Genomic DNA, 72,089 nt, shown 5'->3' with positions numbered 1-72,089 from the left:
ACATAAACAGAAGCTCTTTAAGATCGTCAATCATTTTAGGAATGGAAAAGGGTTCTGAGACCACAAAGTGTGAGAACCACGGGTATAAAGAGACTAGAACAGATCCAAGTCATGAGTTATATTTAGGTTAGATTCTAAGATCATGATTTCAACTCTGTGTATGTGCTGAAATATTTAAAGCTTGAAATATATTCATTTAATTGTTCACGTATACAATGGCTATCTGTTGAATGCTTTCTGTGTGCCAGGTGCTGGGTGAAGCATTGAGGGTATAGTGGGGAGCAAGATAGCCTACCCTCCCAAAGCTTAACTTTGGCATTCATTCATGCAGCTTTCCCTTTGTCAGTGATACCCAGGGTCTACTCTAGTCTTAGAAGAGCTCCCAGAGGATTTATAATCTAGGGAGGCAAGACACCTGTGTGGAATCTTTAAGCAAATCAGGATGAATAGAGTTACGACGTCATCATTAGCAGTTCTCATGATGTAGGAGCTCAGAGAAGGGAGAAATCAGTGTGATTCTGGGACTGGACTTAAACCCAGAAGGATAGGCAGGCTTAAGAGAGTTCAGTTGAGAGGAAGGGGCCAGGCTGGGTTGTGGAGGTGAATCATTGCTCACTGTTGGCCTGTAGGGAAGGAAAGGGGCTTGTGTAATGGAAGAGTCTTATGGAGGGGAACTCCTGGTCTAGGACTGGGTTTGCTTCTGTAATTGATGGAAACCGCCTTATGTCTTCTAAGCTGCTGGTCATCCGATGTCTCTCTTGGGTGTAATTACAAATCTGTGCCATCATTCAGTGTTCCCAAACTTGCCAGATCTGAAACCTTCCCAGATGACATAGTTATCTGGAAGTACTTGTTAAGGACATGGATTCCAGAGCTTCATCCAAGATGTGCTGATCTGGACAGGGGCCTAGCGTTCTGAATTTTTATTAGGTATACAAGGTGATTTTCTTTTTTTTAATTATATGCAAGTTTGGGAAATGTAACTCATCTCATTACCAATGGTTCCAACCCTGATGGTGCACACTGGGAAACTTAAAAAAAATACTACTGCTGAGGCCCTACCCACAGTGACCTAGTTAATAACAACAAAATGATAAAAATAGACTAATAATAATTGGAATTAAATTAGGAGAGTTTGGGGGTCCATAATTATTCCTTCAGTGGCACCATATTTCCCATAATCCCAGAATCAGCTAGGAAAATCCCATCTGGCTCCATTAACAGTGTTTTTCTAGTTTCAACAGGCCAAGAACACAGCACTGCGAACTAGGGGTGTGTTTATTGGTGGGGTGGAGGCAGGGGAGTTACATCGCTTGCTTTGAAGAAAAATAAAAGAACATTTATGGTTGCTTTGGGCTGCCAGTGTCTGTTCAGGTCACAGCAAAAGTTAAAAGCATCCCACTGAGGCCACGTGGGAAATTATCCTCCTGGTTCCACTTAACTGGAACCTTTGGGAGGAAGCAGAGAAACAAATCACACCAGGGCTCTCATTGGTCCTGAGAACTTTCTGAGTAAATGCAAAGTATATGCCATTTGATCCCACAGGAAATCAATTTAGTTTTACTGAGAAAGTGTGTGTATATTTCCATTTATGAAATCTTGGACTCCAAGTTCTGGGAGGTCACAGAGCCACAAAATATGCGAGAGGCCACTTGGCTCTACTGCTTTCTCTCTCTCTGCTCTTCCTCATGCAGCTGGATTGGGTACCAGGAGACAGTGAACTTTGAGCTGCCTCTGGCACTGGCTTGCTCTGTGACCTTGAGCAAACCTCTTGCACCCTCTGGGCCTCAGCTTCCGTATCTGTTTGAAGAAAGGTGTGCTTTAATCTGTTGAGCCCTTCTAGCTGCATCTTTGGAAAAATATAAGCCTCAATTATGACATTTTTCTGGCTCCTTCCTATAAAAAGGACACCCAGTTTATAGAGCCAAAGGGTTGAACTGCATCTAGAAAGAACTGTGCTTGTAATGTGTCCCAGTGGAACAGGATCTGTGCAGGGACTTAGAAAAGAGTCTGAGTATTCCGGAAAGCATATCTGAAATTCTGAAGAAAGTAAGGTTCTGAAACTTGACCTTCTTGATTCATCTCCCTGGTGGGTTTTATGGTCTTGAGCTTGTGAATTATTCTCTATGGGATCCGTTTTCTTCATTTATAAAATAGGAATGATAACAATAATAACTTGTGTCATGAAGTTGTTCTGACAAGTAGATAAGATGTATCTACTTAGTATCTCAATAAAAACTAGCTGTCATTATTTTCCCTTTATAATTTGGTTGCAGTGGATGTTTTCTCCTTTCCTTGGTGTATCCCTTGGTACTGTTCTAGATTAGTTTTGTTAATGCATTTTTATTCTCTTTCTACTCTATAATTATTTTGGCCTGGTTCACCTAAGGAAAGAAGAAAGGAAATGTTTTTTATGAAGTCAAGTTTTAAAGAACAAAGAGTATACCTGGATGGTAAGATCAAAGAAGGTGAAAAATTACCTGTATTTAATGCTATGAAATGGAGACAGAAGTAGAGTCCAGAATTTTGGCAGGGGAACAGGTCTCTGGGTGAAGGATTGCCTCCTAGCACTGTGCTTTTATGACCTTCGTTTCCTGAGCAGGAACTTTCTGTGGAAACCACTGGCATGAATCAAAGAACATCTGGGTTCTTGCTAAGGGCAGCTTCCAGAGCAGGGCAGCAGTCAGGACCTTCCTGCCATCTTTCTCCACCTCTCACCTTCCCAGCCCCAGTCCCTTGGAATGGAGCAATGATAGCAGGGAGTCCACAGCTGCCACACAGCTGCCACGTGCTGGGCCTCGATGTCCACATTTGGGATTTAGTGCTGATTCTTCAGCTTCGTCTTTTCTGTGGGTTCCTGAGTGAGTTGCTTGCCCCATCAGCCTCACTCAGAATCTGCACCTGTGAATGGGCAGCTTGGAATGGATGTGAGGTTCCATACATCAGGACTACCGAAGAATATTTTATTAAAAGTACACAGTTTCAGACCTCACTCTCAGTTATCCTGGTTCAGAAAAGTCAAAGATGAGTTGAGAGCCACTGCTCCTGACCCCGTAAAATCCTAGATGTCCTCCATTCATGGTATGTGGCATGACTCGCCCTCCTGATGGAAGTGAGAGAACTCAAGCAAGTTTCCTCTTGCACAGTGTCGCCATCCAGGCCGTGGTGCTGGAAGTGTGGTCTCCAGGTCTCCAGTGAGCCATGAGGGTTTATCTGAAGGTCTTAGAATCACATGTGAGTCTTATTTTACTTTTAGGAGGTTAGTGACATAAATTTCCATAGGTTGGGATCTTTTATGTAATTAAAGACTACCTGTTAATCTAATATCTGAGTTTGGGTTCCCCTGAAAGCAAACCTAAGGCAAAGTTTTTAGGTGAGAAGTTTATTTGGAAGGTGACCCCAGGAAGTATTATAGAAAGGAGGGATGGGAGAAAAGCCAATAAAGACTATGTCACTGAATTACTCACTGTTGTAGGCAGCTGGGCTTAATGCCTTGGGGACCCTCTGTCAATCCGCGTAGTTCGTGGTTCTCAACTGCGTGGTTTTTCTCGCAGTGGAATTTGGCGGTGTATGGAGATAACCCGGGAAGGGCTACTGGCGTCCAGGATGCTGCTAAACATGCTGCAATACCCAGGACAGACCCTGCAACAGAAAGAATTATTCAGCCCAAAATGTCAGTAGGGCTAATGTTGAGAAACCTGTCTCAGAATTCTCCCTCTTATGGACATGTGCCTGGCATCTGTCCATCAACTCTCACAGCGCCCCCCCCCCCCCCCCCCCCCATAAAGGTTGCCTCTGGGAGTGTGAATGTCCTCAGACCAGTAGGCTGCACTTGAATTAAGGCTGAGCAGCCTTCTGTGGTTTTGGAGAAATCCCTGAGGCAAAAAAGCAGAGAGATTACATGACACGTAGGTGGGACCCTGCCCGTGTGCATGCCATAGCCTGTTGTGTACTGAAATCAGGCCAAGGTCAAAGGGATGTGACTAAATGTGATTCTCCTAGCTGAGTAATGATTCAGGGTTGTGGAGAGTATGGTACAACTGAAAAAAAATTATAGACCTTGAAACTGCCTTAATTTAATTTGACCGTGAAAATGGCTGAAGTCTGGAAATCCAATATAGTACAGAGCTCCTGTATGATGAAATGGTTAAAAACGTGGTGTCTGGGCCGAGACTAGCTGCCTTCAAATTCTGCCTCTAATAGTTTTTAGCTTTGTGACCATGGGTGAATTAATTAACTTCTCTGTCCCTTAGTTTTCTCACCTAGAAAATGGGGTTAATAATGTTTCCCATCTCATAAAGTTATTGTGAGGATTAAACTTTATTTGTGTATGTGCATTTGTGTTTGTATGTATGTATATATATTGATGTAACATATATATTTAATGTAACGTGTATTTAATATTTAATGTGACATTTTAACAGTACCTGGCATTTGGTGGGCTGGACTGACTGACTGGCTCTTATCATCATCCCAGGGCTTGGGTTCTGGGCTTGGGAAGTTGCAGCATTAATCTAGCTTGGCCTTTTTCCATTGGTAGTAGGCACAAGACCTTCAGTTCAATTGAAAAACATTTATTGAGCTCTTATTATAGCCAGATACTATGGTGTCTGTGGCTCTTGGCCAGGCTCTTGGTAATAAGAATAGGAATCTCTCTCTTTCTTCCTCAGCTCTTTGTTTATGTACCACCATTCCTTTCTTTGGTGTGGTGGAGAGTAAAGAGTATAGGACTTGGAGAAATGAACTTCTGTTACAGGCTCAACTTCATCATTCACTGGCTGTGGATTTGGGAAATGACTTTGCTTTACAATTTTATAAGTGAATATAACCCACTTCTGCCTCTCTGTGAGACTTAAATGACTTGCTATAAGGAAAAATACTGTAAGAATTTCTAAGTGAACCAACTGGTAGTTTATTGTTTCACTTGAATGTCCAGAGTTCTCAATTCTGTCTGGGACTGTGGAGCTTTAAAACAGATTTCTGGGTTCTAGCCCTATGGTTGTTGAGAGTGTCTTGAGGGGCACCAAGGGAACCCATAATCAAAAATATTTTTTCTAGTCAATTCTGACAATCAGCCAAATTTGAGAACCACTAAACTACTGTGAGTGCCATGGAGCAGGGACGATGTCTTATTCAACTTTTGTGTTCCCACTGCCTAACAAAGTTCTTAATATACAGCGTGGGCAATAAATGTTTTCTGAATGAATAAAAGGCTAAACCTCTCGATACTTAAGAAAATAGAGGAAAGGTACAACACTCTAGGAGTCACCCTATTCCCCGATCTGCATGTTTGTCTGACCCACCTTCCTTCCACTGAAGTAGTTTGTTGCTGAAGCACCTGAGCTAATTTACACCTGGGACTATAACACTTGAGCAGCTTGCACTGTTATGTTCAGATTCACCATGAGTGACAATATCTGTTCTTTCTACTTTAAAGGTGGTTGGGAAGATTAAGGGGATAATAGGTAAGAAAGTGATTTTTCAGGCCGCAGTGTGCTATAAATATATAGGGCATTAATGTTATTAAGAAGACAAGGCTCAGGAGATACAGTGACTGTAGAAGAGAGAAGATTCTTTAATCAGAGTCTGTAGGCCCACAGATTCATTACTGAGCTTACTAAAGTGATAACAGAGAACAGATTTAAAATGAAGTGACATGGAGAGGTGAAAGTATAAGACTGGGCAGAGGTATACAGGCCAAGGAAACCCCAAAGAATCCAGAGGGATCTCAGTATTAATGTCAGGAAATTGGAATACAAGGTGTTAAACAGGTCAAAAAGGAACCTTTTATAGCGATGGAGTGTGTGATCCATAATGGAATATATTGGCATGAATAGTTATGCACCAATGAACATGGCGCTAAAATATAGAAAACAAAATCATCAGAAAATACAAACAACAACAACAAGAGCAAAACCCCTGACAGAATCAAATTTGTAGTGGGAACATTTGTTATACCCCTTTGGAACTTTGGCAGATCCAGTAGATACAGAAGTAAAGATAAAGAGGCATAGGGAGTTGAGGAAGATGGTGGAAGGGTAAGACGCGGAGATCACCTTCCTCCCCACAGATACATCAGAAATACATCTACACGTGGAACTGCTCCTACAGAACACCCACTGAATGCTGGCAGAAGACCTCAGACCTCCCAAAAGGCAAGAAACCCCCCACGTACCTGGGTGGGGCAAAAAGAAAAAAGAATAAACAGAGACAAAAGAATAGGGACGGGACCTGCACCAGTGGGAGGGAGCTGTGAAGGAGGAAAGATTTCCACACACTAGGAAGCCCCTTCATGGACGGAGACTGCGGGTGGCGGAGGCGGGGAGCTTCGGAGCCGCGGAGGAGTGCACAGCAACAGGGGTGGCAGAGGGCAAAGCGGAGAGATTCCCGCACAGAGGATCGGTGCCGAACAGCACTCACCAGCCCGAGAGGCTTGTCTGCTCACCCGCCCGGGATCCCAGGGAGAGGACTGGGGTTGGCTGTGTGAACACAGCCTAAAGGGGTTAGGGCACCACGGCTAGCTGGGAGGGAGTCCGGGAAAATGTCTGGACCTGCCGAAGAGACAAAGACTTTTTCTTGCCTCTTTGTCTCCTGGTGTGTGAGGAGAGGGATTAAGAGCGCTGCTTAAAGGAGCTCCAGAGACAGGCATGAGCCGTGGCTAAAAGCGTGGACCCCAGAGACGGGCATGAGACGCTAAGGCTGCTGCTGCCGCCACGAAGTGACCTGCAAGCACAGGTCACTATCCACACTGCCCCTCCCAGGAGCCTGTGAAGCGCGCCACTGCCAGGGTCCCGTGATCCAGGGACAACTTCCCTGGGAGAACGCACAGCGCGCCTCAGGCTGGTGCAACGTCCTGCTGGCCTCTGCCGCCGCTGGCTCGCCCCGCATCTGTACCCCTCCCTCCATCCGGCCTGAGTGAGCCAGAGCCCCCGAATCAGCAGCTCCTGTAACCACGTCCTTTCTGAGCCGAGAACAGGCGCCCTCCGGTGACCTACACGCAGAGGCAGGGCCAAATCCAAAGCTGAGCCCTGGGAGCTATATGAACAAAGAAGAGAAAGGGAAATCTCTCCCAGCAGCTTCAGGAGCAGTGGATTAAATCTCCACAGTCAACTTGATGTACCCTGCATCTGTGGAATACCTGAATAGACAACGAATCATCCCAAATTGAGGAGGTGGACTTTGGGAGCAAGATATATTATTTTTTCCCCTTTTCCTCTTTTTGTGAGTGTGTATGTGTATGCATCTGTGTGAGATTTTGTCTGTATAGCTTTGCTTTCATCATTTGTCCTAGGGTTCTGTCCATCCATTTTTTTGTTTTTCTTTTTACACTTAAAATTTTTTTTTTCTTAATATTTTTTATTTTAATAACTTTATTTTGTGTTATCTTTATTTTATCCTCTTTCTTTCTTTCTTTCTTTCTTTCCTTCTGTCTGTCTTTCTTTCTGTTTTTTCTCCCTTTTATTCTGAGGCGTGTGGATGAAAGGCGCTTGGTGCTCCAACCAGGAGTCAGTGCTGTGCCTCTGAGGTGGGAGAGTCAACTTCAGGACACTGGTCCACAAGAGACCTCCCAGCTCCACGTAATATCAAATGGCGAAAATCTCCCAGAGATCTGCATCTCAACACCAAGATCCAGCTTCACTCAATGACCAGCAAACTACAGTGCTGGACACCCTATGTCAAACAACTAGTAAGACAGGACCACAACTCCACCCATTAGCAGAGAGGCTGCCTAAAATCATAATAAGTCCACAGACACCCCAAAACACACCACCAGACGTGGACCTGCCCACCAGAAAGACAAGATCCAGCCTCATCCACCAGAACACAGGCACTAGTCCCCTCTACCAGGAAGCCTACACAACGCACTGAACCAACTTTAGCCACTGGGGACAGACACCAAAAACAATGAGAACTACGAACCTGCAGCCTGCAAAAAGGAGACCCCAAATACAGTAAGATAAGCAAAATGAGAAGACAGAAAAACACACAGCAGATGAAGGAGCAAGATAAAAACCCACCAGACCTAACAAATGAAGAGGAAATAGGCAGTCTACCTGAAAAAGAATTCAGAGTAATGATAGTAAAGATGATCCAAAATCTTGGAAACAGAATAGACAAAATGCAAGAAACATTTAAAAAGGACCTAGAAGAACTAAAGATGAAATAACCAATGATGAACAACACAGTTAATGAAATTAAAAATACTCTAGATGGGATCAGTAGCAGAATAACTGAGGCAGAAGAATGGATAAGTGACCTGGAAGATAAAATAGTGGAAATAACGACTGCAGAGCAGAATAAAGAAAAAGCAATGAAAAGAACTGAGGACGGTCTCAGAGACCTCTGAGACAACATTAAATGCACCAACATTCTAATTATATGGGTCTCAGAAGAAGAAGAGAAAAAGAAAGGGACTGAGAATATATTTGAAGAGATTATAGTTGAAAACTTCCCTAATATGGGAAAGTTAATCAAGTCCAGGAAGCACAGAGAGTCCCATACAGGATAAATCCAAGGAGAAACACGCCAAGACACATACTAATCAAACTGTCAAAAATTCAATACAAAGAAAACATATTAAAAGCAGCAAGGGAAAAACAACAAATAACACACAAGGGAATCCCCATAAGGTTAACAGCTGATCTTTCAGCAGAAACTCTGCAAGCCAGAAGGGACTGGCAAGACATAGTTAAAGTGATGAAGGAAAAAAACGTACAACCAAGATTACTCTACCCAGCAAGGATCTCATTCAGATTTGATAGAGAAATTAAAACCTTTACAGACAAGCAAAAGCTGAGAGAGTTCAGCACCACCAAACCAGCTTTACAACAAATCTTAAAGGAACTTCTCTAGGCAAGAAACACAGGAGAAGGAAAAGACCTACAGTAACAAACCCAAAACAATTACGAAAATGGGAATCGGAACATATATATCGATAATTACCTTAAATGTAAATGGAATAAATGCTCCCACCGAAAGACACAGACTGGCTGAATGGATACAAAAAGAAGACCCATATATATGCTGTCTACAAGAGACCCCCTTCAGACCTAGGGACACATACAGACTGAAAGTAAGGGGATGGAAAAAGATATTCCATGCAAATAGAAACCACAAGAAAGCTGGAGTAGCAATTCGCATATCAGACAAAATAGACTTTAAAATAAAATTTATTATAAGAGACAAAGAAGGACACTACATAATGACCAAGGGATCAATCCAAGAAGAAGATATAACAATTGTAAATATTTATGCATCCAACATAGGAGCACCTCAATACATAAGGCAAATACTAACAGCCATATAAGGGGAAATCGACAGTTACACAATCATAGTAGGGGACTCTAACACCCCACTTTCACCAATGGACAGATCATCCAAAATGAAAATAAATAAGGAAACACAAGCTTCAAATGATACATTAAACAAGATGGACTCAATTGATATTTATAGGACATTTCATCCAAAAACACCAGAATACACATTTTTCTCAGGTGCTCATGGAACATTCTCCAGGATAGATCATTTCTTGGGTCAAATATCAAGCCTTGGTAAATTTTAGAAAATTGGAATAGTATCAAGTATCTTTTCTGACCACAATGCTATGAGACTAGATATCAATTACAGGAAAAGATCTGTAAAAAATACAAACACATGGAGGCTAAACAATACAGTACTTAATAACGAAGTGATCACTGAAGAAATCAAAGAGGAAATCAAAAAATACCTAGAAACAAATGACAATGGAGACACGATGACACAAAACCTATGGGATACAGCAAAAGCAGTGCTAAGAGGGAAGTTTATAGCAATACAATCCTACCTCAAGAAACAAGAAACATCTCAAATAAACAACCTAACCTACACCTAAAGCAATTAGAGAAAGAAGAACAGAAAAAGCCCTGAAGTTAGCAGAAGGAAAGAAATCATAAAGATCAGGTCAGAAATAAATGAAGGAAACAATAGTAAAGATCAATAAAACTACAAGCTGGTTCTTTGAGAAGATAAACAAAATTGATAAACTATTAGCCAGACTCATCAAGGAAAAAAAGGGAGAAGACTCAAATCAATAGAATCCGAAATGAAAAAGGAGAAGTAACAACTGACACTGCAGAAATACAAAGGATCATGAGAGATTACTACAAGCAACTCTATGCTAAAATGGACAACCTGGAAGAAATGGACAAATTCTTAGAAATGCACAACCTGCTGAGACTAAACCAGGAAGAAATAGAAAATATGAACAGACCAATCACAAGCACTGAAATTGAGACTGTGATTAAAAATCTTCCAACAAACAAAATTCCAGGACCCGATGGCTTCACAAGCGAATTCTATCAAACACTTAGAGAAGAGCTAACACCTATCCTTCTCAAACTTTTCCAAAATATAGCAGAGGGAGGAACACTCCTAAACTCATTCTACGAGGCCACCATCACCCTGATACCAAAACCAGACAAAGATGTCACAAAGAAAGAAAACTACAGGCCAATATCACTGATGAACATAGATGCAAAAATCCTCAACAAAATACTAGCAAACAGAATCCAACAGCACATTAAAAGGATCATACCCCATGATCACGTGGGGTTTATTCCAGGAATGCAAGGATTCTTCAATATATGCAAATGAATCAACGTGATACACCATATTAACAAATGGAAGGAGAATAACCATATTATCATCTCAATAGATGCAGAGAAAGCTTTCGACAAAATTCAACACCGAGTTATGATAAAAACCCTGCAGAAAGTAGGCATAGAGGGAACTTTCCTCAACATAATAAAGGCCATATATGACAAACCCACAGCCAACATTGTCCCCAATGATGAGAAACTGAAACCATTTCCACTAAAATCAGGAATAAGACAAGGTTGCTCATTCTCACCACTGTTATTCAGCATAATTTTGGAAGTTTTAGCCACAGCAGAGAAGAAAAAGAAATAAAAGGAATCCAAATCGGAAAAGAAGAAGTAAAGCTGTCACTATTTGCAGATGACATGATACTCTACATAGAGAATCCTAAAGATGCTACCAGAAAACTACTAGACCTAATCAATGAATTTGGTAAAGTAGCAGGATACAAAATTAATGCACAGAAATCTCTGGCATTCCTACACACTAATGATGAAAAATCTGAAAGTGAAATTAAGAAAACTCTCCCATTTACCATTGCAACAAAAAGAATAAAATATCTAGGAATAAATCTACCTAAGGAAACAAAAGACTTGTATGCAGAAAATTATAAGACGCTGATGAAAGAAATTAAAATGATTCAAATAGATGGAGAGATATACCATGTTCTTGGATTGGAAGAATCAACATTGTGAAAATGACTCTACTACCCAAAGCAATCTACAGATTCAATGCAATCCCTATCAAACTACCACTGACATTTTTCACAGAACTAGAACAAAAAATTTCACAATTTGTATAGAAGCCCAAAAGACCCCGAATAGCCAAAGCAATCTTGAGAACAAAAAATGGAGCTGGAGGAACCAGGCTCCCTGACTTCAGACTATGCTACCAAGTTACAGTAATGAAGACAGCATGGTACTGGCACCAAAACAGAAATATAGATCTATGGAACAGCATAGAAAGCCCAGAGATAAACCCACGCACGTATGGTCACCTTATATTTGATAAAGGAGGCAAGAATATACAGTGGGAAAAAGACAGCCTCTTCAGTAAGTGGTGCTGGGAAAACTGGACAGGTACATGTAAAAGTATGAGATTAGATCACTCCCTAACACCATACACAAAAATAAGCTCAAAATGGATTAAAGACCTAAATGTAAGGCCAGAAACTATCAAACTCTTAGAGGAAAACATAGGAAGAACACTCTATGACATAAATCACAGCAAGATCCTTTCTGACCCACCTCCTAGAGTAATGGAAATAAAAACAAAAATAAACAAATGGGACCTAATGAAACTTCAAAGCTTTTGCACAGCAAAGGAAACCATAATCAAGACCAAAAGACAACCCTCAGAATGGGAGAAAACATTTGCAAATGAAGCAACTGACAAAGGATTAATCTCCAAAATTTACAAGCAGCTCATGCAGCTCAATATCAAAAAACAAACAACCCAATCCAAAAATGGGCAGAGACCTAAATAGACATTTCTCCAGAGAAGATATACAGATTGCCAACAAACATATGAAAGGATGCTCAGCATCACTCATCATTAGAGAAATGCAAATCAAAGCTACAGTGAGGTATCACCTCACACCAGTCAGAATGGCCATCATCAAAAAATCTACAAACAATAAATGCTGGAGAGGGTGTGGAGAAAAGGGAACCCTCTTACACTGTTGGTGGGAATGTAAATTGATACAGCCACTATGGAGAGCAGTGTGGAGGTTCCTCAAAAAACTAAAAGTAGAACTACCATATGACCCAGCAATCCCACTACTGGGCATATACCCTGAGAAAACCATAATTCAAAAAGAGTCATGTACCACAATGTTCATTGCAGCTCTATTTACAATAGCCAGGACATGGAAGCAACCTAAGTGACCATCGACAGTTGAATGGATAAAGAAAGTGTGGCACATATATACAATGGATTATTACTCAGCCATAAAAAGAAACGAAATTGAGATATTTGTAGTGAGGTGGATGGACCTAGAATCTGTCATACAGAGTGAAGTAAGTCAGAAAGAGAAAAACAAATAGCATATGCTAACACATATATATGGAATCTAAGAAAAAAAGAAAAAAAGGTCATAAAGAACCCAGGGGTAAGACGGGAGTAAAGAGACAGACCTACTAGAGAATGGACTTGAGGATATGGGGAGGGGGAAGGGTAAGCTGGGACAAAGTGAGAGAGTGGCATGGACATATATACACTACCAAACGTAAAATAGATAGCTAGTGGTAAGCAGCCGCATAGCACAGGGAGATCAGCTAGGTGGTTTGTGACCACCTCGAGGGGTGGGATAGGGATGGTGGGAGGGAGGGAGACGCAAGAGGGAAGTGTTATAGGAGCATATGTATATGTATAACTGATTCACTTTGTTATAAAGCAGAAACTAACACACCATTGTAAAGCAATTATACTCTAATAAAGATGTTAAATAAAAGAGGCATGAACATAATTTATAAGCTATTTCTAATAGAAATACATTGATCCCTACAAAGAATAAACCTTTTTTAAAGCACCTATGGGACAGAATTTTACCATACTTTTAGCCTAAAACTACTCTAATAATTTCTTTAAAGAACAAAGAGTATTGACCTGAGCCATCTAATATGATAACCACAGTTCACATCTGGCCATTGAACACTTGAAATGTGGCTAGTTTTAGTTGAGGCGGGATGTAAGTATGAAACACACACTAGAATTCATTCCAAAAGAAAGGAATGTTAAATAGGTCATTAGAATTTTTATTGTGACTAATGTTCAAATGATAATATTTTTTATATATTGGGTTAAATAAAATATTAAAATTAATTTCACTTGTTTCTTTTTACCTTTTTTAATGTCACTACTAGAATATTTAAAATTACATATGTGACTCCTATTTTTGGCTTGCATTATATTTCTATGGGATAACACTTGTATAGGCCATACTTATTTTCCACAGTGTGATAGAGGACAAAATCTAAAGCATAATAATAATTTTTTAAACCCAAACCACTTAGAAACTGAAAAAATAAAAGTACAAATTATAAACTCCCATTTAAAAATCTTTTTGCCTTCAATAAAAAATTTTTAAGAAAATAAAATCTTTTTGTGTCAAAGAGGAAATCAAACTGACAATGTCAGAACATTTAAGAAAGTAAATTTGGAGGATAAAAATAATTTCTATCAAAAGGTATGTGGTTTACTCAAAAGAAAAGGAAGAGCCCTAAATATTTTCAATACTAAATAAGAAAAGGTGGAAATAAATGAAAAACAGTCAACAGTCAACTCAAGAAATTAGGAAAATGAAACTACATTTTTCCAGGGGTCTTATGGTCCAGAGAAAGAAGTCTGCCAGTGTACAGTGGATGTCCGGTTGTTCTCACTATTGAGTATCTCCTGTGAGTCAAGCAGCAGGGGCTCACCTACATTATCTCTAATCCTTTCAAACACACTACAAGATTGGCATAATTATACCCATTTTGCAGGTGATTAAACAGACTCAGCTAGGTTAAGTGACTTTTTCAAGAACTCAAGACAAAATAGTAGATGTGTGTGATTGGAATTCTGTCTCTAATGCCCACGCCGTTTCCAGTTCATCACACTGATTTCATAAAATGTTCAGCTGCTTGTTTTAGAGTCCATGGGTTACTGGATAGGAATTCAGAAGTGAGAGAATTAAAAAGTCCAAAGCATTGATTCACCTTGATTTCGTTGGTATCCCTTAGTTCAGGTGTAGGAACTTCAGTCTCCTCCTTTATCAGACAAGGGAACAAAAATAGGTCATTGTTTAAGGCCCCTTTTGGAAGGTAGCAATGAAAGGTGCTTTGGGCGGGTCAGTTTTCATGTGTGTGATGGGTATAACTGGTATCTGCCAGAAAAGGCCCCTACCCGCCATCATGGTATAGCATGCAGTCACACATATGGGACACTCCTGACATGTGTCCTATTAAGAGTTCGCTGGAGTTTGGGTTGTCTGTCCAAGTACTGCTCTAATACAGACTTCACATTTGGACACATTGCACTTGAAGTTTCATTACCTGAAAAGTAGACTTTTGCCAGAATTTATTCTGTATTTTGTTTTAAAAGAAAGGGGGGAATCACAAAAAAGCTAGAACTAATCCATTTCTTGGAACATTCTGAGCAGTTAAATTCATCTCAGCATAGACTTTCCAGGCTCCTACTATGTACCAGAACTGGGGACAGAGTTGCAAACGAGACAGAACACTAACCCTAGGACGAGACATATAGACTCTATTAGTGTGTTATTTTTCCAGTTGTAAGAACAGAGACCCTCCTGGGTCAGCTCAGAAGATATTTGATATCAGAGAACTACTTGAATAAACAAACCAAATTCCGGGGAACCTAGGAGAGCCCTCAGCCTACTGTAAGGATACATGTAGGAGTAAGAAGAATAGAATCCCAGTCACACAGCTAGCTAGATCCCTAAAAGACTGGCTCATCAAGTGGTCACTGGAAGGCTCATGGCTTCCCCAGAACACTACTTGACTACTACTACAGTTTCAGCTACCACCAACAAATTTCTCTTTAATAATGATCATGGGCTTCCCTGGTGGTGCAGTCGTTGAGAGTCCGTCTGCCGATGCAGGGGACATGGGTTCGTGCACCGGTCTGAGAAGATCCCACGCCACGGAGCGGCTGGGCCCGTGAGCCATGGCCGCTGAACCTGCGCATCCGGAGCCTGTGCTCTGCGATGGGAGAGGCCACAACAGTGAGAGGCCCGCGTACGGCAAAAAAAAAAAAAAAAAAAAAAAAAAAGAACAGTGTTTCTCGATTGAGCCTTTTGTCACAATTCAAATGACCATGTGTGTGTGGATCTATTGTTAGACTCTACTGCTTTGATTATCTTAACCTTGTAGTAAATTGAAATCTGATAGTTTGTCTTGCAAAATTCTCATTTTCTTTAAGGCTATCTTGTCCATTTTAGGTTCTTTTGCTTTTCCAAATAAATTTCACAGTCAGTTTGCCAATTTCCACACATAAAATACCTACAGAGATTTTAATGAGGATAAAATTTATTCTTATAGGTCAATTTGGGGAGAATTTACATCATAATATATTGAGTCTTCCAACTCATAGACTTGAAATATCTCTCCATTTAAGTCTTTAATTTCTCTTAGCAGTATTTTATAATTTTCTGTGTGGAGGTCTTGTACATCTTTCATTAGATTTAGTCCTAGATATTTGATATTTTGGGGTACTACTGTACATGGTATATTTTTCTGAATTTTGTTTTCCAATTGTTTGTTGATAGTATGTAGAAATATAATTGATTTTTATATGTTGATTTTGTAACCAGCAACTTTGCTAAGTTTATTTGTTTATAAACTATTTTTGATTTTATAATTATAGTATTTGTATCATCTATTAATAGACCGTTTCACTTCTTTTCTGATCTTTGCACAGTGTATTTCTTTTCCTTCCCTTATTGCTCTGGCTAGGACTGCTGGTTCAGCATTGCACAAAAGTGGTGCTAATGGACATCTTGTCTTGTTACCAACCAGTGGACAAATGTTCAGTATTTCACCACTGAGTATGATTTTAATTGTAGGCTTTTGTAAATATAATTCTTTTGTTTCTTAGTATGAAATATTTAAAATAATGATGAGTGTTAGTGAGGAACACTTCTCTTTTCCAGATGTTTCTTTCACATGAAGGAAGCTCAGTTAGTATAACATTATGTCTCTTTTTGTTCTTTGGTTCATTCTGCCGCAGGAATGGTGGAGTGGCCTTATCTGCTTGCTAAATCTGAGAAGAATGCAGTGGGCATGTTCCTTCAACTGCTCTCTTGATCTTCCTCTTGGTGGTCCCATGTTCTTGTCCAGGATTCAGGAATGCTACAACAGGCAGTTCTCTCTAGATCAGGAATTTAGCTAGAAGGGCTGGCCTATTTAGCTCTCAAGCCAAGCTACATCATCTGACTTGGCCTTTCACAATGACAAAGTTGATACTTTAATTTCCCATCTGTCTTAATGTTTGTTTTAATTTTCGGTTTCTTCCAGAGCCTAGGTACAAAAAGGAAGGGCTCTGGAACAAACTGAAAATTAAACAGGGGAAGCAAGGGATGCTGTTACTTGTTGCATTATTTTTAAATAAAACAAGTTTGCCACAAAGAATTAAAAAATCTGTAAGGACAGGATGTTTTCAAGGTATGACTTCATGAGCCATTTGAGCATCCTTCCTTATTCTGCTTATCCTGGCCCTCTTGCTGATACCCTTTCCTTCTCCACAATCTTACTTCTGTGCCTTAGCCAAGTTTTACCCCCAGACAGGAAACTGCCCAACACCCTTCCCTCCTTGAAGCCCTCGGCCTCTCCCTCAGCGACACCGCATCTGCACAGCTGATTTGTCCTGTGGATCCCCTTCTTCCCCAATGGGCCTGCAAAGTCTGCAAAGTCAAATCCCACAAGTATCACAGAAGTTCCACCCCTTAGTTAGACATTCCCACCACAGGCCCTGAAGTAAATTGATATCTCTCAGGGCCTCATTTCCATACCTTTAAATTGGAGATCATAATAGAACCAGCCTCATAGGATACCTGTGAAGATTAAAGAGTTATTTGGATGTAAAGCACTTAGATTAATGTCTGGCTCAGTATGCTCTCATTATATGTTAGATATTATTATTAGCTGATACTATCACATTCACTGGGCTTTTTAATATATCATTTTATACTCTTCCATACTTTTATCTGGATGTTTTGTGTACATATAACTTATTTTCCAAATTAGTTTTTAAGCTCTATAAAAGCACATCTGAGTCTTGTACTTTTCCTGCATTTCCTTTGTGCTAGTCAAATTTACTACCTGTAATAGAACAGCAAAATGATAATATTGGGATTTCAGTATTTTTTGTAACTGTATTTCTGAAATACCATTAGCCTGATCCTTTTTGAAGTGGTGATATTTCTGGGATATGTATGTGTCTCTATTATGTGGAGATTTTACTTCTTTAAGTATTCAGAGAAAGAGAGGTAGAAAGCTTCTCTCAAGAAATAGAATAAAAACTAATTTGGTTCCTGAAAATCTGGGTTAGAGTCCTGGTTTTTCCATTTAGTATTTATTAGCTAGGTGATTTTCATCTCTGATTCTCTGTAAAATAGGGACAATAGGCCTCCTTTTCAATGCAGCATTTAGCTTTCTTCTGTATTTTAATATTCAGATTAAAAATAGCAAAAAATCTTATTTGTTGAACAAAAGTACTACTTAAAAATAGCTGGACTACCAGAATGCTGTAAATCTGTACCACAGTCACTAGTACATGTACATCTGTGAGTATGAGATATACATGTATACGTATATTCATACATGTATTGGGTTGGCCAAAAAGTTCGTTTGGTTTTTCAGTAAGATGGCTCTAGTAGCGCTTAGTTGTCTTTTACTTCATCTGAAACAATTTTGTTAGATTGTATTGTGACAGCTGTCATATCAGCATGCATGTAAAAAAAAATCAAAATTAGTGAATTTTTGTGTAGCCATTTTAATATTGAAGATGGAAGAAAAAAAGCAACATTTTTGGCATATTATGCTTTATTATTTCTAGAAAGGTAAAAATGCAACTGAAACACAAAAAAAGATTTGTGCAGCATACAGAGAAGGTGCTGTGACAGATCAAATGTGTCAAAAGTGGTTTGCGAAGTTTTGCTCTGGAGATTTCTTGCTGGACGATGCTCCATGGTCAGGTAGACCAGCTTAGGTTGATAGTGATCAAATCAAGACATTAATTGAAAACAATCAACGTTATACCATGCAGGAGATAGCGGACATATTCAAAATACCCAAGTCAATCATTGAAGTCATTTGCACCAGCTTGGTTATGTTAATCACTTTGATGTTTGGGTTCCACATAAGTTAAGCGAAAAAGACCTTCCTGAACGTATTTCTGCATGCGATTCTCTACTTAAATGTAATGAAAATGTTCTGTTTTTAAAGCAAATTGTGACAGATGATGAAAAGTGGATACTGTACAACAATGTGGAACGGAAGAGATTGTGGGGCAAGCGAAATGAACCATCACCAACCACACCAAAGGCCGGTCTTCATCCAAAAAAGGTGATGTTGTGTATATGGTGGGATTGGAAGGGAGTCCTCTATTATGAGCTCCTTCCAGAAAACCAAACGATTAATTCCAACAAGTGCTGCTCCCAGTTAGACCAACTGAAAGCAACACTAGTTGAAAAAAGGCCAGAGCTAGTCAACAGAAAATGCACAATCTTACATCAGGATAACACAAGACCACATGCTTCTTTGATGACCAGGCAAAAACTGTTAACAGCTTGGCTGGGAAGTTCTGCTTCGTCCACCGTGTTCACCAGACATTGAACCTTCAAATTTCCATTTATTTTGGTCTTTACAAATTCTCTTAATGGAAAAAATTTCAATTCCTGGAAGACTGTAAAAGGCACCTGGAACAGTTCTTTGCTCAAAAAGTAAAAGTTTTGGGAAGTGGAATTATGAAGTTGCCTGAACAATGGCAGAAGGTAGTGGAACAAAACGGTGAATAGTTTGTTCAATAAAGATCTTGGTGAAAATGAAAAACGTGTCTTTTATTTTCACTTAAAAGCCAAAGGAACTTTTTGGCCAATTGTTATTGAGTTAACAATTCCAGAAAAGGGTATAGACCAGTGTTTACCAAAGAGAATTCTCTTGAGGTGCTAATAGACCTGACTCTCCCTGGGTCAGGGAGAGGGTTACAGTAGATGAAAAACTTGCAGAACTGTTCAATAGCCACAGAAAGATAATCAGTCGCGTTGCATGGGGGCATAATTTGCACTTTTATGGACAAGAATTATTTGTATTACTATCATTTTTCTGCAGCTTTAAGGGTTGTAAAAATGTCAGAGATAACAAAAGCTTGAAATAATTAGAATTTATGAGCTAGTCAGTAATTCCACTAAATTTCAGTCTTTCACAATTTTTCCCTATACCACATGTTTTCTGAAATGGAATGCTACTCTTGGAAGTCCTTTATTTAAAAGGAGCCTTGAGTTACTTATTTTAAAAATATAACAATATAGAGCTCATTTAATGAGTATTTACGTAGAATATCTTCAGTTTAAGAGAGACTGAACTAAAAGGAAAAAATTCAATATAGGAAGTTGTTTTTAAAGGTGATTTCAGCTTCTATTCAAATCAATAAATATTTCCTAAGTACCTACTATGTGATTCAAAGAGGAGTAATAATGATACCTTGTCTTTATTGGGCACCAATAATGTTCCACTACTCACAGTGTTAGCTTTGGCCCCATGTTTGAATAGGACCTTGTGTCTGATAGTATGTTTCTGGGAGTCTGGATAATTGAGTCCAGAAAATAGCCATATATTGGTTTCCAGAATTCACATAGAATTCACTTAAGTCCCCTTTACTAGTGTAAATGGAAGTTATGTTTTCCTACCCCTCCAGCCACCATCTTGTCTCTGTATCCAAACTCCCCTGGGTAGCTGATTGAAGAAAAACATCTAAGAGCAAACAATAATTTTCTTGGAGCAGTGCATTCTGAATCCCTATTTTAGAAAGAGACATCCATTTAAAACCTTTTCATCATTGTAAAGAACTTCAGATCCTCACATCTCAAGCCTCTTTTTTAGAACAAGATCTTTGCTTTGTTTTTGTGTAACTAAACAAATGTTTAGTTACACAAATGTTTTTTCCCCAAAGAAAAACTCATTGTCCTCAAAGGTTAATTCAGGCCCTTGACTTAGAAAGTTCCTGGCAGTTTTTTCTCTAACTCAAGTCATCACGATTTAATAATAATAAAAAATGAAAATAATACAAGAAATGTGTTTCAGTGTCAGCCATCATATTACTACAGGACCGAACTGGGTCAATTATAAGGGTGTGTAGGGCTTTCACAAAACTGTGAGCTAAGGGGTCCAAGTTGTGATTTAAAATTATTCCGTTTTTTCATGGTTCTGTCTCCTCTTACTGGAAGTTATTCCTTCTCGTTGTTTTTTGTGGACTTGCCCCTGAAGTCTTTTCTTTTAGTTCGTTACTCATATTTTTAGAATAGATACTGCCATGATAAGCCCATGCATGGGCCCATAGAACCTGTCACTCAGTGTTCACAGACATATTCTATACACGATTCCAACATACTTGATACTCCCTTCTCACAGCTAATAATGTTGAGAAGTTCAGATAGAGGCAGTGGCCAAATGGTTCTATTTGTGAGGGAATTTAGGATGTGTGTGTGTGGTGTGTAAGTATGTACATCTGAACATATATGGAGTCACCAGTAGTATATAGCAGAGTTGGCAAACACTTTCTACAAGGGACCAAGTAGTCGATACTTCAGGCTTAGCAGGCCATAGAGCTTCTCTTGCATCCTGACTTAACTACTCAGTTTGTAGTCATTGTATCAATAGCAGAAAAGCAGTCATAGGGTGTATATAAATGTGTGGACACAGCTGTGTTCCAATAAAACTTTATTTACAAAACATGCAGCTGCCCCAAAGCTATTGTTTGCTGACCCCAGAATATAGTATAGGTTGGGCAAGAAATCAGAATACTAGGGGCTTCCAGCTCTGCCCCTACCAGCTCAGTGCATCATCTGTCACTTGAAAGAGTGGTTTTGTAAACTCTAAAGTACTGTACAGACATCTGAGATGGTTTTCAGCAAACCCTTCATTTATTCACCAAATATCTATCAAATTCCCATTGTGCATCAAGAATGATCCTACACTATAACATGCATACAGTATGTGCATAAATCATCAGTGTACAGCTCAACAGAATTTTAAAGTGAATACACCCATGTATCCCATCCCCTTCAGACTAAAATATATACGAAATATATACATGTATATCACCTTCCCTGGTGCCTCATCTCCAAAAGGTTTAATAGCCTTTCAGATGCTCAAATTGTTCTAGCTTCAGTTCTTTCCGGTTGGCTCCCATGTCCAAGAAAAACTACCCCCAAAATGAAAAAAAAAAAAAAAAAATATCCTAGAACAACAAGGTGGTAGCAGATAAAGATAAACTTTGGGAGGGGTACCAATATTGGACTGTTAGGTGATTGTCAGGTTGGGGTCGTAGGGTAAGATGATAACCTGGTAGGTGGGGAGGGGTTTTTCCCTGAAGGGAATGGATGTTCACATAGTCATTCATTTTGGAAAGTGTTTAATTCTTGGCAGGAAATGAGTTGGCACTTTGGGTTGGGGGTGGTCACTCTTCCTTCTTTCTCTGGGGCCAGGAAGAGATGGGTTAGGACTCTCAGTCATGAAAAGGCCTGGGTAATTATGACAGTGGGAAGTGAGATGTTGCCTGGCTGTGTGGAGTTAGGCCTAGAGTGATTGGTATCTTCAAGTTCATGGTTTTCCACTTAGCAATGACAGTGACCATGGGGAGGAACAGCCAGAATAAAGTGTAAAGGCTAAGTGATGTACAGTGACCGGCCTCAAGGTAGCAGTGTCCCTTCCAGAGTCCAGAGTAGGGTGTGAATGGTGGGGTATCATGCCAAAATAACTTAGAAGCAAGAATCACTTTATTTTGTAGACACTGGCAGGAGAAGTGTCCTCTGTTTAAGCACTGTCTTATTAAGAAGTCTGCAGTCTAACAAGGGAAGCAAACACATAATCGTACAACTGTAGTACAAGGTGATAAGTGTTTTAATGGAGGTGAGGATATCAAGGCCCAGGTGGAATGCCTCACTTAGCCTGGGAATGGTTCTTGAGAAATAATGTTTGAGTTGAGATTTTATGGATGAGGTCGTTAACCAAGCTGACAAGGGAGGGCAAGGACCTTGTAGACAAAGGAATCACATGTGCAAAGTCAGGTGGCTTCACAGCAGAGCAGTGCAGTGTCCTTAGGGATGTGGCTCTCGAGTCAGACTTCGGGCATTTACATCCTGGCTCTTGAGCTGCTTAAACTTGGACTTGCTGATGCGCTTCTTCAAGCCTCAGTTTCCTCATCTGTAACATGGGAATGGCAATCTCTCATAAGGTGGTAGGTGGTATGAGGACACAATAGCCTACAGTATTTGAAGGCTTCAGTATGATGCCTGGGAACCTGGTAAGGAAGCATTCAGTAAGTATTATCAATTATGTATATTCATATAATATAAAGCTGTTTAAATAAACACACCATAGTTATTGAAGGAGGAGCATGGGAAGATCAGATCCAATTAAGACTAGATATTCGAGTGTAAGAATGTAACTTTGGCAGTAGGAATCAAGCCTCCTTAAGCATTTTCTTGGTTTTCCTCATCCTGATGTGTCAGTTCCGTGACGGATGGCCTTTCTTCCCTTGTCTTCTTCTGTGCCTGATGCTGTGTGCATGAGGCCAGCTGGTAAAATGAAACAAACTGTGAGAGCAGAAGGCAAAGTCAGAAGGTCATGGCACTTACATCATCTGTGCCCCTAGCAGAGGGGATGAAATGATGATGTACTTCAGCTGGTTTTCCCTTGGAGCCTTCCAGTAGTGGGAGGGATAAAACTTCTTTTCAGTATGTTCCTAACTAGCTGCACTGACATCCTCACCCATTAATTCTCTGTCTCGCTGTGAGTGAAATCTCCTTTTTCCGAGTGCTGACTTTGTGCCGGACACTGATCTAGGTGCTGGGGATTCAGAGGAAGAGTCTTGCCTTCTAGATGTTCTAAGTAGGAAAAAAGACATGCAAATACCAATAGTCCACTGCTGCCATGAGGGAGACACAGGGAGGGGACTGTCAACACTCTATCTCCCAAGTATTCCACTGGCTTATCCAGGACAGTTTTAGCTAAAGTATCAAAGCACCTCCGGGTGTTTGTCTCACGGACACCTTCGTTTGTCAAATGGCTAGTTTTTCTGGCCACAGAAGGGAGACATGGCTTCGGTGAATTTGAGGAACTTCATTCCTCTCACACATTTTCCCCTGCTCCTTTTCCCACAGTCAAACTCCTTTGTGAATATGGAATATAATAAAATTACCTCACATTTGTGTACTTTTCAAGCTTATTGCGTGTTTCTTCTCCCACAGCTTTGGGAAGGATTATGCGCCTCATTTCACAGCTGAGGAAATTTAAGTTTAAAGAGTGTCTGTGACGCATCAGAATCCTAATGTTGACAATTACCTGAGCTAGGATTCAAAGTCAGGTTTCCAAAGTGTTCTTTCCCACCTGCTGCCCCCAAACTTGTTTTCTCTGTTCCTTGGCCACAGGGAAAGTACATCCCCCTCTCTGTACTGTATCCAGGCTTTCAACATATTGGCCAGAATTTTGTCCCAGCTCTTGCCTAAGATTCCCAGGGGAGAGAGCTGGACCAAAAGCAAATTTTGAAAACTCCGTGATGATAATTACAAATGAATACCATCATAGTGACTTAACTATGCCTTTGGCAGCGTCCAAACCCTCACATCTGCATATGCAGTAGAAGGGAATGGAAAATCCATTTTCCAAAATCAGCTTGAGGGAAACAGGGAAGCATAATGGATTCAGGATAATCTCCACTTACCAGGGAAAGTCATGGAAACCAGCGTTGCTGAGACCATTCAGTGCCCATGCATCCCTTCTGGATCTTATTAAAACGCACATTCTTTTTTAGTAGGTCTGGGTGAGTGTGAGAGTCTGTGTTTTGAATAAGCTATCTAGGGATGCTAAGGCTGCTGGTCCAGAGCACAATATGGATAGCATGGATTTAAACGGTTGACTTTTAAACTTAGCTTAAATTTTGGAAGCTCAATCCTAATGCCTGGGTCCTAACTCTAGAGATTCTAATTTGATTGGTCTGAGATGTGGCCTGGGCATGAGGGTTTTAAGAAGTCCTTCAGTTGGTTCTAAGGTGTTAAATTTGATTTAAACTCTCTAGGGTGAGTATCCCCTCCTGTGAAATGATTCCAATAGCATATAGCTGTCTTATAAGGATAGTTAGAGACAGATTATATAGCAAATATTATACCTGGCTTATAGAAAAGGTTCAATAAAGTAAGTGAGCATTTGTCTTTTCCCCTTCCAAATTTCTGATGGCACAGGTGGATTTTGTTTTCTGAAAATTTCACCTCTCTTTAATCAACATTCTTATTCTTCTGAGTGCTGAGAAACATTCATAAGAGAAAAGGTGAGTTTCAATTTACATTTCCATATTTAGTAAGGGTTTTAAATTTTTTAATTATTTTGGTGGCTTATTTGATATCTTTTCCCTGGCATGGGGCCCATGTTTAAAGAGTTTTTTTTTTCGATTTTTTATTTAAGAAATATAGCTATCGAGCTATCTATAGTTAAGAAATATAGCTATCTGTTATATCAGGAGCTGTGCTGGGCTATAGAGGACCCAGTGCTGAATAAGGTTCCTACTGTCGAGGACTTTGGATGTTGGAGAAGAGCTATAGAGAGAACCAGGGGTGGACAATAAAGTGTCATGCACTTAAGGATGGGGCAAGCGTGAGAGAAGACAGCAGGAAGTTAGGTGAGACCAGAAGAGTCAGAAAGACTTTGTTGAGCTGAGAACAATGTTAGGAGTTAACCAGGTAAAAGAGAGTGAAACGAGCATTCCAGGCAGAAGGAAGAACATGTGCAAACACCTGGCGGCAAGGCTGAACACGGAAGGTTTGAGGAATTGGGAGAAGTTCAATGTCATCTGAGCATAGAGCATGGGAGGTGGGAGGTGGGTATGAACACATGAAGCTGAAGAGAAAGGCAGGATCTAGATGGATACAGAGCTGGTTTGGAGAGCTTGGAATTTAGGAAGGCTGGATTCGAAGTGATTGGAACATGAATGTTGAAATGGGATGTTCACAAACCAGGGCTTGAATCCCAGCTCTGCTACCCCTGGCTGTGTGATGTTGACCGTGCCACTGTGTCTCAGAGTCTCAATGTCATTGTTGCCTGCAGTGTGGCGGTAATAATGCCTCCCTCATAGGGCTGATTTGAGGATTGACATGACAAATGCATAAGATGTAAAAGTTTGATAAATGATAATTATTACGATCAATTCCAAGAACAAGGGAAAGTTGTTATTCTGTCTGGAGATGTGATTTGTAAGGAGTAAGTCAGGAGACAGGGATGTGAATTAGGAGGTGATGGGAATAGTGCACGTGAGATGATGGTGGCTAGGACCAGAGAACTGGATAAACTGGACAGATGTTGATTGGATGGGAGACATGAAAGAAGGGTCATGAGAGTCTCAGGTAGTCTTTGAGATTCGGAACATGGGGATAGTGACAAGTCTGGGGTGTGTATCACGAGGTCAGTTGATTGTATCCATCAGGGATCAGTTGCAGGGAGCAGACTTCTCTCCAGCTTTTTAGCAGGAAGGCATGTATCCCAGGGTATTAAATGGCTTACAGAATTGTCAGAGGGCTGAGCAAACAGAATCCAGGTTGAGCTTTCAGGAGCAACCTCTAACGCTGCTCCTAGGAACTGAACCACTATGGTCGCTGCTGTCTCTTCAACAGTCTTGCAGTCAGGAAGCTGTTCTACAGCCACAACACTGCTGTTTCAAACAGGAAACCACCCCAGTAAGGAAGCCACTGCTGCTGCCAGGTGTAGAACCAATGTGAATCCGCAGCAGACCACGTCAGCAGAATGGATGCTTCTCTCCCTACACCCAGGCTCGCCATGCCTACTAAGCTAGTATCTGAACACTGGAAGCTATGCAGACGCAGCTACAGAAAAACCACAGGCCTCCACAGCTGTGCTTGCTGGGTGAATGGACGAACATTCCTAAATCTTGTCCATCTCAGACAGAACTATTCCAAAGCCCCAAAGCTGCAAGAGAGTAAGGAAAGTGTATCTTTAGCTTCCCCACCTCTGGAGCAGGGAAAGGCAAGCTTGAACAGTGGTGGGTTGTGACTCATTAGAGCATCATAAAATCAACTCAGGTGGTCATAACAAGATTTTTTTCCTTAGTCATAAATAGTAAGGGTAAGCATTACTTAATGAAATGCTTGTCTTAGGTGTGTGTGTTGTTGTTGTTTATGTGTGCACATGTACATGCAATCATTTGCGAACTAAAGTGTTATTTCCTCTGGGTCATGGTAAAAAAAAAAAAAAAATTGAAAGCCACTGCACTAGACATTGACTCCAATCTTCCACTGCAAGGTCTCGGAGAGAACTAATGGGTAGAGTGTGATAGCTACTCAATGTATGGGGCTGGATTCTAGGAAAAGAACCAAACTGAAGGTAGAGGTGATGCAGTCATTGGCAAGAAGATATCATTTGAAAGCAAGGGGGTTGATTAAGTCACCCAGGGAGACAGTGTGGAGTCTGAAGAGCAAAGGAAACAGAGCCCAAGGAACATGGACGTTTGGTCTTGGGGGAGAAGTTTCCTTCTGGGGTTGTGCTCATTCGTCTTTCAGTCTGGGATTTTTCATTTATCCTCCAGAAAGAGACATGGACCCAGGGGAGCCCCAGAGTGCTTTGGAAAGGCGTGTTTTAAGCACACGCTAACTAGAGCTGATTTTTCAGCAGCCTGGAAGAGCCGCGGCACACACCGTGCTGAAGCCCGGGGCCTGGCACCACACTGGCACTTGGGACTTCACGTGGAACGGTTGTACAGAGCAGAGAGGTTCTTAGGAAAGATGGAAAGAGCTCTTTAGATTCCAAGGCTCCAGCTTATGTGCTGTGACCACAGAGGGGTCTAAACCCTCACTGGTCAAGGCTAACTCGGTAGCTTTAGGGTACTATTTCTAATTGTCAAAGAGGATTTTTGCTGTATTGAAAAATGGCAAAAAGGAGGGGGAGCTGTACAGGAAGATCCTTATTGCAGCAAAAGCGGGAGACAACCCACGTGCTTATCCATAGGAGAATGAGCACACTGTGGTCTATCCAAACAATGAAATAGTACAATAGCAGTTAAATGAATGACCTAGATCTACGTGGGTCAGCCTGGAAAAACCTCAGAAACTTAACGTTACATGAAGAATTTCAAGTCACAAATGTTATGTAAAGTATGATATTTATTGGAAATTTAAAAAACACACAAAATTGTACTGTAGATTCTTATGGGACTAGAAATATGAAATTATGTAAATGAAGGGGACATGAAAACTCCCAGGTAGTTGTTACCTCTGGGGAGGGCATAGGGAAATGGTGGGAGGGGTGAGACTTCAGCTCTCTCTGTATTATTTTATTTTTTAAAAGAAGCAGAACCAAATATAGCAAAATATTGATAGTTATTAAATACACTGGTGAGGCATGGGAGAAATATCACTTTCTGCTCTTTTCATAATTAAAAATAAATACAAGAGTATATAAATTTTGCAATGCCCAGAGCAAGAATCAGGTTTCTTCCCGGGACCCCAGGTTAAGCAGATGACCTATACAACAATTATTAGGGGAAAGCATATACACACATGTACACATATGTGTATATATAATATACATATATGTACATGCATATACACATACCTACTTATACACACATATATACATACACACATATATGCGTAACCTCAAATTAAGACAAGCTTTTAATATTTTTATTGCAAAATATTGTCCTTATCATATATTTCTTCAGTTTCTGAGAGAGAGAACTTCGACATCGTGGGACCCTAACATTTTTCTGTGATTTGACCATGTACAAAATCTACAGCCCACCTGTGTCTCACATTAGAATGATGATCCCAGATTGTTTTGAGAGGTGCAGGGAGAAACAGAAGAATCCCTGAAGGTTGGGGCCTACTGCAGTGCAGGGCTGGAAAGATGTGATCTGAGGAGTTACAGAAAGGCTACAGTGGGGACCAGCATGGCCTGGTGGGGAATAATAGCATGAGGAGTCTGGGCTCAGATCCCCACTCAGGTGCCAGCCACACATGAGGATTTTAGTCTCTGTCCCATATTGGGCTTCCGTTCAAACACTGGCTCAGCTGATCTCTCAGGATCTTTCCAGAGATGACACTGACTGACTTCTGTATCCTCTTAACTTAAGGGCTTTGTCCCCCAGTGCCAGGACAATCAGTGGTATTCCAGGGATTCTGGAAGCCTCCCTAGTTTGGTGAATGCTGCCCAGTTTCCCTCAGCACTTCCTTGCTTTAGTGCCTGTTCATATCAACCCTCCTGGAGGTGCTGGGCCCTCCTCTGAGCCAACCTTTGTGTGATAGCGGGATTCTGAGAAGGAACTGGACAGGGAAGTCCCAGGAGACATCGGTGTGTGATGGAGAAACGGGGTGAAGAAAGTCACCGAGTATAGAGAAAGCCCTATGAATTTTCCCAAAGGCAGAAATACATTTACACTCATTATTTTTCATCAACTCACCCATCACCCTCTTGTCCAAGTTCTACAAGTAAACTGTGTGTGTGTGTGTGTGTGTGTGTGTGTGTATTGGGGGTGGGAGAGGGCAGAATCAGTGAGCTCCAGATGAGTTTTTACCAAAGAGGCATATGTTTCAGGTAACCTGGGTTCCCAGTTAGAAAAATGATTTGTTTTACTTGTGTGGATGGTGTCATTTGCTCACAGCATTTCCAGGGGGTGCGTAACCCTTGGGGAGTGACAGAATTTCATTTTAAACTTCCTAGGTTGTGCTCTCCCTATGGGTTTTCCCTACCTTGGGTGATTAATGATTATTCTCTTATACTTTTTTGTCGTGCTGCTGGATTCCTTTAAATTCTGTGCCCCCTTGTGTCTTCAGATGTTGACTTTCAGGGCATTGCTTGACAGAGACTGAGATTAGGAACCCCTCACGAGGTGACAGTCAGGTACCTCTGCTCAGAGGAGGGTTGCTGAAAAACGAAAATGGAAACTTTCTCAAGTTAGAATCTGAGACGGTAGAAAACTTGCTTAGGTTACACACGCTTAGGTTGCAGATATCTTTTCAAGAGCGCGTGAGTTGGTTTAAGCAGGATTCATTTGTCCTACAGAGTTAGGGTATAAATGCCAGGTGCCCCCTTATTCTGTGGCTTCGGGTCCTCAAAACCTGTCTGCTTTTGCCACATACCACCTGGCTTGATGAATTCAACACTTCTTCCAGTGCCCGCTCCTGCCAAAGAATCTACTCACAGAAAGTGTTAAAGAGAAACGTAGACTTTACTGAATATTTCATAGTGGAGACCTAGGAAGGGGTCGACGTAACACCCTGCTCAGCAAATTGCTTAAATCTTTCCCTTAGCCGTTTTTGTTCTCCCAAGCCCCTCTCATCCGTACCACCACTGCTGGTTTTTTTTTTTTTTTTCTTTAAATCATTTCTAGTCTTTCCCTGACAAGCTTTCCTGAGTTCCCACTCCTTTTTCTCTCCTGCTAATTGAGAAAAATGTAAATTTTGCTCCATTCTTTTGCATAGCAGTTAAGGGTCCCTTTTCCTTCGGAAGCGTAACCTCACGGGCTTATGTTTCAAGTCAGTGGTCCTTCTCTCAAACAAACAAGGTGCTCCTTCGAAGACGGACAAATGTAAATGTGGGTGGAAATGTCGTGTCTAACGTCAGGAGAGGAGGTGGCCGCTGCTCAGAAGTCCTTCTCACCATTTTCAGAGTCATCACTGTCTATCATCAATGCTGTGGGGCCTTAAAAGCCCTCCGAGAGTATCTGAAGCAGGCAAAGAGTTTATGTGGGCGATGGCAGCAGCTCTTCTCTGAGCGAATGACTGATCACCTTGACTGAGCGCTTGCCGAATTCACGGCACTTTCCTGACAGGAAACAAAAGCTGTCTGTTGGTGACTTATTGTCAGTCTTAACTGCAGTGGAGTCAAGCCTGGTCAGGTGGTTTTCCAAATACCCAGAAGGCATTAGATTCCGGATGGTCAGTTTTACACACTTTAGATCCTACTGTTCACACCATTTGTCAAGGTGCCCTGAACCTTGTCCCCAAATCCTGACTCTGCTGGGGTGACATGCAGCCAGATACTGCTAGTACCATCGGTTTTCTGCCAGTGTGGGGAGCTTTCCTTTGGTCGGGGGCTTCGAGAACATTGCCTGGAATCTTAGTTCACAGGTCTGTGATGAGGGAGCCTGATCTTCTGGGATGGAAGACCCTTTGGAGAGATTCAAACTCAGCCCCTTGATTTTTCTGACGTGGAATCTGAGTTCCAGGGAGGGGAAAGGACTAGCTCAGGTCATACAGTGAGTTAGTGATCGGGCTGGGCCTAAACCCATCCCTTCTGATGCCCGTGTGTGGCTTTGTTTACCACACCACATTGCGTCCCTGCCTTCTATCTGGAAGATACTTCACTCAAAACTCTCTTTTTAACTCAGGGTTGTATCTTCCCAGGAAACAGAAGGAGAAGTGTACTATTTAATTCCCTTTGTGGTTTCAGTCTTGGCCTAAAGTGTTCTTTTTTCCCCAAGTATCTGGAAGGATGAAGTGCTGTATGGTGGAGAGTTGCTTTCTTCCTGAAGGCCAGGAGGGATGGTTCAGTCTGAACTACTGTATAAGAAGATGGACAACACATTTTCAAGAGGAAAGGTGTTTGTATCCACATACTGGAATTTATCCACCTTGACTGATATGGTGGCGTTGACCTGGAGGTGCTCCAGCAAGAACTGAGAGAGGTTCTGGTATATGTTTTTGGTTTGCATTCCAGACTCACACACTGTCACCAGTGTCTGTTTTTTGACATCTCTGTTGATGAGAAGCTCCAGCTTCAGGTCGACAGAATGTTCTGGGCATTTCACAAGAAATTGCAGTTGGCAAATGATGAAGTACCAACCTGGGAACTGGATCACCAGATTGCCATCCTGATATCTGACTCCATGGGTAATGCCATCTTTGTTCCAAGACAACTTGGTTTTGTTTATATGCTTTGACACTGGAAAGAGAAGGACAAAAGAACCTCAGAATTATTAGGCAAATTTCAGATGCGGATTGGAAAATTTGAAGTCTTTATTCAAGGTTCCCCATTCAAGTCCTGTGTTTTCTATAATATTGACTGCTGGTTCAACCACCTGGAATATCTTCCATGTTACTCCTAGGCATTACTGAGTATTCAAGGTACAGGTACAAAACCACCCCCTGCCTTTTCTCTAATGCATAAAGCTGGAGGGTCAGAACACACACAGTATTAGACCTTTACCTCCTACGGAACTGTTTCCCATTTAATCATTGTACCATTCTGTTATTATTATAATTATTATTTTTCCCTTTTCAGACTATAAGCTCCTGGACTGTATTCCCCATAAGTTCTGGACTATCATGGACATTTAATCAACTGATCAAGGAATCTTTGATCAATGGGGGACTGCTATTTGGTAGGCATTGCACAAAGTATCAGAGAAAAAAACATCCAATTTTGTTCAATTAGTAAACAGTTTAGGCGTCAAGAGGTCCAGGAGAATCTCAATTTGTTAACTTTCACATTAAGATACGTCCCTTAACATTGTCTGAATTTTTAAATGTCTTCCTCTCTTTAAAAGGCCAGACAGACATAATTTTGTAGACCCCTCAAGTGCACATTGAGGGCTTCTTCCCAGCTGGGTTTTATAGAAAAGCAAAGAATTAGCAGACCCTCTAAGCTGACAAGTTGGCATCGGAAGCCAAGTCTCTGAGTCTTAACAAGTGAAAATCGGCACTGATTTGTCAGGGTGTTTTTCAGAATTGGGAAGCTGGCATGTTCATTTTAATTGCTTCCCTTTAAACCTCGTTGCAATTCAGCTGAAGAATGAGAACTGAGCTGACTGCAAAATTGAATTTTTTTAATGAGTAGAATGGCTATTTCAGAGAATCTCGGCCATCTCCTCTGTACCTCATCTCTTCCAGTGTAAGTGCCTCTTATTATTTCATCTATAAGGGGCCTCTCTCCCGAAGCATGCTGCAATATGCAAATAGACCCTGTGTCAACATGGCCATTAAGCTGTCAATCTGGGCACAGGGCAATTTTGTGGCTCCCTTATGAATAACTTGATAGAGGCAGAGATTAAGAGCCTGCTTCCCGTGCCTGAGGAAAAGTACTGCACACTTGGCCTGCAGCCCGTAGATGGATGAGTAAAGAGGGGTGGTGCGGTGAGGTACAAATGCCCTCACAGGCCAGGGACGCAAACTTGAGACAGTGAATGAGGCTGAGGAAGTGGGAACCTTGTAGCTTTCGAGAGTAATGCTCTCCCTTCGCCCCCTAAAGCACTTAAATTCAAATTATAAAAAAATATCATGCAGGCTAAACAAAATCCACATGCAGGTCACATATGGCCGTGGGCTTCTATGTGTGACCTCTGGCTTAGAAATTTCAGAAAGGCCACAGGAAGTGGCCCTCATGTGGTTGGGTTCCTGGATGCGGTTACTGACCTTGGAGGTAGGCCCATGACTTCTTGAATGCAGCCCTTTCCAGGATACATGAGATGTCCTCTGAACAATTCCCTAAAAATAAGGAGATCCCATGTTAAATGCCTTTCTCTGCTCTGGGAACTGGAGCCACCAGATCTTTCTCCGTGACCCTTTGATGGAGACGATTACTATTCTGTTTCCATTTGGGGGACAAAAGGAAACCTGTTTATTTCTCATTTTGCTGTCAAGTACCTTAGAAGGTTTTTAAAAACGTGATTGCTCCCACTTGGGCTTTTACAAAAGACTGTGGAAGTTGGGGGGAGGAAACAGACAGGGCCTGAGTTCCTATATGTACCAGCCGCATTCTTGTTGCTTTATATACGCCACCTCACTTGATCTTTGCAACAACTCCATGAGAGAGGTATTATTACGTCCCTTTGAGAGATGGAAAAAAGCGTGTGGACCAGACAGATTAAGTACATTGTCCTACGTCAGTCACTCAGCCAGGCAGTGGTAGTCAGAACACTAAGGCTGGAAGTAATTATTGCCACCCTTCCTTTAAGAGTGCACTAGTTGAAATATACATATTTCAGCTAATCTGATTCTCAGAATAACCCTGTAAGGCTAATCCTAGACAATGTCGAGACCCGGTTACTGCTACAAGATCATGCAAGTTGGTGGAAACCCTTAGATCCACCCCCATGTCTAAATGATTCCAGAGAATCAGGTTTCTTCCTCAGGGCCATGTTGCTAGACAAAGGAGATAAACACATCTTGGTGCTCAATTTTAAGAGGATATAGGATCAAAGAGACCTAAGCAGGGAGCCTGCTATTTGGAGTGTCCTTGGCAGGGAAAAGAGACAATGTTTATGCCATTGTGGAATTTAAGAAATAAAAATATTTTAAATATATTCACTGGTGATGGCAGCTTAGCTTCTTATTATAGTAACTATTTCGTATGCAAAGAACCAAGTTATACATTTCCTTCAAAGACTCATGAATTCAACTTATTCTGGGCAAATCTTTTCTTCTCTTTGGGTCTTGGTTTCCCTAATCTGTAAAACTGGGAGATCTAAGACCTGACACTGACACCTTTTTGACGGTGTCACCAGAGATGATCACTCATTCCATCCATCAGAGACTAGGCAGCCATTCAGTCGAAGTGGCCACATCCTAGTAGGCTTGTTCACTGGATCTTCTAGTAGTATATGTTGGGCTCACCATCCTCCCCATTGCCTTCTCTGTCCAGGCCTGAGAAGATCCCTCCTGGCCTTCCTTAAAGTGGGGTGGGGTCCTTGGAGTGGTGGAAAGCTAAGTGAAGAGTCCCCTCTGCTGTCTGAACAAGCTCACTGCTAGAGGCACCCCCAGCAGAAGCAGGGGGCAGTTTTCATCCTTTTCTTCCCTCAAGGCATGAAGAGCTTCTGGTCTTAAGGTCTCTCGGCTGAGGAGGGCTGGTAGGCCAGCTGCCATTCTTCTGATCCCATCTCTCACGCATCCCCCAGCTAGCGTTCTTGTCCTGCCTGCAGCCCATGCTCTCGGGGAGTGTCCAGCCACATTCACAACAACGAGGCAGTGAGAGCTGCCCATTCTTATTTTTGGCCGTGAGGTGCGGCTTTCGGGATCTCAGTTCTGACCAGAGTTCTCAATCTGACCAGAGATTGAACCTGGGTCATGGCAGTGAAAGCCCGGAATCCTAACCACTAGGCCACCAGGGAACTCCCGAGGGCTGTTCATCCTTCAATGTGCTCTGACTACTGGTGGGGAGTCCCCCCGGCCCAGCCTTCTCTTTTTGGTACGTGGAACATCAAGTCAAAAGGGATCGCAGAGAGGCACGTGTGGCTGCATCTCTCCTCTGCTTGGAGCCCCTTCCTCACACTACTGTGACTGCAGGATCGGGGCCAAGCTCCTCCACAGGGCATTCATTTTCCCTTGTGTCCTAATCCCTACGGAATTCTGCGGTCTCATCCCTCACTTTGCCTCTTTCCCTGTACTCTCTTGTACTTGTCCCAATAGTAGTAGTAGTGCTAGTAATAATAATAACAATAATAATAGCTAATACATATTGACTGAGGGCTGTTTTCTTGGCACTCTGCCAAGCACGTTACATGCATTATTTTACGTAATTCTCACAATCATCCCACGAGAAAGGTACTCTAATGACTTCTCTCTTGTACATAAGGAAACGGAGGCTTTAAAAAGTTCACATTCGCACAGCTAGTCAATGGTGGAGTGGAGAGTCAAACCCAGGCTATCTGACTAATGCCTGAGTGGATTTTTGACCATTTTACTGAAGGTTGGGGCCTTGGGGTGACCCCAAATACACCATGTTGGTTTTCCATTTCACTTGGAATTCCCCTCTTCACTGATAAGCTATTCCTTGTATAAAGCACAGCCTCTGGGAACCCTTCTTTGACCCCTCCATCTGTTTGGTATTTACCTCCTCTGTTAGATGGTGAATCCTCAGGGCAGAGACTGCTGTTTAACTATCCCCACTGCCAGCTCAGAAGATGCTCTGCAAATGTTGAATTGGATCATCTAGTCTGTCTCTCTTACTCCCCTCTGTGGGTGTCAGCTGAGTTCTCAGTGTTTGAGTGGGGTGATTACAGAGTCTTGGCTTGCTTTCCCTTCTGGGCTGGAATAGCACCTGGCCTCAGTCTACCATTGGTTCTGCAGGTTAGGTTAGATTGAACGGGAGGTTAAGATTCAAGCCCTTGGCTGAAGCCAGCACATCACACCAGGAACAGGCTCTACTCCTTGGCTGAAGACCCCCTCACACCATGTCACTTGTGGTGGCATCTGTCAGGTGAGCTTCTGTAAATGGGTGGCTGTAGAAGTACAAGCCTGGGGTTGACTCTCACACATGCATGTTCTTGTTTTTTTATTTCCCCTTTGGTCTTTGCATATTTGCTGGGTTGACCTCAGTTGTAATTCTGAGAAACCCAAGGATGGAAAAAAACAAACAAACCAAAAAACCTTATTTTGAAGCATTTGCATTTCCTGAAGTCAAATGCCATGGCGTATCTTAGTTTTTCTTAAAGAATCTTTTAGATGTTTCAAGAGAAAGGAAAAACAGAGGCAACTCCCTTGAAGAATGACATCGCTAGAGCCGGCTAAATGAAGGGGCTGGGAAACCAGGACACCGGAGGAGCTATTGGTGGAATGGGGCCGCTGAACTTGGAGAGTGCCCAGGGGAGGGCACACTGGTGGCCTTTAGCAGCTGCCAAGGCTGTTAGGAGGGCCAGAGCTGAGGGGGGCCGGGTCTCTGGGGCCCAAACACGAAGGCTCCGTGCAAGTTTAAGGAGGTGATGCACTCAGCTAATGGTTAACACCACTCCTGTTCCCATTTCTCAGATGAGGCAGTGGGAAGACCTTCATTAAGGACACACAGCTCACACTGTAAGTCACAGTGCTGGCGGCTCAAGTATTTGACCAGTTAGTGCTGTTCAAAGTTGTGTTGGACTGATGTGAGGGTCGTGAGGCTCTTGTCCAGACCTAGATGAATGTCTCATGGGTCATTAGTCATGTGGCTTGAGGCTTCTCATCACCCTGTGAATCCATGCTCTGACTTTCTTTTTTGGTTATGAGACAGGAATCCTATAGTATTCCTGGAATTTTGAATTTGGGGAACATTGGGAGCAAAACACACCCGTTTCATTCACTTCCCAACCAGATTTGCTGTCTCGAGGGGTTTAGTTTGAAGAACTAAACACTAGGGTGGGGAAATGAGAACGTTCTGCAAATCATGGCAGAGTAGATGGCCTGGGAGTTAGAATCTAGGAATTGTCCCTCTCTGGGCTGTCATGTCCCTAGCTAGATGAAGAGCAGTATGAATCTGATGATCTAGAAGGGCCCTTCTAGCTGATTCTAGCAGGCTGTGTAGACCCAGCTATACACCACCAGGCTTGCTGTGGGGACCAAAAGTCAGTCCTAGCTCCAACTGTCTGTCTTTTGAGGCATGTTGCTCTACCCCAGCTAGGAATCTGTCTTCACATATTAAGATTTCCAGGTAGCTGTATCAGTAGAACAGAGCATTTTAGGTCTGGGGACAATCGAAGTTATGAAGAGCCTTGTTCTGTTAGCGGCTTCCATGGTTCATAGAAATGGAAGTTCCCTGAGAACTCATCTGGTCCAGGCTTGGTAACTGTGTAACACGTGTGTTCCCCAATGTTACCCCCCGCCCAGCAGACTTGTCCTAGGTCACCCCATGAGTCAGTGACAGAGGCAGGGCCAAAACCCAGGACTCCGTGCTTCTGTGGGGCATTCCATCTTTTGGACAGCTCAAGTACTCTGTGAATAATTCTGAGGACCAAGGCCTTCAGATGGGCAAGATTTGTAAGCGTTCTCCCAAGCTTTGGCCTCCTCTAGGGGGGTCATGGAACTTTCTTGGGCTTTTTTTGGAAGCCTGGGGAGGAATATGTGCCAATGAAACCGTCCTGGACAGGCGCACGTAAGACAGAGGTAGGGAGAGAGACGTTGCCTAAGGTGGTTGAAAGGGTCATGTTCTAGAGGTCAGAATAATGGCAACCTGAAGTGGGAACCCACCTTGAGATCTCAAAACATTAGACCCAAGAGGGCCATTAGATGCCAAGTTAACCAAGACCCTAGATTTATGAGTGGGGAGACAACCCAGAGGGACTGAAGGTCTGGCTCAAGATCCCACCGTAGGCTAGTGGCAGAGCTGGGTTCAGAGCACAGAGTTCCTGACTCCTAGTCCAGGGCTCAGTCCCATTTTTCAGTCTTTCCATGTAGCAGGAAGGGTTAAATGTAGGAAGAAGTGGGTTTGTGGCCACCATACACGCTGGACTGAAAACTGATGAGACAGCGGGTGGTGCTGGGAAAACAAGCACAAATGAGCCTTCTGGGCTCCCTCTTCCTGGGAGAATGGCAGCAGGTGACTTCAGGCGGGTGTGCTGAACACTGCCAAGTTGTAAGTCAGGGGCAATCAGAGCTCCATTAAGATCCAGCAATGCCCAAGGGGGCAAAACAAACCACACTTATCATTCCAGCCAGAAAGTATGTGGTCTGAGTGCCAGGCACCTTCCAGGTTGATACCAGGGCAAAACAAACACAGTGCATCTGAAAGAGAGCACCTGGGTTCTGGTCAAGGCTTTTAACTTCAGACCTGTCACTTTCCCTTACTGACCCTCAATGACTGCATCTGTGAAGTGGGGATGGTAACAACCCAAATGTATGGATGTTGCAAAGATGCAATGAGATTATGGATATCAAGTGGCCGGCATGGCACATGGTAGCCCCTTCCTCCCCCACTCCTCTTTCCCTAGTTGTTACAGTGGCACAGTTTAGCAGTGCTGCTTAGCTGATGAAGTGATCTGGCTGACGAAATGCTCATTAAACCAGAGCTCATGGCATTATCTGATGGATTGAAGTTTCTCAGTTATGTACATAAGTGTTTGAAGCCATCTGATGCTCCCGGGGAAGTGTGAATAATCCTCCTCCCATCTGCTGAAAACATTTTAATCCTTCCAAGAAAGAGAGGAATCATCCTCATGACTCTGCATCTACCATGTCCTGGCTTCTGAGTTCCTCCCTTTGGCGGAATATCTAGGAGAGTCCCAACAGTGACATCTAGGGGAGAGTCCGCTATCAGTCGAATTCAGAATCAAAATGAATCCTTAACCTAAGGGTCATTTCAGCCGTTTTCTCAATGCCACCAGGCCAACTAGTAACAGAGAAACTCCAGGATGCGCTATTTGTTAAACAAAGGACAACTAGGTGACCCTGGATTTACAAACAGCATTTGGGGAATAGCCATTACGGCATGCTCAGTGTTAAGCACATAGAAAGCCACCAGTAAGTACAAATTGGGATCAAGCTGAAATTCATTTGAATCCCTTGAAGTTTACTTAGGATTTTGAGGTCTCTTTTTTTTTTTAGCCACATGGCAAGACTTGATAAAACTATCAAGTCAGATAGTTTTACCTTACATACTGCAACAGGTAAGGATTGAAAAGACTCCAGGGGAATTCCCTGGCGGTCCAGTGGTTAGGATTCTGTGTTTTCACTGCTGTGGGCCCCGGTTCGATCCCTGGTCGGGGAACTAAGATGCTGCGTGCCTCACAGTGAGGCCAGAAAAAACCCCAAAAGACAGGTTAAGAGTGGGCTTTAAGTGAATGGGTTTAAAGTGAATGGAGAAGCCAGTAAGCTCTTTGAGGCCTGTGACTATCTGAAAAGCAGTTACCCCATGAGCAGGGGTATCCCCACTTGCTGTGGAAAAATAAACTACAACAGCTTGTAGACTGGGCAATCTAGATCCAGATCAGTCCACCTGATGGAAGCGAGGTCTCTGCTGTTTTTCAGTCTTTCTAGGGGAGGAGGCTGCTGCTTCTCTACCTGCCTCTTTTGCTGCTGGTGCAGCATCCTGGTGGGGCTGCAGCCATCCAGATCCCAGGTGTGTGACACCAGGGCTAGCGGGGCATTGGCGAGTAGGTAGCTCCTTGGTTTAGTTTCACCGCCTTCGATGGGCAGCTTGTATCATTTCCCTGGGGGTGGGTTCACCAGTTACAACTAGAGAGCTAACTTACTTGATCTCTTTTAATGCCCACATTTTCTTTTTAGCAGGGGAAATGGGGAGAAAGGTAGCTTGCCAAGCCATGCACAAATTACAAATTGTTAGAATGGTGAAATGGTCAAAGAATCCCAAGATATTTGATTCCTGGAATGTTATATTCAGAGCAAAATCCATGCTAGGTCAGGACAGCTGGCTTGCCCGCCTCATGCCTGATATTTTCAAAAACAGGAAACTCCAGTGCCTGGGAGTTCAAGTCATAGGACTGGAATGTAGGTATTCCGAAGTTCAGACCAGTTCTCTATCTTTTGTACCTCATCCCCAGCTGGAGATTGAATTCAGGCTGAGGGTGGGGAATGCAAGAAGGGGTGCAGGACCACTTCACGTGGTCTGTCCACTGTTCCCACTTCCTCAGGGCCTCCAGGGAACCTTGGGATATTAGGGGCCACGTGACATTCACAGGAAAGACAAACTCTTCTAACTGGCAGGCTGTGGGGAGGAAGGAATCATCCCAGGTCTCATGACTCCTGGGGCTTGAATTTGGCCTCTAGATCCCCTGCTGTGGGCCCTTCGTGCCCCCTACCACCTCACCTCTTGTGCAAACCCACGTGTGCGGTTGCGCTAGTGGCCCTGTCTGTCTCAAAGCTCGACAGCAGAGAGCATACTTCAGTGCCAAGAAGAAAGACAGCTGCAGGAGCAGGTGCTCAGGAAGTGGCAGAGAGCCTTGGAAGGATTCCTAGCCTTGGAGGACTGGTAGGGGCACCGGAAGGAAGCACAGTTGTGTTGTACTCAGCATCTGACCATACAATCCTGGTTCGGCAAAAGGGCTCCAAGGCGGTCAGCCTGCCTTCTGAGGTCTCCCCACTCCATGCTAGCTGTGCAGTCTTAGGCAAGTCAAGTCGGTAAACCTCTCTGTGCTCTGGTTTCCCTACTTATAAATAATAAGGGGCTACTGATTATCCCCCGGACTTGTTGTGAGACTGTACGCGTGAATCACGAAGCGCTCAGCTCAGTGCGTGGCACGGGGTGAGTGACCCATCATTGTTTATTATTTTCACTGCACCAGATCCTCACACATACCTAGTAAGGGAATAAGAGAAAAACTGACTTACAGGTTGTCTACAGAATTCCTCCAGTACAGCTAAGAACTGATATTTTGTTGTTGGGAAGTTAGGAAGGCCTGGGGCTGAGACCAAGGTGACCAAAATTATTCTGCAGTAAAGGCAGTAGAATTTGAGTTTCTGCAGAGTTTGTGAGGGGAAGTGAAGGCGTGGTGAAAATGGGAAGAAGGAGAGCATGGCAACAGGGCTGAACCCCAGGGAGCAGTGCAGTCCCTCCAGAAGGCCCTGGTGGCCGGGGCGCAGAAGCCTCACAAGCACAGAGGGGTCTGCAACTCAAGTCTGCCTCATCCTCCACGATGGAAGGCACTGCCCCGCCGGCTTCTCCACGTACCCTAAATGCTACTGTCAGCTTTGCTACACACAGCTGCGGGTGCTTCTGGAACTCTGGGGACCTCAGGCATAGGGGGCTGTGTTCCAGGGTTTGGGCAAGTAAGGCACATACACGAGCATAGGTGAGAGTCCAAACGCTGTGGAGGCAGGAGACTGGAACAAGAAGTGACGAGAAGCAGTACAAGCCTCCCTCGCCCAGCCCGCCTGGACTCTGTGTCCAGAGGACTCATGCTCGACCATGTGGCAGACAAGGGTCGTATCTGCTGTCTCATTTCACCCTCGTAGTGGCTCTGTGCAGGAGTCCTTCACGACTGCACTTGCCAGAGAAGAGGAGAAGCGTGTGGGAAAATGTTCTCCTCCCATTGCCCTTCCTAGCCTTAGTCCCGGCTGGGCCCCCGCATGGGCCACTGAGTCCTAGGCACGATGGAGTGTGTGTGAGGTAGCAGTCTGCCAGTGACAAGTCTCCTGGCTGGGAGTGGGAAGCTTGTGTTGAGACTCAGACATCTTTTCATTACAAAAAAAGGCTTGGCTTTCGGTGGTTTCCCTGCAGCTAAGTGTCATCCTGTGTTACATTACTTTAGTGTACGGACATGGCCCTGTTTTCCAGCCTCTGGGCTGCTGCTGGCTTCCTGCTGATGGTGGGCAGTTTCCATCAGTTGGTGGCAGAGGTCTCCCCGGGAAGCGTCTGGCTTCTGCTCTTCTCCAGCCCAGTGACAAACCACATGCTGACCCCTGGGGCTTCCTCCCTGGAGTTTCTGGGAGACGATGCCTCTCTTCCTGGAATGTCTTGCAATGGCTTTTCAAAAGGGAGTTTGCTGTTTCTGCCTGTTTACGAGGGGTTTGTTGGGGGAGAAGGCTGTGTATGCAGACTTCCTCAAGGTTATTAGGAATAATCTTTTTAGACTTTTCTATATTTCCATAATGAATGAAAGATTGGAGTATCACAAAGCATCGAAGTTGGAAGGGCCCTTCCAGTTCATTCAGTACATTCTTGTTATGTTATAGACGAGACCCAAAGAGGAGGAAAGACTTGCCCAGAGAAACACAGCCTGCTGGTGTGAAGGTCAGTTCTGGAGCCCAGGCCTTGCTCCAAGGTAGTGTTCTTTCCACCTCACCCTGCTACTGTGTCTGTAGTTTGCCAAGTTAAGAGAAGTGGAAACTTGCATTAAAAGCAGGAGAAAGCTAGGGACCACGCACAGTAGGTCACTGACATTTTATGGCTGAAGCACATCATCCGGGGGCTAGAGAGGAGCCCTGGATTCTGATCCGTGCTCTGCCATCAACTCCCTAGATGACCTTGGGCAAGTCACCTTGATTCCCTGGGCCTCAGCTCATTATCTGCAAAATGGGACTATTAATCCCCCTGTTGTTTGCTTACAGGATGGAGGCTAATATAAATCCAGGGGAGGTGTGGGAAGGTCTTTAACAAAAGTTTCATGGCCCTGGTGAGAATTATTAGCATTTTCTACCTGGTTGCAGAAACATTGAATTGTAAACTGCGGTTGGTTTTGGATTAGTTTGTGTTCTGATATCTACAGTGATGGCCCATATAAGAAGCGATCTGATAAGTGATCTAGTCCACAGCTTCCAAAACTTTGAATTTTATGGACCAAAATAATTACTCCAAAATGTAAATTCAGTTACCAGTATACAATGGGCAACTTATTATTTTGCCTTGTGACCATTCAAACAAACAAACAAAATAACTCTGACTAAAAGCAAACCAACTTAATTCCCATCTATATCAGCTTCATGTTGTAAAAGAAAGGACATTTTAATACCAAAAAAACTGTAGAGGACTTCCCTGGTGGCTCAGTGATTAAGAATCCGCCTGCCAGTGCAGGGGACACGGGTTCAAGCCCTGGTCCGGGAAGATCCCACATGCCGCGGAGCAACTGAGCCCATGCGCCACCACTACTGAGCCCGTGTGCCACAACTACTGAAGCCCGCGTGCCTAGAGCCCATCCTCCTCAACAAGAGAAGCCACCGCAATGAGAAGCCCGCGCACCACAACGAAGAGTACACCCCGCTCGCCGCAACTAGAGGAAGCCCACGTGCAGCAACGAAGACCCAACACAGCCAAAAAAAAAAAAAAAAAACTGTGGAAAAGGAGGTGCTCTCAGAGGAAAGCATAGTTGGCCATGGGAAAGGGGGGATCCGGTTAGAACCTCTGTAGTTGGTGACCTACGATGGAAGTGCAGAAACTGAGACCCAGAATGGCTGAGGTTGTGTTGCCTGATCAAAACTGTCCGTGTCGTTGGGGTCATGTTGTCCCTAAAGATCCATCTCCCCGTCTTGAAAAATGAAGTTCTCGTCAAAACTTGGAAACTCTGGATGGCTGTGGAACAGTGGGACTGGGGAAGGGAAAACGACATTTACTCAGTGTGCTTGGTTTCTTGCAAGCTTCCGTGTTCTGAATCCAAAGCCGGTACTGTTTCCATGATGGGGGGCAGCAAACCCTGGTCTGTGGGTGACATCCAGACCACCACCTCATTGTGCGAATGAAGTTTTGTGGGCCCGCAGCCACGCCTGCTCATTTGCACAGAGTCTGTGGCTGCTTCTGCACCACAGCAGTGGAGTGGACTCGCAACAGGGACTCTTATGGCCTGCAAAGCCTAGAATGTTTACTATCTGGCCCTTTACAGAAAAAGTTTGCTTACCTCTGCATTATGCCATCTCCTTTTTACCTCACTGTGACCGTCTACAGAGGCATTGTGGGAACTGAGGTCACATGCTAAGTAATTCCAGCCAAAGTTAAGCTATTGTTGACAAAGCTGTAATTATTAGTCTGCCTTGAAAGATCCAGAATGCTGCTCCTTTTAGGGGATTTTGCCCTTACTTTCTAAGTCTCTGGGTGACAAATAGCAGGAGAAGCATGACTACGGGTGTCCTGAAGGAAACTCCAAGTGTGATGGCTGCTGCTGTGAGAAGCTGTGTCCAGACACTTACGTCCTCTGGCCCCAAGCATGACCTGGTGTCTCTATCCAGGTGCCTATAATGACCCACTCTTTCTCTTTTACTTTTTTTTCTCTGAGCTGTCTGGTGATCCAGCTGCTAGCTAGGTTCTGAGGGTTACAGGACTGAGATGGGGCTAAAGATTTTGGGTTGAAAGAACACTGGATTAGAGATGAGTACATCTGGGTTCTAGGTTTGACTTCATATGACTCTGAACAAGACCCTTCACTTGGTCTTACTTTTCCTCTTCTGTGCAATGAAAACATTCATCAGATGATGCCAAAGCTTTTCATTTTCCATGTTAACCTAACTCTGCATATCACCAGTCTGGGGCTCGTAGAGACAATGCATGAATTAGTGACTTCAGTGATAGGAAATATGAGGGGTGGGGAGGTCTGTTTCACAAGCCCTCAGCTTCGTTATGCATTTTGTCTGTTACCAGTTATTTAATGATTACTATGTGTTGGTCACCGTGCCAAGCAATATCTGGAAGAGATCTGACAGCTTCTCCAATACCTTCATGAGGTGGGTATGATTAGTCCTATTTCACAGATGAGGACCTGAGTTTCTCAGGTGGGGTATAGAGCCAAGATTCATACCCACATTGCCTGACTCCAGATTCTAAGCTCTTAACACAGCGCTGCCTTGTGTTCCTCTCTGTGTCCGTGTGACAGCCTACGCCAGAGGTACAGTTTTCACTAGTGGGAGAGTTGAGGGCCGGTGGGAGAACTTGTGGGGAGGTGAGCGCAGCTCAGAGGCTGCTCACGTGAATGGAGATGCATCAGCTCTGCCCTGACGGCCCGCCTCCGCCTCCGCCCACTCTTCTGTTGGACACTATCATGATGTTTCTGGTTATTAATCATCTGTGATGTGCTATGGATGCGTCCCTGCACATTTACTCCTCATTCCAAAGTCTTACCTCCTTTAAGGTGGAATTTGCCTGGCGGGTTGGGAATGGAGTCCTGGAAGAGAAGAAAGAGGGGGAAAAAAAAAAAAAAGCAGCGTGAGAATGTCATCAGATTGAAACAGCTATTCTCTTTCTTTTCCATTTTGGTTGTCCTCAAAGTATTATGCAATTTGGAATTCATGCTCCATCTGACTCTTAGATTTGAAAGAAATTCATTCACTGCCTTAGTTTACAGTGGGCTTCCTCATCCATTTGCTTTACAACCTGCTTATGAGAAACACAACAGGAGGATTGCTGTCCTCACTTCACATGTGAGGAACGGGGGGCCGAGAGGTAAAGTTTATGGCAGTTCAGGGACTAGAACCTGCAACTCAACTTTCAGTCCAGAGCTTTTTGTTTTCACCACCACATGTGTTATTTTTTCCTACTCTGATTAACATAAGAGCAAACAAGTGTATTATATAAATATATGTGGGGTTTGTTTTTCTATGTTTGATTCAGCAAACAGTGAAAGTATGTTGTAAACATACCTAGGAAGGTACATTTCTATTTCTCCTGTGGTTGGAAATTCTGAATTAATAGAACGTTTACGTGCCAAGTATTGCGAAGATACCAAAAATAATTAAATCGGGTCCCTGCTCTCATGGATTTATTACAAGTTTATATTTGACTATAACATCTAAATATTTATAAATATATAAAAAGCATAAATGTATATTATTTACTTTAATATTCACATGTTTTATGTTATTTATTCTATAATAAGCATAGATGTATGCATAAATATTTACATAGTTAAGTAAGAGGTTGATGGCAGATACTCTGATAGCGGATTGTCTTCTGAAGGAGGGCCTCCAGGCTGGGGAGTGGAGGGGATGAAAGGAGGTCTTACTCAGGTGCTCTGAGCAACAGAAGCAGGTGGGCACAGTTCTTCACCCCTAGTTCTTCAGAGACTAGCTTCCTCCCTGGCCTCCCCCCAGCTTCTACCCACCTCAGCCATTAGAGACACCCCTCAGTTGTCCTGCCAATAAGGAATGAAGTGTCTTATTTATCTTTTGACCTCTCCTGGTCAGGATCTCCTATAGTGCATTGGATTGAAATATTAATAAAGACCTAGAGAAATGTGAGCATTTACAAGGATGAAAACAACCTCCCAACTTCTAACGGAGCAAGAAGTTAGCAGCTTCCCACACCTTATTTTCTTAGTGTCCTGTATGAACACCTAGGGCCATCTGGAGTCCTCTCTTTATTCTACCATTGCTCTAGGGGCTCTGTCCTTTGCCTTCCATTGCCAGCTCTCCTGATCAGTGACTCTCTTCTCCAGCCCAGATGTGTGGCAGTGAGTCCGAGGGAGACTCCCGAGGCAAAGCCCCGGCAGAGTACTGATCTGGAGATGGAAGTCAGTATAGATTTGGGAGCTTCGGCTTATCAGGGAAAAGAAGTGAACTTGGCTTGGAAGGTCCTTTCCTCCTTGCTCTGACAGTCTATGATTTTGTTGCTTTAGTTGAAAGCTCTTAACCTAATTAACAATGCTGTACATTTGTGGTCTCTCAGTTGCACATGTAGTTCAAAGGAGAACCTGATGTCACAAAAATTCCCCTCCCGGTTGCCTCTGTGAGACAACAAACAGCATTTCATAATTTATGATAAACACCTAGTTTACGGCCAAGCATGTCCGTCAATTAGAGTGATGTGCAAATACGTGAAGAAAAACGTCTACGTTTAAATGTGGTGCTAAGACCGTTGAATTCATTGGCTGCCCAGGAACATGTCCGGGGACAGTGAGAGACTGCCAGGGCAGCAGTCCCCGTGGAGCCATCGCAGCGGCCACTGGCAGTTGGGAAATACCAGAGAATCATACATTCAGCACATGTTGAATTGGGCACCTGGTGTGTGCCAGGCTGTAAGTTAGTCATTGGAAGACATCCTGTGGATTTTATGGCTTGATCATTAAAGCAGTCATTTAAGAAATACAAGTAACTATCTAATTAGAATTGCAAGTTGTGGCAAGAGCTGCCAGGAGAGAGGCAGAGTGTTTCAAACTAGTACTTCTTGAACTTTAGCACGTATGTGAGTCGCTTGGGGAGCTCGTTAAAACGCAAGTACTGATTCAGCACGTGTGGGTGCGGCCCGAGAGTCTATTTCTGACAAGCTCCCAGGTGACATCGGTGCTCCTGGCCCACAGGACACAATGTGAGTAGAGAGGTTGTAAGAGATAATATCTGGAAGGAGATCTAATTTACATGGGGGGTTGGGGGTACAGGGGGAGTCTCTGCCATTTGAGGGCTTTCTGGTTTTCTAGCTTCAGACAGGAGGATGTCAGAAACAAAGCTTCATAGTACAGGAAAGAATCCTCTTGCTTGAACCTTCTCCCAGGACCCATGACATCCAAGACAGAAGTGTGACTATTCCTATCTTGAAGAGCTCCTGGGATGAGGACAGGTCTCCATAGCTTCCCTTGGCTACCCATGGTAGACGAGATCAGAGAATCAGGGCCAGAGGGGAACCAAGACATCCTTTAGTCCATCAAGCTAAGTTTCACAGGCAGGGAGACTGAGACACTCATGAGTCAGTGGAATCCCAGATCCCAGACTGAAATTCTCCAGTGCTCTTTCCCTGGCTCTATACCCCAAGAGAGAGGCTGTCTTCAGAAGCCAAGGATAGAAAAGCTCATTCTTCCCCGGCCCCCCGCCCCTTAGTAGTCCTTGTTTTTGGAGGTGCCGAAGTAGGGTATGAAGAGATGATGACTTAAATTTTGTTGAGGACTCTGTATACCCTAGGTGCTATGCTCAGTGCTGTTCATCTATCTATTCCTCTTTAGTAAGGTACCTCCCAGTCTTAGAATATTTTCCCATACCTAGCCTGGGGATCCGGGTCTCGGCTGGGGAAATGTGAACTACCTTGCTTAGCAACTTGGCTTTGTGGTAAACGTACATAGGCTAGACATAGACACAAGCGAATGGACCCTCCCAAGCTGTCATTCTCAGCTCCATCGAGTAGCTCAGGAAACTTCATCTCCGAGGTTACCAACCAGGTACATTTCCTTAAGTGTACTTCTCTCTCTCTCTTTATTTCCCCAGAATCCGTGTGTCTAATGGGTATCCTCAACAATGTTTCTGTGTGTGGAGGGAGGAACTGTCACATTTAACTTGTTTGTTTCCAGGTGAAATGGCCTGTTCCAATCATCTTCCCTGCCTAGGAGTCTGTTTTCCCATTTCCTTTCATCACTGTGATTACAGGGCTAATAATGCTTCCCTCTGCTGGGTTGTTGTGGACATAATAAGATATTATACATAGAGTGTTAGCAAGTACTTGAAAACTGTAGTTATTTTGGTTACTCCTAATGAGGTGCTTAATTTGCCTCAATACCTTGAAAGTCTTATTTCTTTTTGCAGAGCAAAGTATCACAGGGCATTTCAATTCACCCCTATATTTTATCTGGGCTGAAAAGCAGGGGAGTCAGCTCCCAAATTTACTTTGAAAAAAGATACCCTCTCTGATGGAAAATGGCCAAAAGGAACTAATATCTGGAATATGCCAGGTGGCCTCACATCTTGTAAGGTGGGCCATGGAGACCTTTGCCAGGAATGCCTCTCTTATTTTCCAGTGAACGTGATTAAGCACTTAATGAGGGTGTTTAATCCTTGGGGGCTATATGCTTTACATGCATTATCTTATTTGATCTTTACCCCAAGAGTTAGTGATTGACTAAGACTTAGAGAAGTGACTTAATGATTATAGAAGGTCCCATAAGATGGTGAATAGCAAGGGAAGTGTTCAAACTCTGGCGTGTTGACTTGGAAGGCAATGCTCTTCGATGTCAAGCCATGTTGCCTCTCTAGGGTAGGGCAGGATGAAGCTGGGGCAGGAAATTCTCCTGAGACTCCATGAGAAAGTGGATGGAGGTCATAGAAAGTTTTCCTTGGCAGCCTTTGTTTTGGTAATGTCAGTCAAAGTGGTCATTGGAATACAGTGGCTTAAAGCAGTGCTTCTCCCCCGGGGATCTTGTTAAAATGCTAATTCTGATTCTGTAGGTCTGAGATGGGCCCTTAGGTTTTGTGTTTCTAATGATCTTCCAGATGATACCTGTGCTGCTGGGCCAGGGTCCACACTTTGAAAAACAAGGGCTTAAAGACGTTACTCAGCAGGCAGTCAGGATACTGAGGCCTTCCTTCCCCGAGGAATGGGGAATGGCTTCTGGAGGCTGAGTGCGGAGCTGAGCTCATGCATGTGTTTAGGAAATCTTCCTAGTCTGTTGATAGGGTGGCTTCCTATCCTCTCATCTTCCTCTATCAGTGCTTCTTGCCACCTAGCTCTGAGTCCTGCTGCTCCCCCGTGCAGTCTGGACTGACCTCTGTTCTGGCCCTGCAACTCCTGTCCTCACACTTGGGCTCGCCTTCTCCCAGGCTGTGCGTCTCCTCACTCTTGCCTCACCTGGAATGCCCGGCACCATCTCCACCTGCCACCATCCTTCCAATGGAGAGCTCTTCTCCATTGAAGAATGTCAGCTAATAAATGCAAAAAGAATGATAGAATTAGACAATTATCATTCTTCAACCCTCAGTGCATTAGCTGACTCAGTTGAGGGTCATCATCAAAGAATGCCAAAAATGTGGAGTGAAGGATATTGGTATGTCTTCAAAGTATTGCCCCATAGATTACTTATTAATAAGAAGGAACACGGTGTTCTACTAAAGAGATAGCCAGTGGTCTCCTCCTGAATCAAGTGACTAAACATTATTGCCAGTAATGGGGCAACCTGACATATATGCCTCTAGCTCTGCTGCAATAAGAAGTATATAACATCGCCTGTGTACTATTCTTGCCAAAAATGTTTCATCTGAATATAATCACGAGTAAACACTAAGACGGTTCCAAAACGTAAACTATTCTACAACAGAACTGACGCTTTGAAAAAGTCAATGCCATGAAAAGCAACAAAAAGCAGAGGAGATTGTTAGATCTGTGCTTCACCAGGGACCTTATTAAAATGCAGGTCTAGAATGGGGCTTGGCATTTCTAACAAGCTCCCAGGACCACCTTTTAAATAGTAACATTCTAGATTAGAACAGATAACCTGAGAGTGGATTCTGGATCAACAAACAAAACAAGGCACAACAGCTGTAGAAGACATTTTTGACCAAGTGGAGGAAATTAAAATATGGACTATATATTATAATAAGGTGATATTGCCAAATTAACATTAACTCTCTTGGCTATGACAATGGCACTGCAGTAAGTAGGAAATGGGTGCTGAAACACATGCAGGTGAAAGGTCACACTATCTGAAACTTACTTTCATTTATATAGAAAGAGCAGAAATATGGCAAAATATTAACACAGTGAATTTAGGTGAAAGGTTATATGGGTGTTTACCATTCTGTTTTTCTGTTGGTTTAAAGTTTTTCAAAATAAAACTTTGGGCATAAGACATGATACTTCTAACTCTTAGAAGAGGCTCAGCTTCCCTTCTAAGCTCTTCTGCAAAGCCTTCCCTCATCCCAAGCAGAAATTGTCTTCCTCTCCTCTGGTATGGCATTCAGTGCCATTCTGCCCCAAATTCAGTCTCTTGAGTGTTTGGGCCTCATTTCTCCAACTTAGAGATTCTCGGAGAAAAGGGTCCTGCCTTACCCACTTGGGTCCTTCCCTCACAGCCCAACATAGGGCTTTCCCTGGAGAAGATTTTCGGTGGCCTTTTTTGGATTGATAAATTGAATGCATTGGAGAGAGTAACTTGGGTAAAGAGAAGAATCACAGGTCATTTCAATTCTCCCCTATATTTTTTTGGGCTGAAAAGCAAACCAGAAAACCTTACCACCATGACCATCAGTCACTACCCCTATACTGCACTCTTGGTGGGGAAGTCGAGTGGTATTGTAAGGATAAATTTTTTTTAAAAAGGAATTTTCTTTGCTGATAAAGGGAAAGAAGGCAGCTGCTTTCTCTTCTTTCTAGAGGACATAATGAGCCCTTGCTAACTGTGTGGACTGTAAATGGATCTCTCTAGGGGTTGGATAAGTCCAGGCTCCTGGTTTGTAACAGAGATGTCTCTAAGACTGAAGACCTCAGAGCCACTTGAACTGTAAACACTTCTGGTGTCAACCTTGTAGCCTATATATAACCTATATATAACCCTTTGTCTCTTCTGGTGTCAACCTTGTAGCCTATATATAACCTATATATAACCCTTTGTCTCTTCTGGTGTCAACCTTGTAGCCTATATATAACCTATATATAACCCTTTGTCTCTGGAGGAGATACGAGAAATTTTATTCTTGTTCTTTTTTTGTTGTTTTTCTTTCTTTGCCGTATGAATTGTGTGAAATTTCATCCTGACACATATGCAGGTAGTCTGTTGTGCTTACTCAGTAAGAAATCCATTTTCTGTCTTTCTCATGAAGATCTGTCTCTGTTGGTACGACTTTTACTTCCTCAAGAGTAGTATATTGGCACAATCTCTTTGGAAGCTGATTTACATAATTTATAGAAATGAAAAACACGTTATATTACCACCACTAGGAATTTGTCCCACAGATATACTTGCAGATGTGCACAGTGGGCATAACTTGTAGAGGAAAACCTGAGTGTCCTTCACTAGGCACAGATGAAATATGAAGTACAATAAAATACTATGTGACTCTTCTAAAGAATGAGATGGACTTCCATGTATTGGCATGGAAGGATCTCCAAGATATACTGTCAAGTCAATAAAGCAAGGTGCAAATTTATGAGTTTACTATAATGACGTGTATGCTATATATTTGTAGAAGCATAGATTTTTGGAAGGACATGGAAGAATCTGTTAATGGTCATTATCTCAGGGAAGAGGGATTGCTGGTTGGGTGGGGAGAGTGTGAGAGATTTCTGTTTTTCTTTCTTTTCCCTTGTTTACTATTTACTTTTCTTAAACCACAAGAATAGAATATTTTAAATAAATATAATAGTTTAAAGGTAAATAAAATACAGCCACCACAGAGACTTAAGACATCAGTAGGCAATAAGTTCCATAAGTAACATGAAAGCAGGGATTTTGTTGGCTTTGATCAAGGCTCTATACCCATTACTTAGAACAATGTCCTGTACACAGCAGATGCTCAACAAGTATTTGAGGTTGAAACCTAAGTTCTTTCTTTGCCTCCCCCAAGGAATTTGGCCTTGGAGTTATTTGGTCTTCAAGCCAAATCTCAAGGCGATCTTTGTTGATTTTCCTACATGCCCTTCACTTTTCTTCTCCATCACTTTTCTCACACTGTTCCACTGGCCAGGAAAGCTCTCTCCTCTAATCTCCCTTCACCCATTTGAAACTGTGCACATTTCTCGAGCCAAACTGAAATGTCAATCTCCAGTGAAGTTTTTCTTAGATCTGCCTGGGAAAATGTTTTGTCTCCTTAACTTGTGGTCTCATGGTAGCCCTATGTGCCTACCTTCCATCGCTTATTATATATTATGAGTTAAGCTTGTTTTAAATTTTGTCTGTGCATGTGCCTTTTTATTTAGAACTGTGACCTCTTAGGCCAACAGAACCATTCTCATGGTTCTCACCCCTGCCCCGATCCACCCTCACAGCAGAGTGCTATGTGGCCACCAATCCATTCCATTGTTAATAATTGGGATATGAGTTTAAGGTCCTTGGTTATCTCCCATTGACTTCTTTATCAGAAGTCCTGTTAGAGTCTCTTCATTTGTCTCTTCACTGTCATTTGTACCTGTCCTAAAGCCAGCCTGCATTCCCTCCTCCTGTAGGAAGCCTTTCCTGATAGCTCAAGCTCAAGGGGATAACTCTCTCTTCTTAGCTCTTCTAACAGTTAATATCTGAACAAATTATTGGAAATGGTATGTGTAAAACACTTCACTTTTAATGTCGCAGTTCTTTCACGCAAGTAACTGACATTTCTCAGGCTAAGAAATCACAGTACACCAAAGCCAACAATCAGATTTTGAAGTGAATCTTTTCATATCCCAACGTGAGGCTAAGTCAAGGAGATGGATGCCAAGAAGATAGCGCTCCCAAGAGAAGAGCAGGAACAGAGTTTCTTAGTGCTTCTGTGGCTGGCTGTATCGTCAAAGGGAATGGTGTCCTGATTAAATAATCAAGCAGTCTTTACCACTTTCTCAGGACGACTTAGGTCAAGCCCTGTCCCCTTTCTGTTCCTCATTTTCCACATTTACAAAAATGAGGGAGAAAGATCCACTCTCGTTCCTTCATGGAAAGAATCGGTTCATACAAAGGTGGGATTTGAATAAGGACCATTCTGGAGCTCTCTCTAGCTTTATATGTTACCACCACACCTTATACCCCCATCATCTCTTTCTCTTTTCCTTCCTTCCTTCCTTCCTTCCTTCCTTCCTTCCTTCCTTCCTTCCTTCCTTCCTTCCTTCCTTCCTTCCTTCCTTCCTTCCTTTCTTCCTTCCTTCCTTCCTTCCTTCCTTCCTTCCTTTTCTCTCTCTCTGTCTCATAGCAGTTCTAGCTGCAACCTTTAACTACAGAACTTTTCAAAGACCACTTTAATTTCTTTGCTTTGGCTGTTGCTATAAAATGTTACACCTCTGGTTTACTTCAGATTAGAATTATAGAAATTATAGAGCCTCTACAGAAAGAAAAAAAAAGTGTCGTAGAATGTTTGCAAGAGTATTATTCCTAGTAGATGTAGATGAGCCCATTAAATGATGACCTTCATAAATTCTACAATCTAAATCTCAAATGCTAGCAATTCTGTTTTCTTTCACTTTTGTGGAGATATGAGCCTCAAAGTTTCATTTAAATTTCCAAGCTTGATGACACTTGAGAAACAGATACCAAAGCCTGTTAAAGCCTCGTTCTTTTTAGCAATCAATAAGTTAAAGAGCATTTAGCCTAAGACAACTGAAGGAAACCAGAACAAATTCTGCAGGATTATGATACCATAAAAAATGGGAGCTTTGAAGGAACAATAGAAATGTACTTACTCTGGCAGGTTGGTGGGGGGTACAGTTCATAAACTATCAAAATTATTTCATTAAAAAATTCATGAGCAATATATACTATCAGTACAGTATTTTCAATAAAATACATGCTGGTGGATTCTCTGTAAACACCAATTTCCTAAAATATAAAGAAGCTTCCTCCTTCATCTCTTCTGTTTTCACAATAAATCTCACCATTTACTTCAAAAAAAGGTGAATTTCCTGAGACCGTTTGGCCTCACAGTGTGTACCCGTAATTGCTTGTAGTTTTAGAATTCTGAGCAGTCTCAAGGGAACAGATATGAAAAACATCTCTAGGTTCTGCTTCTGTGTTTATGTTTTTGTGGAAGAGCTAAGCTCTTCAAAGCAGTGGCTCAGGAGGAAGCTTTCAGTCTGTCTTGTGAGCTTTAACGCTGAAATGCCCAAGCTCTAAGAAGCCCTGGTCTTCTCTCTTGCCTCTTTCCCTTATAGACTTTGGCCTCTGAAACTTAGCTCCAGGTTAAAAAAGCTCTTAGCATTGGATGAGGCCTCCGAAGTCTCAGGAACATTTAGACAGAGAATAGAGAACCTTGGAATCTGGTCTGAAGGCATTGAAGACATGACACCAAGTTGTACAAATGTGTTACCAAGTTTCCTTTCACTTCCTTCCTTGATAGAAATGTTGCTCTGGCTCAGCAACATTTAAATATTAATTTCTCAAGGCTAAGAGCTCCTCTCCCTTCTTTTGGCTCCTGTGAGCCTAGAAAGTTTGGAGATGATGGCTCAACAAAATTTTCTCTCCAAAAGCCAAACTATTTGAGAGAGTTAAGTTCCCATTTCTTTGCTCCCTTTCTCTGCATGATAGAGGTTCTTTTTTAAGTTTATTTCCAAGTCTCTCTCTGGAGAAAACTGAACATAAATCAGAAAGGAAAGGCAAACAAGAGAAGTCCACTTACCGTCTTCTGAACTACCAGCACCATAATGGTTGCCACAGCAAAGACGAGACACAGAGCCAGTGAGGCCGTGGTGAAGTAGAAATAACTGCGGCCAGTGGTTCCCAAGTGGCTGGTGACGGAGCCTGCGGGCACATGCATGGCTGTGTCTTGAGAAGGGGCCAGTGGGTTGAGTGCTTGCTGCAGCCCTGCGTCCATTCTTATATAGTCTTCCCCACATCACACCTTATCTCTCCTCATCTGATTCGGTTCTGGGCCCATCTCTGTTCCAAGAAGGATTCTCCCCCTGCATCCCGGATCATGTGACTTGGAAAAAAATCTTCACCGTCTGCCTCATGAAGAAATGCTTCTCTGGGGGCGTGAGGCGAAAGGCAGCAGCGCGGGTGGGGGAGAGGTTCATTTTTCATCGCCAGGGATTAATGTGAGTGAAGAGAAACTGTAGCTACAGAGAAGGTGGCTGATGTCAGAGGGTGAGTAGGAAAATGATGGTTTCCCTACTCTGATGTGTACGTGTGTGTGTGTGTGTGTGTGTGTGTGCGCGCGCGCGCACAAAGCAACTTCAGTTTCAATCGCACTCAGCCACAAAACGCCTTCCAGCTTGAGAAGCTGCTCATTCTCTTCAGCAAGGCCTGTGGCTCAGAAGCCCTCATCAGAAAAATGTCTCTTTGCTGGGCCTTGGGGAGGCTGGATCCCTTGGACTGTGGTAGAATGACTCAAAAGAGTTGATAATATTGGCTCCTGCTAAAAACTGGAAATGCTACCAGATATCTGGGAAGGAAGAGCCCACAAATGTGGAGACTGATCCAAAGGGAGACAAGCTCATGGCAGTATGAAATTTGGTGACAGGTCCAAAGATACTGTTTGAGAGCAGGAATCTGGAGACACTGATCTTCTGAACAAAAATTCCTGCAGAGTGTATTGGGATCTGTTAAATTTGCATATAAACTTGGGCCTGCCATAAAACTCAGAAAAAGGGGAAGGAATTGGCGGTGAGGTTGGGTGTCGAGAAGTGGTATGGTGGGGGGATGCAGGGAGGGTGTGCGTCCTGTATGGTGTGTGCGCGTGTTGCCTGTGGGTGGTGGGTGTGTGATACGTGTATGCCGTGCATGTGCCTTTGTGACGTGTGGTGCATATGTGTGCATATGTGTGTGGTGGGTGTGTGATACGTGTATGCCGTGCATGTGCCTTTGTGACGTGTGGTGCATATGTGTGCATATGTGTGTGGTGTGTGTGCTGTGTGTGTATGTGACCACTACAGTTGAACCTCTTCTGTTTCAGGCACAGTGCTAGGAGATTTACACGATCCCTCACTTCATCCTCACCTCTGCCCTCTGAGGCAGCTAATATTTCTTTTTTACAGATGGGAAAATTGAGGATCAGAGAGGATGAACACTGCCTCAGTCAAAGTTGCAAGATAACTTGGGTGCATAGCTATACCTGTCTGGCCCCTGAACCCATGCTAAATCATTCAACTGTCATTGCACTTGAAGGCTGAAAACCTGAGGTCTTGTCTCAGCCCAACCCCATAATGGTCTTGGGACCTTGTACAAATCCTTATGCCCCTCTCTTTTCCCCATCTGTATTGACAGCCACCGTGAAGATCAAATGAGATAGTGATGTAAGAGTACTTCATGAACGGGAATAGACTTGGCAGATGGTATTGGACCATTCTGGTTCAACGTTCCAAGACTTGGAATTTAGACAGATAGAGTAGATAGATTCTCTGGGGGGCAGAGCTGCATCACATCTGTGGTTACTAATGATCTCCACTTCAAAATACCATTTAAAAAATGAATCACTGCATAATTGGTGCCTCCGGATGTAGCTGTTTGAAAACTTCATTTGGAAGTACCCAGGTCTTTGTAGCACCCCTCCCCTTTCTGCTCACTTTTTGGCTGCCATATATCTCTGAGAGCAAGCAGAAATCACAGATCCCCGCAAGGAAAGGTCCTGTGTCCAAAGCCAAGCTTGGATTATTACCACTGCCACCTTTGCAGAGATCCCACTGCTGACCGTAACCTAAGTTGGGTCACTCTAGGAATTGGTCTGGATATTCCTTCCAAGTGAATCCATAAGATCATAGATTCTGGAGATGGAAGAGCCATCAAGAGGTAACTTTGCGGGGGGGGGGAGCTAAATAGAGTGGTATAAAATGTACCCATTTTATAGTCAAGGAAGCTGAGGTCCCCTTGATCCCACATTGGACTTGGTTTTGGAAGAAGTAAGTGCACACATTCATTTGATCTGTAGCTGAGGTGGGAATGAAGCAAGCCAGTGTTCTGTGGGGGTATGCACCCGGCTGATTCGGGGAGAAGACTGTGTCCTCTGGTGGGCATAAGCAGTGAGTGGGTAGCAGGGGGCTCTGTAACCTTCCCAGAGCTGCTGAGAACAGACTGCTCCCTCAACCTTTCTCTGCAGTCTCTTTGATGAAAGTGGAAAACTTCTGATTGTTGAATGGAAGCTGTGGGTGTTGAAAAATAAAAAGGCTTTGCTTGAAGTGCAGGTCTTCCTGAAGGCCCGTGGGGCTCAGAAGGGCAGTGGAAAAAAATGTTTGTCTTACAGTTACACGTTTTGCATACAGTACAATGTCCTGGGAGGGAAGGCTGACAAGGGGGAAAAATCACCCTTTTGTTTTTTTTTACTCAGAGCCTTCTGAGCAGTTGAGATTTTGCTTCCCTGGCTGCTTGTGGGCCCAATTCCACTCCTCTCCCTGTGCTACTCCTCCAGCCATGAACCACCAATGGTTTCCTAGTTCTCACCTCCATTGGTCTAAACTCCTCTCTGCTGTCAGGCTGTGCCAGAAGCTAGCCCGGCCCACCTAGTGGTCCCATCCCTTGTGCTAACTGGCTTCTTTCTCCTCTCTATCCAGCCACCCAGTGTACAACTGGAAAGAGCTTTTACAGAGTTTCTTGCTCAGTGATTTTCAAATCCTTTCTGGAAGTGAAACTGTACAATGAGTGTAGCAGTGCAGGAAAGTGGAGTTCTCTGGCTGAAGCAGAAGCAGGATGACAAGGGCTGAGCACAGACTGCTCATTTATCATTTAATAACCTGGGATCTCTCTAAGATGGAACAAAATTTGGAAACTTGTGATTTAGCTCAAAGCCGTCAATCCTCAAATCAGGAAACAGAGACAAAGGAATGGAAACGACTCGGGGGAGTTTCCTTGAGGAGGGGTAGAGACATACTTAGAAGTCCCTGTGCTCATTCTTATCCCCTCTCTGCTGGTATTCTAGGCACATTCTGGCTTCTTGCCATGTTCTCCTCACTCTTCCACTGCTTCAGATCCTTCCTGTCCCTCGAGGCCCCTGCCAGCCTGGCTCAATCCTCTAGGAAAGCCTGCCTAGACCTCTCAAGCCCACCAGCATCCTCTCTCCAGAGCCCTCTATCTTCACACCACGTAACATTGCATCTCAGCATCTACTTGTCTTGACACCTGTCGTGAATTTTGCCTTCTGCATGAGATTAAGACTTCCTGAGGGCAGTCTGCACTTTTCCAGTCTTTTGAGTCCTTGCAGCCCACCCTGCATTACTCAGTGCTGGGCCTACGTATGGTCAATCTGCAGTCAATGATTGTGTTGATTTTGTGCTTATGGAAAGAGAAAGTTCTAGAAGGTTGGCTTATACAAAGGAATTGTGTGATGGCATATCTGTCACTTCTCAATGGTCCCCCCTTTCCCTGTCCTTCTCCGGATGGCTCACCCATTGGCTTTGACGTTCCACCATGGCTCCATGAGAGTCACCACCAGCCTCCTTTCAGCCTGTAATTAGTTGCTGAGGTGTGGCTGCGGCACCAGAGACTCAGCGGGCAAACAGAACTGATCTCTCATCCCTTCAAGAAGGAACCCCATCCTGAAAAACTGAAGGGGAACCAGCTGTAGGACCTCCTCCCCTGCCATTGCTTCCCCATAAGAGGGACTGTGAGATCTCTATCATGTAGACAGACTAGTTGTTCCCAAAGTATGGTCCCTGAACCAGCAATAGCAGAACTTGGTGGCACTGCAAATTCTTGGGCTCCACCCTAGACCTACTGAATCAGAAACTCAGGCTGGGGTTTAGTAATCTGTGTTTTAACCAGCACCCAAGGGAATTCTGATTCCTGAAACCATTTGGAAATCATTGGTTTAGGAAAATAACCTGTCCAGCTTCCAGAAAGAACCTATAAGGGATCGTTTGGTCCAGACTCTGGCCTTTGTGCAGGTGAAATTCTACCCCCTGTTGTGCAGATGAGAATACTAAGGCTCATGAAGGGGTGAGTGTTGGCATGAAGACTTTTTTTTTTAATCCCTTGATTGAGCCCTCTTTCTAACCTCAAATATGGCTATAGGCTGCAAAAATGTTATTGCTTATGCAGATGGAGATATATTTGTCGTATTTACCTAAAGTTCTCTTGTGGTGACCACTGTATGTAGTAGCAAGAAATCTTTTATAAAACTATTGGTGTATGTGAGAGGACAGACTCCCCCAGGGTATCTTCAAGCAATAAAACTTGCCATGAAACTGCCTGCTGAGGAGGGAGGGCCCTGTCCCATTAACTGGAGAGGGCTTTGCTTTGCTGAGGCTAAAGAACTTGGAGAGACTGGACACTGGAGTTGGCCAGAGTGACACTTCCCTGAGAGCGTCCAGTGATGACAGATGTAGTAGGGGAAAGGTTAGGGCAGGGTCAGCAAACTGTGGTCACCGGCCAAATCCAACCCACCACCTATTTTAATAAATACAGTTTTATCAAAACACAGTCATGCACATTTGCTTATGCACGTCTGTGACTCTGTTTGCATTATAATGGCAGAGTTAAGTAGTTGCAACAGACACCTCATGACCCATAGTCTAAAAATTACTGTCTACTCCTTTACTGGAAAAGTTTGCTGATCCCTGGTTTAGTGTATTAAACTCAAAACAGAATAACGAAAGAAGGAATCTGGAGAAAGGAGCAGAAATGGGTTTCCTAAGACTCTTCTATAAAATCTTCACTTATGTTTACGTTATGAAGTCATGCTTTCATGAGACCTGAGAGTGAGGTATGGCAGAAAACATCTGGGAACTGTGTAGATAGGTATACTTTTAGAATTGGATATATATGTGTGTTTATAAATAATATGTAGTAAACATATATATATATATGAATATATACATGAATACACACGTTACTCCTGCCTACTTTAAAAAGGTTTTGAGGCAACTTAAAATAAATGCACAGATGTATAAGAACTGAAGCCATTAAAACAAGGCAAAAGGTAGGAGCCAAATTATAAAGGTAGAGTGTAAAGTGAATGGATTAGGAGCCCTGGCTGAGGAGCACAATACCCCTGAGTTTCCTGGTAACGAGGGCAAGGAAGAAAGGAAACACACTGGGTTGCATGACTCTTTGATGGTAAAAGGAAGATGAGTTCAAACAGAGAAACGGACCCTTTGTTGCTTGTATAGGTGCTTTGAAATATACAGTCTCTGACTTAGGATAGCTTAACTTACAATTTTTCGACTTGACGATGCTGGGAAAGTAATATGAATTTAGGAGAAAGCTTACTTCGAGTTTTGAATTTTGATCTTTTCCTTGGCTGGCAATATGGGTATGATACTTTCTCCTGATGCTGGGCAGCGGCAGCCGCAGCTCCCAGTCAGCCACGAGGGGAAATGACCATTCTGTACCCATACAACAGTCTGTTTTTCACTTACAGTGTAGTTTTCAATAAATACATGAGATATTCAGCACTTATTATAAAATAGGCTTTGTGTTAGATGATTTAGCCCAGATTTAGGCTAATGTAAGAGTTCTGAGCACATTTAAGGGAAGCTAAGCTAATCTGTGATGTTCTGGAGGTTAGGTGTTTTAAATACATTTTCAACTTTTAAATTATAAAAAGTACTTTCAATTTACAATGGGTTTATCAGAACATAATTCCATCCTAGGTCGAGGAAGATCTGTACAACATGTTCTCAAATGACAAATGAATGTAATCTATGAATTTAAATTATGACATTGCAATGACTTAGGATAAAAACCATTTTAACAAGTGAGAATACTGGAATATTTAAAAAGAAATGTTTTGTGATTTTCAATGAAGCAGAACTAATGATAAATAAATACTAAGGAAGTGAGAGATTCAAGAAAAAAAAAAGTATCACTTTCCTAGTCTCTAGGGTCTTACAGTAGAGTTGAAGGACTAGAAAATTCTTTTTTTGTTTGTTTTTTTTGTTTTTGCGGTACACGGTCCTCTCACTCTTGTGGCCTCTCCCGTTGTGGAGCAAGGCTCCGGACGCGCAGGCTCAGCGGCCATGGCTCACGGGCCCAGCCGCTCCACAGCATGTGGGATCTTCCCGGACCGGGGCATGAACCCGCGTCCCCTGCATCGGCAGGTGGACTCTCAACCACTGCGCCACCAGGGAAGCCCCAGACTAGAAAATTCTTAAGTTAGATGGTCCTTAAGAACTCAATTGTTATTCAAAAAAGAGAGGTGAGTTTGCACTTTTTGCAAAGCTGAGGAGAGGTCCTTCCATATCAATAAAAAAAGATATGGGAACATACAGGATGATGTGTTCTACATCACCCATTGGGTGTTTGGGAGCTTACTATGTGCTGGGCCCTGTCAATATAACAATGAACACGGCAGATGTCATCCCTGCCTTCATGAAGCTTATAATCGGGTGAGTGAGATGGGCAATTAAATAAGGTATTATAACATCATTGCTATTAAGAACAGATGATTCAGGGTGTTATATGTGCACAGTGGGAAGACTCGAGGTCTCCTATCACTCTCTAGGGGACTTCCTTGAGGTGACCTCTTTGACGTCTACATTAGTTTAATGAGTAAACATCCACCCAGACTCTACTAGGTCATTTGACTCTCTTTTTTTTCCACTGTCAAATCTTTCAGCATCTCTCCTTGCCTGTGGAACCCTGGTTGCGTTTCCTTGCAAGACTTCCCTGGCCTTTCCTCAGCCTTCGTTTTCAGCCTCTGATCCCACTTAACCCTTCCCCCCACTCCAGGGGCAGTTTAGGCCGATCCTCTGACCTGCTAACCCTTCCCCTGAATCCGTTTCTGTGCAGGCAGCATCCTCACTGCAACATCAAATGCCCTACCTTGCTCCAGCAGTTCTCCTGCTCCAGCAGGTTTTTTTGTTTTTTTTTTTTAAGCTGCTGTTCAAATGTTGTCTCTTCTCTGAGCTTCCACCCTCAGCGTCCAGTAAGAAATAGATCCCTCTTTTCTCTGCAGCGTTTCATAGCTTACTTATACCCCCAGTCAATAGTGATGAGAGTAATAATAATTATTTTGTGATTACAACCGCCACCTACATTTAATGAGCACATATTGTACACCATTCACATTACATTAATAATCTCACTTAATTTTTACTGTTATCCCATAAATGATGTTATTCCCATTTGGCAGATAAGGAAACTTAGGCTTGGATCTGGCATTCTGGCACAGGTCTGCCTAATGGCAGAGCAAATTGCTGTAACCACTAAGGGATTATATTACCTGTACTCTAGGTATCTACCTGGGCTCTGTGCCCCCAGATATACTGTAATCACCTTGAGAACAGAGTATGTCCCTGGAGGAAATGACTTACAAGTATCCACACCTAGAAGGCACCCAATGAATGTTTAAACTATAATCTACCTAACAAATCCATTTAAAATACATAATATTGGGGAAAACACCATTTAAAAATTTTTTCTTAAATGAGGTCTAAACATGAGCCTGTCCCAGAAAAGAGATCCCAGGCCTGGTCCCCTCCCCGACCCCTTCCCTCTTGCTGCCTTCCATCCTCCAAATTCCTGTCTCTCTCCCTACGCCAGTCCTTGCCTCTAAGTATATGTGTACACACATGTCTATAAATAGAAGCAGAGAGAAACTCTGACATGTAGAGATGTGTAAGGACATTAGGGTCTTCTTGGAACATACTTGGTGAACGAAGAATTAGAAGAACAGATGTTATTTGGAGAAGAGGAGAAAGAGAAAATGTGGAGAGGGAGAGGCAGAAATCTGGAAACTTTTCAGAGTTCAGGATCTGTTCTTTCGAAGGGAAGAACGGCTCATTTCTGAGATACTCAAACGTTTTTCATTTAAAGTCCAGCCTCTATTCTCTGATTGTGTTAGATTTTCGGATTTCACTGGAGGTGGAGGTTGACACTGAAACATGTCCTAAAGTGTTGTTTCCTGATGTTAGTAAAATCAGGAAGTGACCTTTTCTTTTCTCTTTAAAGTGGGCTAACTTTTCTTTTTTTCTATTTCTACGAAATTTGAAGCTTGATGGGTCTTGGTTTTGAAGTAAAAATCTATTTATCCCTGGAGTAAACAATTCAAATTGAACAGGTGCTTTAGCTGTGCAATGCTGCATATTTTCAGTTGCAAAGGGCCAAGCAAAGGAGGAAATATGTGAACCACAACAGAATGCACCAATTCATTTTTCATGGCTGTTATTTTTACTGGGAAGAACAAAGGAGTCCCAACCTAACCTTGCCTACTTAACATCAGATTTTCAGCTGTGCAAAGAAAGGGGGTATTGGCAGATGGAAAAATGCCAAAATGTGAGTGCTTGCACAGGACATAATCAACAGAGGGAGACACTAACGGTGTGAAAAGTGGAAAAACAGGTAGTGGAGCACTTTTCTGGGAAATGCATCCCCAGTGAAGTTATGGAGTGTAGGTGTTTGGAGGAGGTTCAGAGAAGTGTCCTGGAAACACAGACCCAACTTCAAATCCCCTTTCCCTTCCTTCTACTCAAAACAAACATTTGTTGAGCACTTGGAGTAAGATGCTTGTAACCTTTGAGAGGGGGGGTCTACTTAGTCACCCCAAGTCTCAGTTGTTTTTATTGGTAATGTGACAACAATCATTGACACTTTTAGGGTGGTTAAAAGATTGATATTGTGTTTAAAACACCTTAGAGGGACTTCCCTCGTGGCACAGTGGTTAAGAAGCCGCCTGTCAGTGCAGGGGACACGGGTTCGATCCCTGGTCTGGGAAGATCCCACATGCCGCGGAGCAACTAAGCCTGTGCACTACAACTACTGAGCCTGTGCTTCTGCCACAAGAGAAGCCCCCGCTCGCCACAACTAGAGAAAGCCTGCGTGCAGCAACGAAGACCCAACGCAGCCAAAACTAAATTAAAGAAAAAATAAAATAAAATAAAACACCTTAGAACACCTCCTGGTACATAGCGGGCAATTGGTTTACATTTGTTGAAAAGATGTGCACTATTCTTCTGCTGACTTGAAGTGTTAGACACCAGTGTAGCTAAATACACCACTGGGTGCGTATCCAGGCAACAGAACTCTTCCTCCATTGTCCCTGGTCAAATCACAAAAGATGTCTATTCTCCCTTTCCTTTCTTCCTCTTTCTCTCCTCCCAAGCTCTTTCCCTTTCTTTCCTCGTTTGTCCTTGTGCCCTCCTTGGTTTAACTTCTGAGCCACAATTTTACCAAGTATATTTTTCTCTTTTATTTTCATGTTGTATGTTTTTTTGTTTGTCTCAAATTGTTTATAATGAATATATATTGCTTTTTGTATAGAAGATACTAGAAGCAACCCATAATCCGTATCCATAGGGGAGACGGCAAGTAGTACTTGGGATCATACTAAACATATATTATACAGTTGTTTTCTTTCTAAAATATATGTAGTTTCTTATAGGTCATAGGAAATCTGTTATTTCCTTGTCTATATATCATGTACTATCTTTCACTACCTCTTTCCAGGGAATGTGGAATATATAAGAAATAAAATTAAGTTTCTCCCTCTGAAACCAACACACAGAGTGGTTGACACAGGCTGTGTGCCCTTTTTTCTTGGTCTTAAAGTTTCTTTCTGGGGTATCCCATTCTGTCCTCAGGTCGGAAAATGTAGGCGTAGCTGACATATAGCTGGACAGGCTGAAAATCTTCTACGGGAACTGAGAAAGCATAAGGTATCAGTATAAAGGGCTCATCTGCCAGTTTGGCAAAACCTGAGAAGATGATTCCCACCCCCGTTCCCCCACCTTAGAGGACTGGAACCCAGGCGTGGCTTGGCAAGGTGCTCTTGGTGGCGAGCTTCTCTCATGAGGTCCTGCCTTTGGTTTCCCTGTGAATGCCCCTTGGAGCATCCAGATTTTGAAAAACTAGCCCAGCTCTCCTGGACTTCATGGGACCAGGGGCAACGCCACCCGTGAAGCCATCTGGCTTTGCCTTTCTTTCCGCTTTTTCTTGCTTTGATGTGATAGACCTTGATAAGTATTTTTGGGAGAGGAAATAAAGCTCAAATGTTAATACATTGAAAACACTGTAGAAGTTGTAGCCCCTGCTGCATGGGGATTAACAGCTAATTGTAGGTTAAAATAAGAGGACCTCATCGCTCTCGTAGAGTTCTCTGGAGAACATCATATTGTTGTGATTAAAGAATTACAAGTAAAAAGTAGAAACAAGGGGAATATATGCACGGATATTGATTTGATCTGGAAAGGAGAGCTTCTTTAGAGTGGCAGAAATTGGCTGGTTTCCACAGTTATGACCATTCTATGTGACGACCGGTTCTGGTCCTGGGTTCATCTATACCACTGCCTCTCGAACTTTAATTATGCATAGGAATTGCCTGAAGATCTTGTTAAAATGTCAATTCGAATTCAGTAGGTCTGGGCTGGTGCTGACTGCATTTCTAAAAAGTTCTGGATAATGCTGGTACTGTCTCTCCAAGGGCCATACTTTGATAGCAAGGATGCATAACCAAACCTACACAACCACAGAGATCTACCTCACCTAGAGCACAGCAGAGGAAATACAGCAGACCGAGAGGCGGCACCAAGTGTGTCTCTTCATGGCAGTCCAAGAACCGTTTCCTCCCTGTCCCCGGCAACACAGGTGTTATCCTTGTAATGAAACTACGCACTTGGGCACAGGGGCCACTCTGGTTTAAAAGCCCCAAGCTCCACTGGAACCAATATCTCTTTTCATAGCTTCTAGGTCCCACATCGTGAGAAGCCCAAATCTATGGCTTTCTACCAGGTATTCATAGCTCATTCATGGTTTCCCAGTCTAAAGGCAGTTTATCAATTAAAGATCATTTTCCCCATTCACAGTGTCATTCCACCGTTGTCAGGGAATAGTGCTTTGAGGTTAATGCATAGTCACTTTCCTGTGGAGAAAGCAAAGGCATTTTGTTAAACCTCTACTCATACTCCCCAAATTGCTTTTGTTTCTCAAGATCACCATGAAGTCTAAAACTATCTGTTTCCCTTGCAGTAAGGGTGGAGTTTGAAGCTTGGTTAGTTTGAAGCAATGATGAGGAGGTACGAGTTGGCATATTTCCCTGAGCTCCCTCTTAGCTACTGAGCTAAGGAGGTACAAGTTGGCGTATTTCCCTGAGCTCCTTCTTAGCTACTGAGCTGGGGACAGAGGATCCAGTAAAGGACTCCAGGGAACATGTTGGGGGGGATGGTGGAGTCTCAAGGTGAACGGAGAATAAAAGTATGAACTGAAAGATGTCTGGTAAGAGTTGCTATACGTCGTGCGTGATATAACCAGCTTATTCTGTAATGTATTGTTTAAACCAGGATGTCTAAGAGGCAAAGAGGGCTCTTCTATTAGTAATTACACTGAATTACACTGGGACAGTAGGTCTAAATGGGCACTGTCCTAGCCCAACCCTAACACATGTGGTCACTCTAGATATAATCCATTTTGTTATCACCCAACAGATTCTTCAGTAAAACAGTGTGGTTTACCATTGCTTTTGGAGTTGTGTAATATGTGTGGGGGAGAGGAATGTAATGAAGTGTGAGTTCAGCTTCCAGGTAATATGCAAAATCAAGAGCCATCCATGGTGATCTGTTCATGTTTGAGTAACACGGATGAGAAAATTCAGAGCCAGACAGGTGAATTTCCAATGTCACCTCATAAACTGATGACAGAGTTGGGCTTCAAACTCTTGTTTTCTTCATTTCATTTCCCAGTGTTCCACTCTGCCTCTTTGTATTAGTCAGGTTACTACTAGGATATGCAGCAGTAACAAGTTAGTCCCGAACTATCAGGAACTTAATAAAATCAAAATTTCTCACTTATGTGAAGTCTTGTGAGTGACAGATAGCCCTTGTGACCTCCAAGTGTTGGAGGATTGCACATAGGATACCTATGGGTCAGGCCTGGGAATGGCTTATGTCATTGCTGCCTGCAATTCTACTGGCCAGAATGCAGTCATAGGACCCCAGTCTAAGTAGGACCCCAGGGGAGGCTGAGAGATGTAGCCTTTCCGTGTGTCCAGGAACTAGTGTGGTGAACATAAAGCATTTTCTCTGCACACTGTCTCGGAACTATGCTTTAACAGTTGGTGTTAACAATTGCATACAAAACTATATAAATAAGACTGAAGGCCTCATGAGTATAGCAGAGTATCCCGCACCTCCACTCCCGCCCGCCATAGGAGACTGTATTAGTCTGCTCTGGCTGCTGTAACAAAACACCATAGACTAGGTGGCTTAAACAACAGACATTTATTTCCTACATCTCTGGAGGCTGGGAAGTCCAAGATCAGGGTTCCACCAAGGTTGGGTTCTGATGAGAGTTCCCTTCCTGCGTTGCAGATGACTGCCTTCTCGATGTGCCTCACATGGCAGAGCTAAAGAGAGCAAGCTCTCTGTTCTCTTCTTATAAGAGCACTAATCCCATCATAAGGACCCCACCCTCAGGATCTCATCTAAATCTCATTACCTCCAAATGGCATCACACAGAGGGTTAGGACTTCAAAATACGGATTTTGGGAGGACACAAACATTCAGTCCATAACAGAGACCTTCTGCCATTTTCTGCCGAGACCCAGGATACCGTATGGTTGGAAATAGGGATACTTGTGTTCTGGCCCACTTGTGACTCTGGGAACTGGAGTCTCTGGTCATGTGGCTTCTTGATGCTTCAGTTTCCTCAAATATTTACCTTTAGAGTTCTTGAAGTAATGAACATGAAAAAAAAAAGATATGGAAAGGGGTGGTGATTACTGTGCCACAGCGGAGGTGAGGTTGTCTGTTCATCTTTTCATTTAACATGTATTTTGAGCACTAAGTGTGAAGCAGTTTCCAAGAAACTAGGAATACAATGGTGATCAACAACAAATTCACTTGCTGCTCAAATCCTTACTTTTTTTTTTTTTTGCCTATTTAAGGACACATACATGATTTTATGATGACAGCTGACCCTTGAACAATCAGCTTTGAACTGCAGGGTCCACTTACATGCAGATTTTTAAAGATACTACAGTAATACATGGTCTGCGGCTGGTTGAATCCGAGGATTCAGAAGTGCAGATATGGAAGAACTGTGGATACTGGAGTGTGGACTACAAGCTGTACTTGGATTTTCAACTGCACAGAGGATTGGCACCTCTAACCCCCAGCACTGTTCAAGGGTTAATGGTATTTGAATCATATGGGTTGTAGTTAGTGCTGTGAAGGAAAGTTACCCAGACACATGAATGCCATGATTGGGGTACTCAGTCTCATTTGGGGGAACGTAGAATCTTCCTGGAGCAAGTGATATAGATTACAGATCTGAAGGGTAATTTGGAAGTAATCGTTAATAATGATGAAAACACTTATTGAGCTCTTACCGTGTGTCAGGTGCTGTTTTATGTGCCTTATATGTATGATCTCAATTATCTTACTACCTTGATTCTTCCTCACAACAACTTTATGATCTAGGCATTAATATTAGCCCATTTTCACAGAACAAATTGTAGAAAAGAGGGGTGCATATTCCAGTAGAAGGGAGCCCCAAATACAAGAGTCCTGTGGTTGGAGAGAACAAGGCAAATGAGTCATCTGAGGAGCTTAAAGAAAGATGAAGTGTTTGGAATCATATTGTGTTACATGCTATCAGGAAAAAGATTTCGCCTCTTCTCATCAAAGCGCAAATGTGTTGGGGGACAGAGGAGAGAAGCAAATGTGAAAGTCTGTGTTTGGGTATCAGATTCAGCTATCAATAAAGTGCACTTACCAGGTAATATGTAGAACTAGACTTAAAAGTGTTGTCTGTATTCTTTATAATGGGACCACAAGAGCTCAGAGAAATCGGGGCTTTTGGAAGATGCAGAAAACCCCAAGACCAGGAGGAGGGAATTTAGGGCTTGCTAGCACTTTTCTTCTTTTGAAGCTATAAAGTTAGTGGTGGGAGCTACCAAGGTTTTATCAAGAGGAAAGAGTTCGGGGAGGAATTCTTCCACTTGACCTTATTTCAATCTGCTTTGTGGATTGGGGACGATAACAATTTTGTATTACACGGTGGTAACTTATCTAGTCTGGCTCAGCCTGTTTTCACAGCAAGTTAATAGGAAGGACATTTTTTCTTCTCTTCTTAGAAAATGATCAGCTCTTTTTGAAGTGAGAGTGATTTTCTATGCTAGGCAGCATTTTGTTTTCATCGAATTGACTTTGATGTGAAATTTCCTGGCATTTCTTAATTCTGTAGAGGAGGTTTCTCCCTTTGAAATTGAAATGTGTACGTGCATAATTATATGTGCTATTATGTCTCTGACTGATGCATGTGTTCATACATTAACTAGCAAGTATTTATTCAGCACCTACCATATGTTAGATCCAGAGTGCTGCAGTGAACACGTGGGGTTTACATGTCCATGGACTTGACCATCTGAAAGTGCCTATAGACATTCAGCAAAAAGATATGAAAGTAAATATTTTATTGACTACTAAGAAGAAAACAGATTGCTATGAGACAGAATAACAGGAGGGTCTACCTGAGAATGGATGGTGAGCTGGGTAGCTTCTGCTCACCCCTGTCATCCTTTTTTCTACCCTTCTCCGTCTTTCCTGGGAGGGTGGCCTGCAGGGACTGCCTTAAAAGGCTCCTCTGCTCCCAGTTGGGGATTGGCCATTTGGATGGTGGGAGAAGAATGAAGCTGGGGTATTTACTTCCTTTGTTCCTTTCTCTACAGATCCCCCTGCTTAGTTGTGAGCCTCTACTGGTGGCCACCAATACTTTAAGGTAGACTTCTTTTACACTACTCTCTCCAGGTTCTGGTACATGTTCCCTCCCCTCCTGCTTCAGGCCTGAGAGAGGTAATGGATCCCTACTGTTGCTAGCCATGGGGTGCTGTGTTATCTCCTGTTGGTGTCCCTAAACCTTGTCCATACCTTTGTATAGAGCCCCTTTATCATCATTTTAGCCCACTTGACATATGACACCTGTTTCCTGCCAGGGCCCTGACTGATAGATAACCTAGAGGGTCTTTTTGAGGATGTGTCTTTTAAGTTGAAAACTGGAATGTCAGAAATTGTGGACCAGAAAATTAATGGAGGAAGTGGGTTTTAGAAAGAGGGAAGAGCATGTGTGAAAGCCCTGAGGCCAGACAGAATTTTATGTGTTCAAGGGACATATAGGGGAGAGACACACATGTAAGGAAAAGGAGACGTAGCCCCAAATGAGTCTGGAGAAGTGAACAGGGACGATCAAACATGGCTTTCTAGCTGCTATTAGGGAGTTGGGGTGTAATTTGAGTGCAGTGGAAGCCATCGAAGGAGTTTAGGCAGGAGGGTGTAAATATCAGATTTGATCTGTTTATCTATTAGTTTGCTTAAGGCCATTAGTTGACACTTACTCTATGCCAGGAGCTGTGCAGAGCATGGGGGAGAGGGAGGCAGATGTAGAGGCATGAGACATAGCCCTGCCATCAAATAGCAGCCTACTGGAAGAGTCAGGATGTGGGTATACAGAATGCTAATACAAGACATGATTTAAGTAGTGTAAGAGGGAGCACCAATGACAGATTGTTTTCAGTGGAGATGAATAGAGAAGACTTCCTGGAGGTGGTAGCATTTGAGTGGGGATTTAAAGGATAGATAGGTGTTAGATATTGATGATGGAAAGGCATTCCAGGGAAAGAGAACTGTATTGGCAGCACTATTCAAAGTAGCTAGTCTGTGTACCAACGACATAAGAAACTTGCGTCCGCATGTAAAGCAATATATTGCTTCCTTCATCAAGAGAGTTTTGCAGTGGGCCATCTGGCATTTACAGGTAGAGGTGGAGGGGCAGAGAGAGAAAGAAGAGTTTGGTAAAGTGGGCTGTAGCCAGATCACAGAAGGATGCAAATAGCAGGGTAAAGGGTTGGGATTTCAGGCTGTGGTCAGTGGTAGGACAGACACTGGACATTTTTGAGGAGAAGGGTAAGTTTAGAGCTGTGTTTAGAAACATAATCCAGCAGGACAAGGCTGGATAGCTCCAAGGGGGAAAGTGTGAGGCAGTGATTAGAAAATCACTGTGGAGATTCAGTTCTCTCTCGTGTGGTTTTGTTAATTGATTTTTTTCTTTTAATTGAAGTATAGTTGATTTATAATGTTGTGTTAATTTCTGCTGTACAGCAGAGTGACTCAGTTATACATTCTTTTTATATTCTTTTTCATTACGGTTTATCCCAGGACATCGAATATGGTTCCCTGTGCTATAGAGTAAGACCTTGTTGTTTATCCATCCTATATATAATAGTTTGCATCTACTAACCCCAAACTCCCAGTCCATCCCTTCCCCACCCCGCTCCCACCTTGCAACCACAAGTCTATTCCCTATGTCCATGAGTCTGTTTCTGCTTTTTACATAGGTTCATTTTTGTCATATTTTAGATTCCACATTTAAGTGATATCATATGGTATTTGTCTTTCTCTGACTTACTTCACTTAGTACGATAATCTCTAGTCGCATCCATGTTGCTGCAAATGGCATTATTTCATTCTTTTTTTATGGTTGAGTAATATTCCATTGTATGTATGTGCCACATCTTCTTTATCCACTCATCCGTCGATGGACATTTAGGTTGCTTCCATGTCTTGGCTATTGTGAATAGTGCTGCTATGAACAGAGGGGCGCGTGTATCTTTTTGAATTATAGTTTTGTCTGGATATATGCCCAGGAGTGGGATTGCTGGATCATATGGTAATTCTATTTTTTGTCTTCAGAGGAACCTCCACACTGTTTTCCACCGTGGCTGCACCAACTTACATTCCCACCAACAGTGTAGGAGGGTTCCCTTTTCGCCACACCTTCTCTAGCGTTTGTTATTTGTAAAGTTTTTAACGATGGCCATTCTGACTGGTGTGATATGGTACCTCCTTGTAGTTTTGATTTACATTTCTCTAATAAATAGCAATGGTGAGCATCTGTTCATGTGCCTATTGGCCATCTATATGTCTTCTTTGGAGAAATGTCTGTTTGGGTCTTCTGCCCATTTTTTGATTGGGTTGTTTTTGTTGTTGTTGTTGAGTTGTATGAGCTGTTTGTATATTTTGGAAATTAACCCATTGTCAGTGGCATCGTTTGCAAATATTTTATCCCATTCCATAGGTTGTCTTTGAGTTTTGTTTATGGTTTCCTTTGCTGTGCAAAAGCTTGTAAGTTTGATTAGGTCCCATTTGTTAATTTTTGTTTTTATTTCTATTGCCTTGGGAGACTGACCTAAGAAAACATTGGTATGATATTTGTCAGAGAATGTTTTGCCTATGTTTTCTTCTAGGAGTTTTATGGTGCCATGTCTTATATTTAAGTCTTTAAGCCATTTTCAGTTTATTTTTGTGCATGGTGTGAGGGTGTGTTCTAACTTCCTTGATTTACATGCAGCTGTCCAACTTCCCCAGCACCACTTGCTGAAGAGACGT

The 72,089-nt window shown here is 42.9% G+C and overlaps 1 protein-coding gene across 1 annotated transcript; it reads right to left on the bottom strand.

Moving 5' to 3' along the window:
* Nucleotides 1-30,504: 30,504 nt before the first annotated feature.
* Nucleotides 30,505-54,949, bottom strand: TNFSF8 (TNF superfamily member 8). Its single transcript, XM_032636432.1, has 4 exons — nt 54,467-54,949; nt 44,601-44,643; nt 32,771-32,842; nt 30,505-31,301 (listed from the first exon to the last, which is right to left on the bottom strand). Exons 1-4 carry the CDS (start codon nt 54,659-54,661, stop codon nt 30,907-30,909), a joined length of 705 nt encoding a protein of 234 aa, XP_032492323.1. The 5' UTR covers nt 54,662-54,949; the 3' UTR covers nt 30,505-30,906.
* Nucleotides 54,950-72,089: the final 17,140 nt, after the last annotated feature.

Source organism: Phocoena sinus, chromosome 6 (assembly GCF_008692025.1).
Source record: "Phocoena sinus isolate mPhoSin1 chromosome 6, mPhoSin1.pri, whole genome shotgun sequence".
NCBI classification, from domain to species: Eukaryota; Metazoa; Chordata; class Mammalia; order Artiodactyla; family Phocoenidae; genus Phocoena; species Phocoena sinus.
This window is presented reverse-complemented; position numbering and strand designations above follow the sequence as displayed.

Coding starts and splice junctions, on each gene's coding strand:
- TNFSF8 (XM_032636432.1), bottom strand. CDS start 54,661: ATGGACGCAGGGCTGCAGCAAGCACTCAACCCACTGGCCCCTTCTCAA. Junction 44,644..54,466: donor TGCTGGTAGTTCAGAAGACG/GTAAGTGGACTT, acceptor CTTCTCTTCCAG/GACTCCATTCCCAACCCGCC. Junction 31,302..32,770: donor GTCATGGGCCTACCTCCAAG/GTCAGTAACCGC, acceptor TTCTCTTTCCAG/TGTCAAAGCATATAAACAAA.